General features: G+C 32.3%; 4 protein-coding genes and 1 pseudogene across 5 annotated transcripts; 4 read left to right on the top strand and 1 right to left on the bottom strand.

Moving 5' to 3' along the window:
• Window positions 1–11707: 11707 nt before the first annotated feature.
• On the top strand, window positions 11708–14342 carry LOC145958550 (uncharacterized; annotated as a pseudogene).
• A 363-nt stretch (window positions 14343–14705) lies between these two features.
• On the top strand, window positions 14706–18247 carry LOC109814528 (HVA22-like protein a). Of its 2 annotated transcripts, XM_020378981.3 has the most exons (5): window positions 14706–14866; window positions 15225–15251; window positions 16104–16226; window positions 17672–17915; window positions 18003–18247. In XM_020378981.3, the coding sequence occupies exons 1-5, from the start codon at window positions 14811–14813 to the stop codon at window positions 18048–18050; spliced, it is 498 nt and encodes a 165-aa protein (XP_020234570.1). In that variant the 5' UTR covers window positions 14706–14810; the 3' UTR covers window positions 18051–18247. The 2 variants fall into 2 exon arrangements, with proteins under 2 accessions (XP_020234570.1, XP_029130430.1); XM_029274597.2 differs by lacking the exon at window positions 15225–15251.
• Window positions 18248–19497: 1250 nt separating this feature from the next.
• LOC109814540 (microtubule-associated protein RP/EB family member 1B) lies at window positions 19498–30048 on the bottom strand. The gene is made up of 8 exons (XM_020378994.3): window positions 29629–30048; window positions 28522–28590; window positions 28343–28429; window positions 27418–27524; window positions 26256–26377; window positions 26034–26104; window positions 25564–25677; window positions 19498–19920 (listed from the first exon to the last, which is right to left on the bottom strand). Exons 1-8 carry the CDS (start codon window positions 29734–29736, stop codon window positions 19777–19779), a joined length of 822 nt encoding a protein of 273 aa, XP_020234583.1. The 5' UTR covers window positions 29737–30048; the 3' UTR covers window positions 19498–19776.
• Window positions 30049–42856: 12808 nt separating this feature from the next.
• Window positions 42857–44540, top strand: LOC109814544 (small ribosomal subunit protein uS4y). Its single transcript, XM_020378999.3, has 3 exons — window positions 42857–43016; window positions 43107–43488; window positions 44169–44540. The coding sequence occupies exons 1-3, from the start codon at window positions 42989–42991 to the stop codon at window positions 44350–44352; spliced, it is 594 nt and encodes a 197-aa protein (XP_020234588.2). The 5' UTR covers window positions 42857–42988; the 3' UTR covers window positions 44353–44540.
• A 2836-nt stretch (window positions 44541–47376) lies between these two features.
• On the top strand, window positions 47377–48278 carry LOC109814536 (Plant invertase/pectin methylesterase inhibitor superfamily protein). The gene has a single exon (XM_083076716.1). The coding sequence runs from the start codon at window positions 47486–47488 to the stop codon at window positions 48170–48172; it is 687 nt and encodes a 228-aa protein (XP_082932842.1). The 5' UTR covers window positions 47377–47485; the 3' UTR covers window positions 48173–48278.
• The last annotated feature ends 23811 nt before the right edge of the window (window positions 48279–72089 follow it).

The raw sequence follows: 72089 nt of genomic DNA, 5'->3' as shown, positions 1-72089 counted from the left end.
CTCAATAAATTTTTATTTATTTATAGAGACAAAAAAAAATGTTTAACCCAGATATATATAAATACATATCCTTCCTCATATACGTGGCGGTGGTGGTGGAGGAAGTGGTGGTGATATGGCGACGATGCGGTGGAGATGAAGGGGATAATGGTTTAAATAATGGTGATAACAAATGATAGTGATAAAAGTAACAACGATAGTGGTGGTACATGATAACTTTATTTATAATCTTTTTATCTAAATCGTCTAATTTAATCTAAAGATTGTTATTAGTTATTTTCATGTTCTCATATTAACAAGTATTCTCCTTGAGTCTCTCTCATATAAGATGGTGGTGGCGCCAGCGATGGTGGCGCCAGTGGTGGTGACAATGACAATTGCAATAACAATGATGGTGATAACAATAATAGATGGACCTATAATAGCAGTGGTACATGCTAACCAACCCGACCTTAAGTTTTTTGATGTCATGAACAAACAAACAAAAATTATGCCCTCATGTATTTATACATTGTTATTGTATTACAAATCATTCAATTCAACTCAACTTTAATTAATATTGTAACATATGTTTTTATTGTCCTTTTTAAGAAACATTTTATCATCTCACTAAAACAATAATGTATACCATATAATGTTAATGATAAGATAAATATAAACAACTATAATTCAATTCACAAGTGGCATACAATATGAGCATTATTAGTATAATGTATATATATACACATCACACCACATTGTTAACAAGAACTTCTCCATACCACCCATCCTTTCAACATGGCCAATGAATATTTTGGGTAATAAACATTTAGTCAACAGATTTGCTATTATTAATTTTGTGCCAATATTCTCAATAGATACTTTATGTTTTTTCACTTATTCTTTAACTGAAAAAAAAAAAAAAAAACTTTAAATCTATACATTTTGCTTTTTTAGAGTATTTTTCATTCCTAGAGAAAAAGACAGTTACAAAGTTATCACAATAAATCCTTAGTGGTTTAGATATACCATTAATAATACTAAATCCAGAAGTAAAGTTCTACAACCATAATGTTTGAATTGTGGCTTCAAAGCATGTCATTAACTCAACCTCTATGGTAGAAGTGGAAATAACATATTATTTTGCACTTTTCCATGATACCGCTGTCCTCTGGCCAAAAAAAGGATGTACCCAAATGTAGACTTCCTTAAGTTCATGCATCCAACAAAGTTTGAATCCAAATAGCTAACCACTTCAAGATGATCCGACTTCTTATATGTGAGCATGTAATCCTTTTTGTCTTGTAAAAACCTAAGAACTTTCTTTGCAACTTTCCAATGATTTATTCTAGGATTGCTTTGATATTGGTCCAACATTCCTACAACAAGGTTAATAATCATCTAAGAACATGTATGGCAATACATCAAGCTCCCAATAACTGATGCATAAGGGATAGACTCCATTTCCTTTCGTTTCAAGTCATTTCTAGAACATTGCTTTTGTGACACCATCTACTCTACATACTAACGTAGGCAAATAAATATTGTAAACGAGTAAAAAATAGATATTGTAAATGGATATTTGCAAGTAATGGATACGAATACTTTTTATACCCGCATGTTAATGGAGAGGGTGTGGGTATCATAGTATTTATACCAATGGATACTCGTACCTGCTAATATTCAATTTATTTGAATTTGTATGAATTTTATTTTATTTGAACTTGTATGAATTTGATTTTATTTAAACTTTTTTGGGACTTATAATAGTTAAGTATTGTACTTTATTATCTTGTATTTTGATTTATGTGTAATCAAAATATTTTATTTTAGAGATTATTATTTAAACTTTAAACTTATATGATAAAAGTTTAAAATTCAATTTTTAAATCTACTTATTGTGAAGAATATTTGAACTTTAATTTTATAATCTTCAAAAAAAATTATTCAAATTTTATTTAAATTTTAGTTATAATTTTTAAACTTTTTTATGCAAATTTTTTATCATTTTTAAAAGAAAAAAATTATTACAAATAACTAAAATGCATGGTTAATATTTTGTTGAATATTTTTAAAATATTTTTTTAGTAAATATCCATGGATACCCATGAATATCTATAGATATTGAAAAAAACATGTGGATACCCACTCAACGGATATCCGCATGGATATAGGGACGGATACAAAGTAAATATTTATTCAACAGAGAGGGTAGCAGGGAGATACTATCCATACCCACCCTACCCCATTGACATCCTAATAATGTATAACCAAACAGGAACTAAAGTAAATGTCTAATAAAAAAATTACACAAGGAACTAACATGTAATCCTAAAAATAAAAAAATTAACAAAATGAAAACCTAACTAAGTTTCGATATCACATCCTATTAGAGCACATCATTCATCAAAATGTTACAACACTCTACACTAGGTCCACACATAGCACATCATACATCGCTATAAATAACCACCAAAATGAACATAAGTTATGATCACCAATGTTATACACAATTCAATAATACATTAATGTACCATAATTAATTAATTAATTAGCATATATCATGCATACCACACATAACCAAGCACCACAATATATATATATATATATGAAAACCAGCAACTAAACATATAAAGGTAGCACCCGACATGGGGTACCCTACACCCAACATAATCCAAGCAAAAAACACACATTGCTCTATGGAAGAAACACACCAATGTGACTACACTCACACTTAACAAAAATGTACTATAGAGTCCATGGAGTTTTAACACTTAGCATGGACCATCTCATATGTGACGTAAGTGACAAAGCGACCTAGCTCTTTGCCACTCACAAGCCCAATGGCGCTCCACAATGCCCAACATCATATCAAAAATTCACCATTGTCGAAATGTAAGAAATTACATAATACATGTATAAAAATTAATTCACAAATTTCAATCGATCAACATGTTCTAAAATCATAGTCATTCATAAATAAATCAACAATTACATGTTTTCTCATATAAGACTAACTATTATTTATTCAATTTACTCTATCCTTAGGGTTCCCATAGGAACCCATAAACACCCAAAGGTTCATGATCTCATGTAATTGAACAAAATTACACACGATTACTTATCAATTACTTCAATTAGAGCATATAAAAATAGTATAGAACATAGAAACATAAGTTACAATCAAAATTTGGGATTTTTCCCTCATATAGCATATACCACAAAAATGAGATTAGGGACCAATCTCACTAACCTATAGATATCCTACACCCCAAAGCAAGATTATTCACTCTCTCTTACCTTGATAAGCAATTACAAACAAATGCACCCTTCTAAGATATTCACTTTTCGAATTTTTCAATAACTCCTCAAATTCTTCAGAGAATAGAGGACGGAGCTAAAGTGTAAAAATAAAAAATGTAACACTAATATGCTCACAACACTAATTTATAAAATTGCTCCAACCCTTATCTTCTTTTAAGATAAAAAATAAAATATTTTCAAATAACCTACAAACTAAATCATGTTTTTCCCAATACACTTAATTAGATAATTATTTAAAATACATATATAATTGAATAAATTAACTACATTATTCCTTAGAAAACTTCCTTAATTAATTAAAATCTTTTATTAACTTATTTAGAAAAACATGGGACGTTACGACATTTGACTAAACTTGTCTCCTTTTTGAATTGAAATAATCTCTACATGGCACTTTTCCACTTTTAAATCTCTCTAACACTTTATTGATAAATCATTTTTGAGATGTGAGCTTTGAGCACAATTGAGACAGAATATATAGTTGCAAGAAGTTGTTGTGCTCAACTTCTATGGATGAAACAACTAATGGATTTTGGTGTGTAACTAAATCATATTCCAATAAGATGTGATAATACAAGCGCTATCAATCTAACAAAGAATCCAATCTTGCATTCTAGAACAAAATATATAAAGATAAAACATCACTTTCTTTGAGACCATGTTCAATAGGGTGATTGCATAGTGAAATTCATAGATACAAATAGACAACTAATTGATATATTCACTAAGTCTTTACTTAGAGAGATTTAACCTTCTTAAAAATGAATCAAGAATCTTAAATGAATCTTGCATAAATTATCTCATGAAAGTTTGTATCTATTGATTATGTTGGTTGTATATTGTAATGGAAATTGCTAAATAGAATGAATATAAGTGTTGTTTATGATTGATATAAGTGTAGTTGAATGTAAAGACTTGTTATGGAGTTACATTTCGTGATTGATTATTCCTTACTAGAATAATTGATTAATTAGTGTTTTAATTGATTATTTTCTAAAAGAGTAAGCACAAATGACTAAAATAATCAATTATTTTACTAAATAATTGATTATCCAAGTTTTTGAAAAATTGAATATTTTTGGAATAATCGATTATTTTAGGGAATAATCGATTTTCACTTAAATTTCAAATTTGCTTTCTAGAATAATTAATTATTTCAAGAAATAGTTGATTATTTAGTACAAATCAAGGTTCTTAGGATTCTTTTATTGATACAAATAATTGATTTTTTGTACATATAATCGATTATTTCATGTTTATTGGTATTCGTTAAATGTGTCAAACTCCTAACCACTCTATCCCTTCATGAAAATCAATATCTTTTCACTACCTAATCACATCCTTTTACTCATAAATTTGCATTCCTTCATTATAAATACAGCATTTTAAACATTATTCTCTTCAACATTCTCATAAATTCAAATCCTACTATTAAGTCAAAAGACGATCCCCCTAATATTGAAGTTTTAATGCTAACAAACAAAACATTTTTATATAGAAGAAATGTCTATAAAAACGTCTTTGAAATTTATATTAAAAGGTTTATCAGATGAAGTGTAAGAAAAAGAGCATTTGTAAGACAATTGTTGATTAGACAAAGCATACATTCTGTCTCATATACATTAAATATTTTATCATTTATTGGGACTAATGACAAAGTTCATTTTAAATGTTTTATTTTTTAATAGATCAAATCAAAAGACCGTCTTAGAACTCACAAATTTGTTAAATAGAAGAACCATGATATGACTACATTTTTTTATTGTCAAAGGAACCCCGCAATTGCAAATTATAGTAAGTTTTTGGTTGGAGGTATGAAGAAAAATGATTGTTTAATTTCTTTCATTATTGCTTGGATGTTGAAGCCTAAGTTGCACAATCATGCTCAAATGTATAGAGATGATCTGCTTCTTATGTATGTTATTAAGAATAGTTTGTAGATTGATTAGGTATCTGTATGCTTTCAATAATTTTTTTTATAGAATGTAAATTCAACTAATCCAACTATTGTACATGATGATATTAATAATTAGATTAAGTGTACAAAATTACGTACAATTATTATTTTAATTATTTAAATTATATTCAAAATACATATAAATATCTATTATTAGATAATATATCCAAAAGAGTCCAAAGCATTTAAACTTTGACATGTATAAATATGATCATGTATTTAATATCATAAAAAATAATGATTAAATTGATTAAATTTACATTTTTAAAAATATAATTGAACGTGTTATTTTACTAATTTGATATCATGATTTCAAGAAATTTTGAATATGAGGAGGGTTATAATAATACCGGTGTAACTTTTGATAAGTATTACACCACTCAATAACTCTATATTAAATGTGAATTTTGTAAATCCAACCGTTAGATTGAAAATTCTTTACTCTTAGATCATATATACAAAATTTATATTAATCCAAGATGATTTGATACTTTATTCTTATAAAACAAAATTGGCGTAATATATTCATTTCAAAATATACTAAAATATGAACACTTTGATTATCTTCAAGTTATTGTTCAATTTTAACAAAATTTGATATACACATATAAAGTGATATGAACTTTCAATCCAATGGTTAAATTTACAAAATTCACATTTAATATAAAGTTATTAAATAGTGTAATAGTTGGTAAAAGTTACACTAGTTTAATTATAACCCGTCTTTGAATATATATATATATATATATATATATATATATATATATATATATATATATATATATATATATATATATATATATATATAAAAGAAAGGGAGAGAAAGAGAAAGAGCGAGTTATTTGTATAGTGTTATTTTACTAATCATTATTAAATTTACGAATTTTCATGGAAATCTGATCATTGAAAAGCAAAATGGTGGCCAACCATTCAAAAGAAAAGAAAAACAAGATCTCTCATTTGGATGGAAGGAGTTGATATTTCAACTCGTTTTGTCTTTTAACTTCAAGTACTGTTGGCTTCCTTTCGAAATTTTTACTTAAATAATATTTTTTTAAAAAAAAATTACAAAAGTATCAACTGTGCAAGTTTATTTACCAATATAGAACTGTTTACTGTTCATGCTCAGAATTCGGTTCCCCGGGAACCGAATTCTGAGTTATTTAAATTTTTTTTCTTCGTGTTTCTGGCCTATTTTGGGCAAATGTTGGAAGTGGAACGGCCCGTTCTGGAAGCAGAACGGGTCGTTCTTCTTAAAGATACAGAGTCCTTTTTTTTTAAATTAAAACGGGCCCTGAACAGCCCGTTCCAGAATAAAAAATTTTAACATTTTTTTGAATCTGAAACGGCCCTGGAACGGCCCGTTCTGGAAGATGTTTTCAGGAAGTAGAACCTGGTTTGGCACGGGTCGTTCTAGTTTTGGAACGGCCTGTTCTGGGCAAACAGTAAAAAAAATTAAATTTTTTATTTATTTTTTTAAAAAAAGAAGATAATAAAGTTAAAATAATGGGATATTAAGCAATAAATAGGGAATATATTCTCTCCGAAAATATAATTATCGGATAAAATTTTAACTATTCAATCAATTTTATTAAAATAATATATTTAGACAATCACTTAAGATAATATCTTGCGTTTAAAACGTACAATTATCCCTGAACTATAGGGAATATATTCTCTCCGACAATATAATTATCAGATAAAATTTTAACTATTCAATCAATTTTATTAAAATAATATATTTAGACAATCACTTAAGATAATATCTTGCGCTTAAAACGTACAATTATCCCTGAATTATAGGGAATATATTCTCTCCGACAATATAATTATCGGATAAAATTTTAACTATTCAATCAATTTTATTAAAATAATATATTTAGACAATCACTTAAGATAATATCCGATAATTACTCTTATTTCTTCCTTTTCAAATCTTTTAGTGTTTTAGTCTTTATTTTTTATTCCAAAGTAATTAATGTTTTATAAATTTCAAATCTCAATAATTTCAAGTCGCAATAATTATATTGTCGGAGAGAATATATTCCCTATAATTCAGGGATAATTGTACGTTTTAAACGCAAGATATTATCTTAAGTGATTGTCTAAATATATTATTTTAATAAAATAAATTGAATAGTTAAAATTTTATCCGATAATTATATTGTCGGGAGAGAATATATTCCCTATAGTTCAGGGATAATTGTACGTTTTAAACGCAAGATATTATCTTAAGTGATTGTCTAAATATATTATTTTAATAAAATTGATTGAATAGTTAAAATTTTATCCAATAATTATATTGTCGGAGAGAATATATTCCCTATAGTTTAGGGATAATTGTACGTTTTAAACGCAAGATATTATCTTAAGTGATTGTCTAAATATATTATTTTAATAAAATTGATTGAATAGTTAAAATTTTATCCGATAATTATATTGTCGGAGAGAATATATTCCCTATAGTTCAGGGATAATTGTACGTTTTAAACGCAAGATATTATCTTAAGTGATTGTCTAAATATATTATTTTAATAAAATTGATTGAATAGTTAAAATTTTATCCGATAATTATATTTTCAGAGAGAATATATTCCCTATTTATTGCTTAATATCCCATTATTTTAACTTTATTATCTTCTTTTTTTAAATAAATAAAAATAACTCAGGAACGGGCCGTTTTCATTTAAAAAAAAGGACTCTGTATCTTTAAGCAGAACGGCTCGTTCTGATTCCGGAACGGGCCGTTCCACTTCCAACATTTGCCTAAAATGGACCGGAAACACGAAAAAAAAAATTTAAATAACTCAAAATTCGGTAATAAGATTTTGAAGCTCAGAATTCGGTTCCCCGGGAACCGAATTCTGAGCATGAACAGTAAACAGTTCTATGTTGGTAAATAAACCTGCACAGTTGATACTTTTGTAATTTTTAAAAAAAAAATATTATTTAAGTAAAAATTTCTCTCTTACACCATATATTGTTGAGTAATTGCATTATTGCATGAAATGTGTGGCCGTGTAATTTGCGTAAAATTTAAGACAGTAGTGAATTGTTGTCACTTGTCGCTTAGTAATTGTTATTCGAACCTTTATAGAGTAAATTATATCGAAGGAGAAATATTTATTTTATATGTATTTTTCAATTTTTATTGATAATAGTTAATATTTTTAATAATAAATTTTATATCAATATCATAATTATAAATAATAAATAATTGTTGACGGAGGAAAATCTCAATAATTTGTCGTGTGTTAATTATAATTAGGACTGTAGTGGTAATAAATTGTGAATTGAATAAGAGAATTAATGAACCGACAACTAACTAGAACTCGAGAATCCATATGGCCACATCAGCAAAAAAATACAAGTTATTTGGATTTGATTGTATTAAAAAAATTCGAAAACTCTAAATATTCTTTTAATTTTAAATACAAAATAACTAAATTAATATAAACAAAGTGAGTCTGATGAATGGTTGTGATAAAGGAAATGACCCCTTTATCTATATATATTGAATAAAATAGATTTAAGAAAAAATCTTAATGTACTATTTAATGTTTTTAATATTGTATTATATAAATAGAAAGATTGTTTGTATTATATTATCTGTTGTATTTATTAATTATAATATATATTTAATTTTAACAATACGAGTATACAATATAATATATTTATTAAGTTTAATGAGTTTAATATATTTTTATTCAAAATACTACTTTTATATCAATTTATATATATATATATATATATATATATATATATATCTTTAAAAAAAATATTATCACATAAATATAATTATTAAAAATTTCAATACATATATAAACATAAATGTGTGTGTTGTATACATATATACATTAAAAAACTTAGTTTTTTTTTTTATAAAATAGTTGATAAAACATTATATATGTGTGTATATATATATATATATAATAAAATGTAAATTAAATTCTTATTATTTTATAAACTAGTTTATAAAACTTACCCTTTTTTAAATATTATTAAACTTAATTAACAAAAAGAAATAAATAAATATTTTAATACACTCCTCGCATGGAGTTAACGAAAACGGATCTATCCGGAACTAAATTCATTAATAAAATTAAAATGCATATAAATAAAATAAAATAAAGTGTTATAAATTAATCTAATCATTATTTTATTCATTATATTTTTATTTTATATTTGAGTTACAGTAACTTTATTTTACTTATGACAAGTAACTAATTAAGTGAATAATTGGATTTAATTTATAAGATATTTTATATATAACTAATTAATGGTGAACCTAATAGTATAGTTATTATATATTAAGATAGAGGAGAGAAGAAAGGATCAAGATTCGTTCACATCTTTATTATAGTAAAAGAAAGAAAGTCTCTTACTCTCTTTTCTCGCTCAAAATAAGGGTACTTATGTAACTTTATTTTATCATAATTATTCTAAATTTTATTTTTTTAATTTAATAAATTATAAACCTTTAATACTTCTGAATAGAAGAAAAATCCTTCCTCTTCCTCTTTGTTTTATACGTTTCTCATCAAATTGCTTCCACTTTGTCTTTCACTCAAAGAAGTAATTATGGATATTTATTTCTTATGCATTGATTACAACTTTTCAATGTTAATTGATAATTCTTATTAACAAACAAATATTGCACGAGATCTGAACCCAATCATATAATATCATAAACCCTTCCTCTTCCTCTCTGCTTCATACGTTTCCCATCAAATTGTCTGCACTTTGTCTTCTACTCAGAGAAGCAATTATGGATGTCTATTTCTTATGTATTGGTTGTAGTTTTTCAATGCCAATTGATTTCAACTATCTTCTAATTTTTAAGACATTTTTCTTTTCAAAACTTCATTCTGATTGTCCTATTCCATCATACTCTCTATTTCTAAAAATACTCTCTCCATATATACATTGTCCACTTTTTGATTTGGGTACTTTTGTACTTCTAATATGAGGATTCACACTTTCTCTATCAATCATAGGAAAACCATTTTTAGGTAAGCCTGTATGAAGTTTTAATTTTAAAGGTTGGTTGTTTCAATGTTGATGTATAGTGAACATATTATTAAAAGTTTTTTCCTTTTTACTTTTATCTTCTTTTTAGAGGATATGGCTCAGAGATTTACATTACTAAAGGACATTGCAGCAGAGAGAATTGATTGGAAGATAAGAGTTTGTATAATAAGATTGTAGAGGCTGCCAGAGTTTAAGAATCCATTGCAAACAAATTCCTTGGAGATGATTTTGGTGGATGAAGAGTTTTTTTTCTCATAAATTATAACAATTATAAATTTCAGTGTTGGATAATATAGTTTTTTTGTTTTTGCTTCTGTTTAAAATTTTCATCTTCACCAAAAAATTATGATTAGTAAGGATATTATTTTCAGAATCAATTACAATGATCCAATGATCTTAGTAAAGACATTGATAAATTTTTTGGCACATATGTTGTGTTTTAGAAGCTAATGTATTTTTTTACCTCTACTCTTTTAATTCTTTTTACCTATTATAATTCAAATAATAACTTTATTTTAAAACAAATGAAATTAGTCTGATCCAAATCTTTCAATTTTTTCTTTTTAACCAAATCCTACAACTCAATATCTTTTTAAAAAAAGACTTACCGTCACTTTTGTATGTACAAATCATTTTGTTTAAGGCTAATTACTACAATAGTCATGTTGTATTCTTGCATTTTTAATTAATGAATTTCTATGTAGTATTGTCAGATATTTCCAATTTGACCTTTCTATTTTGCTGCCAACTCATTACATGTCCTTCACTGCAATTTTTTCTTTTGATAATATTGTTTTAACATGAATGAAAAGTATTTATACATAACTCCCAGCACTTTTTAACATGATTGATATTACCTTTTAAGTTGTTGCAGAATTTTAGATGATTGATATTACTTTTATTAAAGGTATTTATTCTATATAATATTTTTGTTTCAGCTCCGTTTTTGCTATAAAAGAGAATAAATATTAGCCTTTTTAAGTATATTTCTTTAGTTCTTGATTTTTTATTCATATTAATATATCATCCTTTACTTAATAGTCTTTCCTTAATAGTTATTAATTCTGGATTATATTCAAAATTTGTTTGCCATATAAGAAAATAGATATTAGTTTATTTCTTTAGTTTGTTAATTTGCTTATTCGATTCAATTAAGATATATGAAATAATGTTTTTAATCAATTTGTTCCTGTTGTGTTGTGTTGTTGAATTTCTACCTATTTTACATTTAAGATAATAGTTGTATTGATTTATACATTTCCTTTAGAATAAATGAGAATATAGGTGATATTTCACGAGTTATTATGTTGTATTGATTTAGGAAGTAGTTTTCTTTTTTTATTGTGTTATTATTAAATGTTACATTTATTTAAAATTTTTATTTTATGTTTTCAGTTTCATTTTGAAGGCTAAATAATCTCTGTTATTTGGTTTTCAATAGCTTTAAGATGTGTGGGAGAAATTGTTTTGACAGTTGCATCAAGTGGAATAGCAGCTTTGCTAATTTCCAGTGGCAAGATAGCACATTCTAGATTTGCTATTCCAATTAATGTGGATGAGGACTCTACTTGCAATATTAAACAGGGAAGCCATTTAGCTCAATTGATAATTAAAGCTAAATTGATAATATGGGATGAAGCTCCCATGACTCATAAATATTGTTTTGAAGCAATTGATAGAATTTTTAGAGATATTATGCGATTTACTAATATTGATAGTTTCAATCTCCCATTTGGAGGAAAGGTGGTAATTTTAGACAGATTTTACCTATAATTCCTAAAGGGACAAGACAAGATATTGTCAATGCCAGCATTAGTGCTTCTTATCTTTGGAAATTTTGCGAGGTTCTCACTTTGACAAAAAAAACATGAGACTTCAGACTACCTATTCAATTTCTAATGCAGTAGAGATTAAAAAAATTTCAGATTGGGTGTTGAGCATCGGTGATGGAACTGTTGTTCAAGGAGATGATAAAGAAATGAACACTGAATTTCTTGAAGATTTACTTATAAAGAATACATTGACAAAAAACATGAGACTTTAGACTACCAATTTAATTTCTAATGCTGTAGAGATTAAAAAATTTCAAATTGGGTGTTAAGCATCGGTGATGGAACTATAGGTCAAGGAGATGATGAAGAAATAAACATTAAATTTCCTGAAGATTTGCTTATAAAGAATACAGGTGACCCTCTTTCATTAATTGTTGATAGCACTTATCCATCATTGTTGGGAAACATGACTGACCACACGTTTTTCCAACATAGAGCCATATTAGCACCAACAAATGAAATTGTTAACCAATTAAATGATTACATACTAACATTGATTCCTGGAGAATTAAAGTCATATTTGAGTTCAGATAGTACATGTTCTATTGAAGGGCATTTAGGTACACCTGATGATGTTCATACCCTTGGATTCCTTAATATTATCACTACTTCTAGACTTCTAAATAATGAGGTGAAATTGAAAGTTGGTGTTCCGATAATGTTGTTGAGAAATATAGATCAATCTTCTAGGTTGTGTAATGAAACTAGACTTATCATAACTCAATTGGGTAAATATGTTTTGGAGGCAAAAGTGATATCAGGTAGTAATATTGGACAAAAGGTTTTTATTCCTCGATTGTCCTTAATTCCATCAAATAAGAGAATTCCTTTTAAATTTCAACGTAGACAATTTTCAATAAATGTTTCCTTTGCCATGACAATAAATAAAAGTCAAGGACAATCATTGAAGCATGTTGACATCTATCTTTCACAACCTATTTTCGCAATATCTCGAGTCACATCTCGTAGTGGTCTGAAAATTCTTATTTGTGATGATGAGATAAATGGTTCAACATCTACCACTAATGTAGTTTATAAAGAAATCTTCCAGACTCTGACATAGGTAACTTGCATTTTTTTATAATAACATTATAAAAGGAAAATATGTCTACTTTAGTTCTAATTTTACCAATTTTTCAGGCATTTCGCCAAGTTTATTTTTCATGATAGATGTGTTCACGAGTCATTACAGAATTACTTTATAAGGTAAAAAGTTAATTTTGTTTCCTTCCTATTTGAATTACTACATCTTTATAGCATTTTAATATTATACCTCTTTTAAGTTAATTATAAGGTTTTTTTTCTTCAAGTTAATGCATTAGCTCATATTGTAGATGTTAATGATTTTGAAGCTAAGATACAATGCAATTTAATTTTCTTGATACTTGATATTATCATGTTTTTAATCATTTATCATTATCATTTTATTCATATATTCATATATTTTTCTTCATTGAGTTTAATTAATTTTCACAATTATATATATTAATTATTAAAATAAAATTTATTTACTATAATAATTTATTTTCCGTGGCAAAAGTCAAGTTATAATATAAAATTAGCAAAAATGAATATTTTTAATAAATTTTTATATAATTCAAATTTAATCGATATAACTATTATATTTAATAATATTATAATCATACTTATCAAATCTTAAATTATTTGAATTCTTTTAAAATATGTTATCTATCGACAAATATTTATATGTATTAATACTATTTTATATTTTATAATAAAATAATACATAAACTATCAAATAATTGTATATAATTTTATTTACTTGATCTAATTATTAATATTATTAAATATAATGATTAGATCAATTTAATTTATATTTAATAAAAAATTAAAATTATTATTTAATTATTAGGCACATAATATCAAGGATCTGATCCATAAATAAATAATTAACCATATATATATATATATATATATATATATATATATATTAAGTCTTCTTATTTAATATACATGAATAAATTAAAAATAGTAATTTACAATTGTTATATTGTTGAAAAATATAATAAATATAAAAATTAATGTTTTTCATGTTGAAATTTTAAATTATTAAAATAATTGGGAAAATCAAATCAGTAATTTTTTAAAAAAAAATTAAATGAAATAATAATTATTTAATTTTTAAAAATTAAAAAAAATTAAAAAAAGAATAAAAGATGCAGAGAAGTTGAGTGACTCAAACCTGTAGTGGGTGGTGGTATTTGGAAAAATAATGTAAATGAGTTAAAATGTTAAAATAAAATAAAAATCTGTAGTAGTTATTATGTTTATGTTTTGTATAATACTTTTTGCAACCGCCCAGTAGGTGCCAAGCCCCCAAGATTCAGGGCATGACGACAATGGTGCATCTAACTACGGCACTTTCATAAATAAAGGAAAATATTCAATCTTTCTAAAATATTTTTTTATTAATTTTCTTATTAGTTATATAAAGTATTTTTAATCTTTTGGTATATTAAATATATTTGCTTTATATTATACTTTTCCTAAAATATAATTAAAAAAAAAGTCATAAGAAAATATAACATTAAATAAAATGAAAATCCATCGTGACGAATCTGTGAGATTATTACCGGAAACACATAATATTCTCTCTCACAGACAAATTGTGGCAAATTCTAAGTACACTCTCCAAACAAACAACTTTTAAGAGAGAAAGATCAAAGATGGGAGCTGGAAGTTTCCTCAAAGTGGTTCTGAAAAATTTTGATGTTCTTGCTGGGTATGTTCTACTTTTCTATCAAAACACTTTCCTTTTCTTTTTCTTACCTACCCACTCTTAAGCAACACTACAATCTGAATTTTTCTTATGTTCTTGCTGGGCAAGTTTTAATTTTTCCTACTTTTCTAACAAAGCAAATTCATTTTGTTGCTCTTATCTATTCACTGTATAACACGCCACTCTCTGTCTCGGAAATTATTTCTAAAACGAATTTTGATTATGTTTCCACAGGGCTTCACAAATCACAATCTTACAACAATGGATAAAATAACCAAAAAAATAAAATAAAATATTTCAGTGTGCTTTTTCTTTGTCTGTTAACTGATGATCCTTTTTGGCTATTGGGTTTCTTCTGCAGGCCTGTGCTTAGTCTTGCGTATCCTCTGTAAGTGCACACAGGACAACGTGTTAATGTGTTACTTTTTGTTTTTCAAGGATTAACGGTGTTTTTATTTCCTGAAAAAAGAAAAGTCAAATTTTGGTTTTAGTCTCTGAATTTTAAGACCAATAGTTTTTGCCCATGTATTCTGGGAAAAATCCAAAATACTAGTCCCTAAAACTAACATTTTTCTCCCGTGCAAAGATTAAAGTTTGGGTATTTCAAAAAGTATATGGGGACTAATTAATGGTTTAAAAGACGGGGACAAGATAATGGATGTGGCTCAGTTGGCAACATACATGCTGAGCTTGTAGGAAAACCTGGTTTTGATTTTGCAGAACATATCATTTTTAAGGGAATGTTTGAATACTTTTCTTAAAGCCTTTCTAGAAGTAAAAGAAAGGGAAAAATAAATAAATATTTTTTTCTATAAACTAAAATTAATTGGTACGGCATTTAAGCTAATATAAGACTATAGGAGTGCTTGTATAAATTAGTTAATTTTTGGAAAATTTTATTTTATTTATTCTTTAATTTTTTTTTCTCTTAAAAGTGTTTATTTATCCAAATAGATTCTATGTTCTAAGTGTGTTGAAATCCTGGACCGAGTATAGTCTTATAGTCAGCTCAAAGGATCGAACGTTGTAGAAATATATTGGAGTCCTACAAAAGAGCAAAAGTTCCTAATTACAGTGGTTGTAAAAAAGTGTGGAACAAAACTAAAAATACCACTAGCCCTTTTATAATGTTCTGATTCTTTTTTATTATTATTTATTTTGCTGGCTCTTATAACGTGTTAAGCAATAGTTTGAGATTAGATTAATTCATGCTTTGTGATTTCTTTGAATAATGCCTCAGATATGCATCAGTTAGGGCAATTGAGAGCAAGTCTCCGATTGATGACCAGCAATGGCTCACCTATTGGGTTCTCTATTCCTTGATCACCCTCTTTGAACTTACTTTTGCCAAAGTCCTTGAATGGTAATTTTGCCTTAACCTCTGAAACCTTTTTTTCTGGTTTTTCTTGTTGCTTACCTGATCTGGGTGCCCAATAAATTTGATGAAAAACATGAGATTTTGATGCGGAGTGGTTATTGTTACAAGGGTTGTAGCTTCTTTTGGATGTTGTTGATTTGGAGCTATAGGTTATGGCTAGAGCAATTTAAGAAAGAAATGTGTTTGTTTATTAGTGAAGTCTCATGGTAGCTAAGTTTACCAATATAATTCATACTAGATTGAACACTGTTTTGTAATGTTAGTAAAAGTGTTAGAAAACCTATATCTAAAGATCTACAGTTTCTGTTCTGTTTTACATGGAGTACGGAATCAGGACACAAATGAAATTGAATGTTGAGTTTGGTTTTGCTTTGAGTACTCTGTTTATTTGAGCTACAAAAGCCATATCTAACCTTGTCCATTGTATTAGTGTTCGAAGATGGACATCAAGACACAAATGAAATTGAATGTTGAGTTTTCCTTTGCTTTGAGTATTCTGTTTATTTGAGCTGCAAAATCTATATATTATCTTGTTCAATTTATTAGTGTTAGAAAATGCAGTCATAAATGTATAGTAGTAAAAGTTTAAAGTAAAGGGATTACTGTTGCATTGATAGACCATATAAGAACAATGCAAGTGTGCTTATAAAATAAATGTGAACTGTGATGCATTATCTGTGTGAGAAATGTTAGAAACATGCTCTCTAACACACTCCTTTGAACTTACACTTTCTTATAGATTGAAATTTATTAAAATTACAAAATTGTGTACGTCCTACATCTTATTTAATGAACTTCTCTTATGATTTTTGTAGTTCTCGATTAATTTTGACAAACAGTAGAGTAAGAAAGAAAGTGTATTGCAAAAACTCCTCTTATTTGTATTATATAAATCTTTGTATTGCAAAGAAGTGAAGAACACATTTTCTAACACATTTTTTCAACACGTTCTCTCCAATGAATTGAAATTCAAGTAAGTCCCATTAGTTTGGAAATGAAACCCACATATTCAATGATATACGACATGTTTGAAAATCCGTTTTTTCAATGAAAACATAAAATCACTCTTTCCAAAGCATCAAAATACAAAATAAGTTTTTCTCTCTTTTCCGTTCAACGTAAGTTTACAAATTTTTAACGACAAAACAAACACACATAGTCATGAATTTCATCAAAAAGTGTTAAAAGAGTTTGATAGCATCAAATGGGAAATGAGACCCACATATTTGATGAGATCAGCATTGCTATTGTATTTATATTGTCCTGAATATATGTAGAGATAATTAGGCCGGGGCAAATACTAGACTGCTTGTGGTTAAACTCTCAAGCTATTATCAAGCGAGTTTAGTTCAGTTGGTTGAACAATGTGCATGAGTGGTTGTAAGTTCTCGGTATTGTGTTCAATTCCTACTTATCTCAATCTATTACAGGCTTCCAATCTGGCCATATGCAAAGCTGATCCTTACTTGCTGGTTGGTCATTCCTTACTTCAGCGGCGCAGCCTATGTTTATGAGCACTATGTTAGACCTTTCTTTGTCAACCCTCAGAACGTTAACATCTGGTATGTCCCTAGCAAAAAGGACTCCTTAGGTAAGCCAGAGGACATTCTCACAGCCGCGGAGAAGTACATTGAGGAGCATGGAACTGAAGCATTTGAGAATATGATTAACAAGGTATTTTCATGTGTAAAATTTGGTTATCACATAATTATGCTATCTTTTGTATCTGACCTTTTGTGCTAATGGTGCCAATCACCGCAGGCTGGTAAATCTAGGAAAAGTAGAGGGCATGCAAATGGAAGCTATTGAATGAAATCCGTTGCTATTAGCTTGTATCTATGTTTTGTGTCGTGGCTATACAACTATGGTATATAGAATTATAGAATATGGACAACAGATGTACTATACAAATTAGTTTGTTGACTCTTTTTTTTGTTGTCACCTACTCCCTACCGAGTTTGGATTGTATCGATGGATTGGTTATGAATTTTTAAACTCATCGGAAACCGATCCTTCCAAAGTTAACACTAAAAAAATTGTAATACCTGTAATTCAAGAATCGGACTACTACAATTAAAATTTAAGATGATCCAAATTAATGAATCGTGATTCATTTTAAAATTGAGCTAAAATAGAAAACAATTGTTAAAAGACTGATGAGTCCAAATATGGTATTTGTTTGTTATTACATTAAAATATGTAAATAATATAATTTGTTGACGGAGCCTTTTAGCTATTAAGTTTGAAATTTAAAATACTGTGTTGCAGCAGAGGTCCATTTTTGCCCATTGAACTTGAAAATCAACAAGGAAATTTAAAGAAAAAATGGTTAAATTCCACTGTGGCAAAAAAATGACTGAAATAACCCATCCATCCCAAATCGCAATGAAATGGGTAGAAGTGGGATTGATATTTTAGAGTTTGATTTTAAAATTGTCTAATTTTGTAATTAAATGGAAATATCATAATTCTTTATATTATCAATGCATATACTCATTTTTTGTCTTGAAAATTGGATCAAATTGATCAATCGGACCAAAAGCTCAGTTAAGTGGTCACTTAACCGGTTCAAATAAACCACATAACGCTTCCAGGGAATTTGTCAAAGAATTCAAAAATTGGTATAAAAAATTGACAGCAGATCAATGAAAGTTTATAATACATCACTTTGGTTTTTTTCCTCAAAAAATAAAATCGAACTAAAATATCATTTTTCTTTATTCCAAATGTAAACTTATTATCATTAATAAATATTGGTGTGAATTGTTGAATCTTAACTATTATGATAAAATTGTATTTTGATTTCAATTTTTAGAGAGCATCCTCAATCCTGCCAACTTTTTCATAAAAATCAATCACGTTGACCGTCTCAAGTGGCACAAATGCAATTTCAAGCATTTGCCATTCCTTTTAAAGGCAAAGTGAATCCATTTCATTCATAATTATAGAAATATAGTAAAATACATCATAACAGATAGGATAAGTTATTTGTGCCTTTGTTGGCATTAATGGCTGTTAAATGTTCTGTAGCATATTTGATTAGTTAAATTTGAAAAAGAAAAAAAAAAATCGTCTTTCACATTAATTGAATAATATGCATCATCACATGCATACAAAAACTGAATCAGAAATTGGACAAACCAAAGCAATAGAGTCATTTTGAATCAGAAATATTTTAGGCACTATCCTGAAGCCATGGCAGATAACTTCATACAGAAGAGAGGTTCCAACAAATATCAAGGGTTCAACACATCCATTTCAAAACAAATATCATTAGAAAAGTTCCTTCCTTTTGAATAGATGATCTTTATTTATTGGAATCATTAACCAGAGTAACTGATTATCCATCCAGGCTTACAAGAATAAAACAAAAGGACCATTCAACTAAAACTATGTCATTATGGCAATTCATGGCCATGGCATGGGGAAGGATTACCAGTCTTAGTCATCACAGATGGCACTATGCTTGTTTAACAAGGACCAGGCAAATATCTTGATCTTATGCATACCAGCCAGGATCTATTTGTAAGAGTAATCAAGCTTCAGTTTCTGCTTCTGCATCTGCTTCTTCTTCAGGTTCAACATTATTAATGACTTCATTAAGGTATTCCTGAGCTTCATCTAACGCTGATCCTTTTGCATCAGCAGCATACAAAATCTTCTTAATAGCTAAAGACATCTGCATTAAATAATAATAATGATAATTATTATTATTATTATTCATTTGATTTTTATTTACTTTTTAAAAATTCCTGATATTCAAAATTTCTACGATCAACCACAATCTTGAGCTATTTTGGATTACTAACTCGGGTTTAGGAATAGATTGCTTGCAAATATAAAAAACTGAAAATGGTTTCCAATATCAATACATAAGACCATCCAGCTGTATCATACCAAAGCAAACAAACATATACAGCTTAGGGAAAGTAGAGAAGAGACGGATTACAATGCATGTCAAGTTTAAAGAGGTAAAAAACACCAATTGGCAAAGATAGAGGTAAAAAGCAAAAAATATTAAATTTTCAAGTATCGTCTTCAATGTGTGAAATTGGAGTAATCATTTTTTACTGAAGTCAGCACAGACACTGGCTTCTTGAATCACCAACACTGTTGCTATTTATTTAAAGTCATTATCGTTCACCCATTGTTCAGTTTTGTCAGTAGCTACGAGTGCCATACCATTATTTAATGAGATGATTTGGGATTCAAATCTTAAACTTTCTCATAACCACTTTGGAATTTGCTAGTGCTGAGTGGGGATTTCTATTTTGATATCACATGCTTTCCAAAATTGCATTCATAGGAATTTTATTTAGAAGCATTATTTGACTAAACAAATATAGAAATTTGCAGCCCAAAGGAGACCAAACCTTATCCCATCCACCTAACCAAACTTTTGAATGAAATAAAGACATCAAGACAACTGGTTCAAAAAGATTTGGGTTTATTTAAGAAAAGAATTTTATTTAGAATAGCACTACAATGTAGCACAATTCTCCATATTCCAGAACAGTTCGAGAGGTTATGCTCCTTCCCAACAATCCAGACTAACTCCACACCAAAAACCTTATTCACTACCAGCTAGGTCTGATATAATATAGCCCACAACTCTTTTCTAACAATCTATAACAAATTTCTAAGTTTACTAATGAACACAATTCTGTTTATTTGGCCTCATCGTTAGCTGGCATGTACCCACTTCTCTTGTCATAAATACTTTTAAATAGGGTCTGCTATCAATACTCCCAAGTTGAAAATTGGGAAAACTCTACTGTATAGAACTGAGTTGCTAGCATGAATTTTCACAACCTGGCAAGCCATGCCACTTTGATCACCCTTCACTATCTTACCTTGGATCCAGTACCTCTTGTGGTTGAGTTCGTTACTCCCAAAATATTTGGTCAAGTCTGCTGACAGTGGTTAGAGTCATGTTGAGCCACAAATGATTTTTTTCAAGAGGGACACATGGAACACAGGATGGACTCTGCTAGGGAGATGGTAGATGCAAAAGATTTTGTAGTCTATTTCCAATTTCTTTTTCTATCTTACCTATAAGCCAAAACTTCAAATACACCACCCGATCGCCTTGAAATTCCACATCTCTACTCTTAACAGCTTGTGATTTCACATGCTGCTGGGCTCCTAGTTCAGCTTAAACTGCTGAAGTTTATCATCTCAGTCCTTTGTTAACACCCTTTTCAACAAAGATATATTACCTTAAAAGAAGAGGAGGACCACGACCATACAAGGCCTAAAAGAGTGTCATCTTTGCTGAATTATTGTAATTGGTATTAAACCAAAACTCTGCCCACCCAAACCAAAAGGGTTACTACTTGGGATTGGAACCTAAAAAAACATAAGTTTCCAAACATCTGTTAATGACCTTAGTTTGATACCCATCCATTTACGGATGGTATGTGCCCATGTGGTACTTTATTTCAGCCTTGAGACAGCTTGTTTGAACAATTTGATAGGTAACACGTTGTTGGGGATACTGGGCCACAGTTAGGAGCAAGCAAATAAAGAGAAGTGGTAAGGGTAGGATGGGCATAACAGAGGACAACAGGCAATTGATGAGTGAAGAGACAGAAACAATTCTATATAGAAGGAGGTGGGATATTGGAAGGTATGGGAGCATTTGCAAAGATCATTGAGGAATAGTTGAGAGTAGTAATCAGTCCTTTCTCAGTGCAAGGGTTCTTTCTCTACTTATTTCTACCATTTTTTGTTGAAAGGAGCATGGTTCCCACTCAAGATTTTGGTCTTCATATAGTTTGTGTTTTCAATACAGCAACAGAAGATCAATCCTCTGGACTTGGTAACAGTGACTACTTCCCTATAAATAATAGGCTCAGTTCTTATTTTTCAATTTGGTTACTATCACAATTCATCCTAAAATTGGCCAACAAACAATTGATCTCGGTCCATGATGATAAAGGAGGGAAAACCCTGAACTATAAATTTCAATATGAAAATAGCGCCACATCCTTGGCTGCAAAAGGATGACTTAGAAGAATAAAATGAGTATTTAGTGAGACAATCTACACCAACCAAAATGTTGTCCTTAAAATGAGTCTATTTAGTGAGATTAGCAAAATTTTATCCTTCCCTTTCCCTTATGCTTTTGTTAATATCACTCTAAACTTGTTACATTGGGCAACATCACAGTTCTCAATAAAGGATTTAATATCCTTCTTCATACCCTCCCAATTCCCAAAAACTAAGGCAGCTATCCTCTTGTTGGTCCAAATCTGTAAGAAACCAAGAATTAGGAAAGAGAAAGAAAAGAAAGATTTTATTGAGTATGTTGAAAAGAAAACAAAATAGGAGAGAAATATCCAAGAGCTTCCCCTTCACAAATGATTTCTCCTTTCGCAAAGAGCCAATGCTCAATTTACAAATGTGAACAAATCTGAATCTCCCCACCACCAAGTAACCTCCTATTTATAGATGTGATGGGCCTAGCCCATGATATCTTTCTAACTAATAACTATTCTAATTACCTTTATTATATATCCCTACAAAATCTATCCAGAATGCACCCCCACCCATCACAGAATTCTGAAACTGCTAAAAAACAAGAGGATTCAGGAAGAACATGTGGGTAAATACTAATTAATTCTCATAGAGAAGTATCTTTTCAACAGCTCGGAATCAGAACTTGAAACAATTTCCACAGCTTGCAAATCCCCCTGTATCTCTGCTTCAAAACCTTCCCATTCATCACATAGAACAGTATAGATGGCTGCATAAAATGGCTTGACAATGCATTGGCTACCTTGTAATTCCCGGGTTTATATTGAATTTGAATATCAAATCCCAGTAGCTTTGGTGGCCACTTGAATTGATCCTCACTCACCACCCTCTGTTCTGTTAATAATTTTCAAGCTTCTTAGGTCTATAAGTATGATGAAGAACATAACCATGACATAGTGTCTTCATTTTTGGACCACTATAATGGCAATCAACTCCCTTCCATATACTGACTTTATTAAGCTTATTATGATAGCAGATATGTGATGATCTCCCATCCTGTTAACAAACAGCACCTAAGCCTTTGTTAGAGGCATCAGTCTCCACCATGAATGTCTTAGAAAAATCTGGGGCAGCCAGTGCTAGTAGAGCTTCCATCGCTTTTATCAAGGTTTCAAAAGCTTGTTGGGATACCATGGAGTAATGGAACTTATCCTCCTTCAATAATTCAGTCAGAGGTATTTTTCCATAGTCTTTGACAAAATCACATACAGTAGCCTATGAGGCCTAGAAATCTATGAAAAACCTTGGCATCTTTAGGTACTGGCCACTGCTGCACTGCCTCTATTTTCATAGGGTCAACCACCACTGCATTAGATGAAACACCATGGCCCCAAGTACAATTGTTATTATCCACCAAATCATGTCTTCATGGCAGCTGATCAAAATGGCTCCAAAGATGCTGTATAAGGCTTCTTTCATATGGGCTATAATATAAATCAAAACATCATCAAAAACACCAAAACAAACATCTTAAAAACAGTTTTAGTATTTCATTCACAGGTGACTGAAAAGCGGAACTGTGGAAGGTGCATTAGTGAGTCTAAAGAACATAACTAGGAACTTATAATGGCCATCATGGGTATGAAAAGCTGTTTTTTGATTCATTCTAATTTTTTGATGATACATTAACTTCTCATTTCAGTTTTCTGATGAGGGTACCAGTAAGGGCAAAAATTAGGAATCGATGTTCCCTCCTTCAAGGTAATAGCATGACAATAGTCTCCTAGTACATGGTAGACCTTGTGACTCTTGAAATAACTCATCAAATTCGTGTAATACCAATTGGAGACTTGGAGCTGCTCTGACAAGTGTGGGAAGTGATATTGCTACGTTACAAAGAGATGGATCCCCTTTAATGATGTATTTCTTCCAACTACTCCAACCCCAAAACTATATTAACACCATCCAAAGCAAAAAGGTAGCAGAATTTTCAGCCCTGCAACTGTATTTTCAGCCCCCAACACATCCCTTTAATTTTCATGGTATACCCATCTCCAACCTTCACCCAATATGGAGGGTTCCCTTGATTTGTAGCTCAAGTTCTGCCACCAATTGTTGAGGGGAGAAATTGTGTGTCCTCCACAATCTACCAAGGCTGGCACTTCCTTATTGCCAATCATACCACATAGTTTAAGAATTTATTAGGATGTGAGCCCAACCATAATCTTTTAAGATCCAGCTGCACTGTTTTTTCTTCTCATTGCAAAATATCATCTACATAGTTTTTGGCCCCCATGTTTGCCAGTTCATACGTCATCATTACCCCCAAGATGCTTATCCTCGCAAACATGCTCAGAAACAAACTTGTCACAAGTAAAGCAAAACCCTTTCTCCTCTCCATGTACTCCGCATTAAGCAATTGCCTGAATTTTCTCCCTTTATTATTAACGCTCTTTATTCTTTCTGCAGCCTTATCATTAGGTTTGACCAACCGAACCCCATGCTAAATTCCTCGTTTACTATCACTCTTGGAATAGGTTGTAATTCCCCTTCTATTACTACCTGGATTCTCCCCAAATCACATTGATCTCCTACTTCCTGAGTGATTGAATTCCTCTGTACTGCACGCTGCCCAGCTAATTACAACAAGATCTCCTCCTCTTGCAGCTTAAGCAGTTTCCAGGGATTCTTTTACCATCTAGGGTCTGTGTAAACCTCACAGATTCCTCCAAAAAACTTTGGAGTCTCCAGCCTCTTTGTCACCATCTTTGCTACATAATTGAGGTCTCAGCATGTCCATGGCTCCAAGATCATAGCTTTAATACCAGTTGATACAACTGGTTCAAAAAGAATTGGGTTAATTGAAGAAATAATTTTCTTCGGAACAGAACAATTTGAGGGGTTCTGGTCCCTCCAAACAATTCAGACTAACTCCACACCAAAAAAAAAATAATTCTCTACCAGCTAGGTCTAATACAGCCTATAACTATAACAACCCTCTAACTGTACTAACCAACACTTCTGTTCCCCCTTCTCCTAACATAACCCTTTTACTTAGGGTTCTGCTATCACAAACAAATACTTGTCATTTGCCAAAACCAGACTATATTAACTAGCCACTTCTGCATCGCTTATTTCCCCCAATTCCAGTCAACAAAGTTATTAGGAAATTTAGATAGAAGAAAATCATTGAATGGATCATGAGAATAGAACTTGATATTATATACTGAAGCAAAATATAGTTAGAGATGACCACAAGCACACTGAAAAGTAATAGATGTCTTAAATCCATTGTGAATAAAAATAACTAAACTGCAATGCAAGCCTTCTTTAGAATTCTTACAGGATCGTTCTCCAGTTCTGTAGCCTGACAAAGAATTTCTATATCCCTTAGTTTAGCAAAGTAAAAGTCTCTTTCTTTTTCCAAGTGATCCACTGAGAGTTTGAGATCAGAAACCTGAGAAATAGAAAACAGAAAAATTAACAATGAAAAAACTATAAAGATAATTTTTTTACTAAATTATTACAAGACAAGCTTCCAACATCAATACCAATATAAGAACTAAGATTGTAATGGCTGTATTATATGCCATCAGGAGTAAGAATCGGTAAAATCAACAGTGTCTACATACTAAGTGCATGTAGCAATTTCCTTCTTACAGAATTTTACAACAAGATAAAGACTTTCCTTGGCAACTTAATATGTATCAAGATATGCCTCACTGCTTAGAGGTTTATCTTGTAAGACATGTCTATAACCATCGCAGATCACAGGCAGAGCAAACACTGCGAACCAAATCTTCTTACTCATACCTGCTTGGACAAAGCCTGAATCTCTGCTGAAGCCCCATCAGCTCCTCCACTTGACCTTGATTGCTTGGACCCTTCACTCAAAAATTCATAAACCCAAAACCGGAAACAGAAAAGGATTAGGGAGAAAAGAAGAGTAACATGGAAAAATCATCATGAAAAAAATGCAAAACCATTTACGATCAAAGACACCACCAATAAGAAAACCAAAGGCTCGGTTCATACTGAATGAGTCGCCTGAACTGGGATGATTCATAGTATTTGTTTGAAGGGATTTTGCACTCTTTAGAGTCTTAACATTTCTGTCCTTTGCACCCTTACCCCTACGCTCCACAGGATTGTAGTTCCTAAAACAAAAGTGGAAAGGATGTGACAAAATATACTGAAAAGAACATATATGCATAACCAGCATGACTTAATATTGAATATCCAAATATCAGTAAAAATATGCACAAGTTTAAATAAAATTGAATGTTGACTATGCTAGAATAGACCAACAGTGAATGACAAAAACCCACATCATTATTAAAATAAATAATATAAGAACTAAACAATAAACATACTAATTTGAAAAGAAGAAAAAAATGTAAAATCATAACAAAATTTCAAACCTTTTTCAGTTTTTCTCTCCCTAAAACTTTTGATTTTGAAATGTGTGATAAGTCAGTTCTATGATATAGATCAAAATGAAATTCTCCTTTGAATCTGGAATTTAAGAACACCCACTACCATGGCTATCCTTATAAATAAAAGAGGTATATGGTCAAGTGACCCCAAAACTTTCAACTTCTTTTTAACACTAAAAGCTGAACATCTCATTATATTGGGAACATTGTGGCTATGCTGTAGACCAGAGTTCATATGTAGTAAAATGAGCTCTGGTTTCCCACTATCATCTTAAGGCACAGATGAGCCAAAGTCTTCCAAAGAGCACGGAAATGGCTTAACCTACCAATAACATCTACAATGCAACAATACTCACACAAATATATATATATATATATATATATATATATATATATAACACAAATGCAAACTCATTTCACGTGTTCTGGGAATCAGTTTCTCATGTTCCTAAATATCTTTCTTCTATTTTGATTAAAGAAATCAACTCAGTGAGTGTATAACTATAAGCCTTCAGGAATAGCCACTGTGCATAGCAACTGAAACAGCCTTCTTTTCAGAAACTCAAAAGACATTAGTTTTAATTTTTTATTATTTAATATTTTTTTAAAATTATTGTACATGGCCCTTTTTTATATCGCAGAATAGATCAACACTATTGTATTTAAACTCCATATGTATTGAACATTTACCATAAGAAATGATAAAATTTTGTGTTTTTACAAGTAATATATTGGAAAGAACTCAAAAAGGCAAAGCATACTCATTCATAATGCCTCCATTTATAGAATCACAGTAACGTTTCAGCCATTGTAGGAACTCCAAGTTGTCCAAAGGTCTGCCTTTAACAAGCCTGCCAACTTCAATATGCTGCTACATGGTAATCAAGTTAGCCCAATAAATGCAAACATCAACTATTGATTGTGCCAGAGTATATATGAATTTTCAATCTCAAGCTATAATCTGAAATATTTTCACTGTTAAATCAAGAGGAACATTCACACCTGGGCATAAAATTTATGCAACAAATATAACAGGGATTGCATAGCCCAAGAAAGTAAGGAAGCTGGGATTGAGCAATAAATTAAAAATGTAAACCAAGCCGGAAAGATAACACCACAAAAATTGCAGTCCAGCAGCAATGCAGAGGCATAAGGATGCAAATTGGGGCAGAGAAAGGGGAGAGGGGAACAAAAAAATCAATCTCACTAATGTTGAATTTAAACAGAATCAAACCATTAAATTTATCCCTCCATTAGAACTTCTGTCTCTTGATAAATTAAAATCATAAAGAAGATAGTTCGAATTTCCTAGGGTGGAAGTCCAAGTGACACTTAGAGCCCTTTAGACCACTTCCACAAGCTTCCAAGTTACTAGACCGATTAGTTTGAGTGTAAAAGGCTAACCATGGTTCTCCTTGAACCATAGTTAGCCAAGCTTGCACCACAAGCCACCTCCTCACTATATAAGTCTTTTTCTTCTACACACTTAGAATCAAACCATTAAATTTACCGCTCCATTAGAACTTCTGTGTCTTGATAAATTAAAATCATAAAGAAGATAGGTTGATTTGAAACTACAACAAAGATTTTTATAAGTCATCCCACTGTTATTTCTTGCTTTCATATTCACTAAAGCAAAACTCTCGCAAGTGCCCTGCATAACAACGTGATGAGAAGAACATGTACCTTTTCAATTTTGAGCTTGTTGAACACATCCTGTAGAACTTTGTAATTCTGGATCATATCATACTCTGTCTTTGCATCAAAATTCACCTAGAACAAACTCCAAGTTTAAAATATTACTATTCATAGAAATAAAATATCAGAAGAGCATAAAAGAAGTTAAAGCAAAGTCATGTTGCCACCTTGTGCATTGGAACAACCCCTGGATATGTCATGTCCATCATCTGGCACTGCACAGCACCAGATGCAGCCTGGCCAAGACCATAAGGAATAAGCAAGAATTAACCAAAAAAATAGATTTTCATCATTAATCAATAGGCTCAATTTACTACAGCATTAACTAATCATCTTTTCTGTCATTATAATGTCCTTTGTCAAGTAATGAAATAGAATTTGTACCCCAAAATTGTTCTTTAGAAGAAAAAGTGGGACGAAAGAAAATGAAAAGTAAAATAAATTAGACAACTTCATGCAAAAACAATGGCAGTCCCATGGGATGTTCACATTTTAACACACCATTAGAACTAGCAGTCGACAAATGTTACTCAGCATCCTTAATTGTCCAAAAAATCTATTGAAATTCATGCAAAGTGTATATATTGCATAGCCTTTGAACAATTTGTAGAAACTTTAGGGGAAAAAAGGATTAAATTTAAAATTTAAAAAAAAAAAAAAAAAAAAAAAAAACAGCATACCGAACAAATAATCGTCTAAATTACAGAAACACTGAACCAGTATCCTTGAATTGAATATTTTCTTTCAAAATCCACAATGCAAACACGAAAAATCCAACAAACAGATCAAACAATTGTCATTGGTACACAAATCAACTGATTCACATTCAATTAATATCCCAGATTCCAGCATAATCCTTTAAAGTTTTATTTAATTTCGCAACAGCCCGCAAAAACTTCTAAGGAGCCTCCACTCTAACAAGTAACTCAAAATAAAATTCAGTGCAAAATCATATTCTAATTCTTTGAAGAACTCTATTTTTCAAATAAAAAATAAAAAGCAGAGATAACAATCTTCCTAATAAGAGAGAAATCGGAAATGCCATTATGTTTGAAGGAAAAAAAAATCACATGCATGTATTACAATTAGAAGTATAAACAACCAGATAAAAAAAATGGCATGGCATTCAGATAATGACATCAAAAACACACCCATCAAGAGGGGGAGAAAGGAATAAAGAAACCCCACTTCTCTAGCAAAAATAATAAAAGAATAGTTTTCTTGTTTTTATCTTTCATTGAACGTTGACAAGAACCAAAAAGAAAAGGGGTCACCTCCTCAATGCGAGTGAGATTAAGTTGAAGGCGATTGTTGATCCAATTCAGAATCTCATTTCTGCCGACAAAGTACGCACTATCCATTATGCCTATACTCGACGCCATTTTCCCCAAACAATGAACAACAACGACAACAACCCCAATGAGAAAAAAACCAACAAGGCCGTTTCTGGATAAAGGGATCAAGATTCTGGGGGCGAAATCTCAGGGTGGGGTTACACGTTTAAAGCAAAGTTTTGATTTTTTTTTTTGGGAAAAAAATAGAAAAACCGAAGAAAGTGAATTGAATGAAATATACGGACGGTGAAGAATTGATTTGATTCTTCTCTGAAAGGAAACAGAAACCGAAACAGGACAATGGGCACAACCACACCGTATCAAAAGAGAGAGAAAAAAAAAAAAAGAGCCTCTTTCTCTTTTTTCACACTCTCTTCGGACACATATAACGTTTAATATGCTCTGGCCACTGGGAGTGGGAAAACCCGTTTTTTAAATTAATAATTAATTTAATTACCGAATGAATTGTTTTAATTAACTAATTAATTAATTATTCGTTTTGTTATTTTATAACGCCGTTTCAGAATTTAGTGACAAATGGAAAGATAACGTTATATGATTACTTTTATATTTATAATAATGATATTTGTATTGATATATTTATTTTATTGATGATTAGTATGTATCAAAGAATCTGATTAGTTATTTTTAAGGAGTGTTTAGTAGAAAATAAATTTTTCAATTACAAACTTCAAGAATAATCATTTTTTAGAATAGCATATGATTTTTTAAAAATATGAAAATTTGTTTAATTATTCATAAGAATTCATAAAAATATTAATATCGAATTTTTGAAAAATAAAAATTTTCATATTTAATTATTATAATATTATTTTATTGATTATATAAATATTTTTTATAAAAATGTTCTTTATAAAAAATTTAGTTTATTTTTCTTTACACGGTATTAACCTAACATATAAATTATATGTAAAATCACAATAGATCAAAGTATAAAATATAGTTTTCACAATTTATTATAATAATAATAATTAAATTAATATTTAAAATTAAAATATAAATAAATTAGAAAACAGTAAAAAAACATATATAATATTATTTTGCTTAAATAATTTATTAAATTTAGAAGTTAAAAATCATAACCAAAAATTAGTAATGCAATTTCATAATTTATAAATTTTAAATAACTATAAAAAACATATTTTATATAAAAAAAAATTATATAATTATCTAATTTTTATTATTAGATTAACAAGAAAAGTGATTAAAAATAAATAATAATTCTTACCTAATAACAATAAACTATTTTGTGATAAAAAATAATAATAATAATAATAAAATAATTTATTAAAAGTTTATACATAAACTTGAAATACAATATGATTAAAAGTGATACAAAAAATAACATACTTAATGAATTATTTAATTAATTTATAAAATGAATATCTTTTTATATTTATTTTTCAAGAGATAATGGATAAAAAAATATCAATTAATCATTTTACTAACATAAATTTTTTCCTCTAACTTGAAGTAGTTTAATTCTTACTCATGAGAATATTTTTTTAAAAAAATGGGATAAAAATAACTCCCAATAAACTATATTTTCTAAAAATATTTTATTTTTCAATAATTACTAAACAATCCTTTAATGAAATCTCTCTCACATCTATTTTGTTGATAACTAATTTATCTAATTTAATGCAATTTTTTAAATTTTGAATAACCATGTTATTGCATCAACTTCATTGAACATGACCTTACTTTAAAAAAAAAAAAAAAAATCCAATTCCGTACTACATACACCAACTACATGATGAATAATGATCAATGTTATTTGATTCTAATCATTTATTACTTTAATGATTATATATATGGAACTATTTTAGGAAAAGGAGTATAGGGTGTGGGTCCTTTGGATGTGTTGTCTTTATTCCGCATGGAGAAAATAAAGAAGTTAGGGGTCCTCACAAAGAAAGTCTTCAATTAGATAAATGTTTAACCCAAAGCACAAAGATAATTGCTAATTAGCAATTAATAGTTATTATAGGCTTTGTTTGTATCAAAATGCTATGCTATTCTTAGCACTCTTTCTGCGTATAACGGAAACGGACTTTTCTGAACGGTTGTAACCTACCACGGAAAGAAGCCCACAAAATCTTAAGTTTTCTATGAATATGAATTAATTAATGTGCTTTCCATGCTTCTACCTTTGTTGTTTAGCTAAAGTGAATAGTTCTACAATGATGGTTAAAAACAAAATTTGTTAATACATTTCTTTCTAATTGATGATTCAAAATCACCAACCTCCGAAAAACATTTCCTAAACTCGTTCCAATTTTTATGAGTAAAGAATTCAGGTTTGGTACAAAATTCATTCCGAAATTGCATGCTACTTGTTGAAATCTTAGAGCCGGAAATAATCAACTTGTATTTCATAAATTTTTACCAATTTAATAAAGTGTATTTAGTCGATACAATACTATCATAAATAGATATTTTGAATTTCATATTTAAATTTTAAATTATCAATTTAGGTCTACCTCATTCTAGGAGATAAGTATGTAATACTTGTATACTTTTTTTTCTTCTTCTATTATATTTTTAATTGAAATAAATTGTATGTATAATATGGCGGAACTTTTTCTTTTTTTAATTGATCTAAAATAGACTTCAATATTGTTTTAGAATATAAATTAAAGTTTAATTTAATTTTATAAAATTGATTTGTAAATGAAAATTATTTTTTATTTATATATTTTTATTTTGATCATATTTCAATGGGGTTTGGATTTTCTCTTTTTATTACGTCCAAGAAAGTAAAAAAAAATGCATTTGATTATCCCATAATATCATTAGAGGTGAAAAATAAATTCCAAATAAGATAATTTGTCCCTTGTGTTATTTGACTATAGTTACACCACGAATGGAACTCATGGAAGGCTTACCTTTCCAAAAATAAATTAATTTAGTTTTTCAATAAACGCCAATTCAAGTTAATAATTTAAAGAAAATCACAATGCGTGTAAATGATTATTACATATTTGTACTATTCTTTATAATAAAACAATAATAAAAGTTTATACAAGTGGCGAAGTAAAATGTCTGAAGTAAAATAGAAGATCTTTAGCCGTAAAGCTTTATTTATTCGTTTCTTATTTAATACGTATTTGTGGGTTGAAGAAAAGATAATCATGGATTACAAGGCACTTGTGAACATAGATTGAAGACACGAGATGTCCACTAATTATCTTGTATTGTATTTTTGTCGTGAAATTATATTTGTTGAGAAAAATAATTTCATTGTATGTGTCTGGTTCTCTTTCAATTCTTTTGTTCTTTTTTTTCTTTAATGTGTGTATTACAGGAAAGCTCTAGCGTAATCTAACAAAGATTTAGCGTGATATGTGATTTGAACCATAACTTTAGCATCTAGGGATGCAACTCCTGTGAAGTGACAATAAAAAGTTGGTGCTTGCTAGGGTGCCTTTATAAATTTGTTGGGTTTAGTCTTATCAGTTTTTATACATATTAGGGTCCCATTTTTTTTAATGGAACGGTTTGGTTCGAATTTAGAATAAAATAAAATTTGAATTGTTTAATTTTAATTGATTCAGTTTAAATTGGATTTTTAAAAAAAAACTATAATTCAAGCTAAATTGATCAATAAGTTGGTTCAGTTCAGATTAATTGCTTTAAAAAAAAAGTTTGGTAGATTTCTATATTTTTAAAATTAAAAAAATGATTTCATCCCAAAATTTAGATATAAAATTATTATTAAGAGTGTACATAGTATTTGAGTGTAAATAAAAAAGTAATGTAGGAAAATATAAGGTTAAAGTAGCTTAACATAGTCAAATATTTGAAATTAAAGAAATCCAACATAATCAAATAATAAGTACTAGATGATATAATGTCGATGAGTGGGAGGAAGGGGTGTAGCGTCTGACGCTAGATATGGTAAATATATGACTAAATGAAAATACGCTAGATATGGTAAATATATGACCAAAAATTGTTTAACTTGAGCTTGAGCGATGGTAGGTGTGGAAGGTCGGTTTGTGGGTGATAGAGCATCGAGTGAGTTGTGTTAATATGTTTTACTTATTAATAAAAAAATATTTAAAAAAATAATTAGTTCTATTTTTTATTACTAAATTTGTAAAATGCAAATTCATGATACAAACCAATTAAGGTAAAATTTATTTGGTTTGGATTGAATTTGATCCTATTACAAAAAAATAAAAAAATAAAAAAAAAATAAAAACAAACCAATTAAGATCATCAATTTTATCACATTATCCAAATTAACAAACACCCTTCCAAGTTACACCTACTATTGTGGCTCAAAATATTGAGTTAGCAATCTTTTAATTTTTTTAACTAATTAAAAAACGAATAAAATATTGTGTTAAGTCAAAAAAATAATCTTAGATCCTTTAAGCTTTCAAGTTTTAATGATAACAACAAAACATTAGACAGATGATGTGTCATCAGATGAAACATACAGTTTTACTTCATAAAGTCTTATATGCATATCATGTATAATAAATAATGACTACTGGTTGCATAACTAATTGATTCCTTAATAGATCAAATTTATATAAAAAAAAAAAACTTGTTGGAACTCACAAATTTATTAAAGTTAATGGTTATGTTTTTCACAAGAAACAAGGACAACCCTGAAATCACAACAACAAAAAAAGTTAACAAAAGTCAATGTAGAACGTGCTCTTTGCTAACACATGTCACAGATAACCCATTTGATATCCTGAAGCTAATAAGTAACATCCTTAATCAGATAAGACATGACAATTTGGTGAAATGCAATTAATATAAACATTTAATGCACCAACGGACATGTCTTACCTCAAGTAACTTGTAATGAAGACAGACGAAACAAGCTTGTAAAAAACCCTCAAGGTTTTGCAACGATCATCTTCATCCAAACTATTATATAAGAAGCTTCAAGATCATAAAAAATAAGAACTTTTATACAAAATTATTATTCATTCCTTTTTTTGTAAAGAATTATGTTCTTAATTAGTTGTATCACGTCTTGTTTGTAAGATGAAACAATATCTGTAAAAACTTTACTCAAATATAACTATTGTTATAAGGTTGAACTTGAAAAAGCTTGTCTGTAAAGAATACTTGGTTAAGTTTAGAAAGGTTTGTCTGTAAAAGAATATTTGATCGAGCCTAAAGGAGCTTGACTATATAAAAAAAAATACTTGGTGTTAAAGCTTGGAGAAACTTTGTGCGAAAAGATTATTTAGGTAGATTGCTCGAAGAGATAATTCAAATAACACTTAGGTTTGAACCAAAAGTGGTTTGTTGAAAGAATACGTGTATCTTATTTAAGATAGTGAAACTTAATATAGTTGGATTGAGAACTGGACATAGTATTAGTGGTTGAGATGAACTAGTATAAAAATTATTGTATGTTTTGTCTGCCTCTTCTCCAACACTCTTCATTGTTAGCATTACTACTTCACTACTTGTAAAAATGTAACTTTTTGATTAACACTATTCAACCCACTTTTAGTGTCTGTCTTTTCTCCACACATTGGTTTTTTAACATTTTAAAATAAAAAATTGTTAGTAGTTATTTTCTCACTCTTCTTATCTCATTCGTCTTTTCATCTTTGTGACATCCTTCTCATCTTTTAAGCCTTCCTCATCTTCCACAACCTTTTATTTTACATCTTTATCTAATCTTCAATTGTTGTTATTGGTTCATTCTAAAGCTACACAACTATATTCCTCCCATTGTTGTTATTTGTTTCCTATGTCCTTCTAGTTTTTGCCTTTTGTTTTCACTTTTGTACCAAGAGAATTGTAACCTTTTTTTTTTGTTGTGGTTGTATTTTGATTCCTTTTGGTTTACATTATGCATGTTAGTTTTTTCTTCACTTTTGCTTTCATTGGTTGGTTAAGGATTGGGTTAAATGTAGAAGACTTTTTGTATTGTATATTGAAAAAGCTTTGAACATGATGTTGCATATGTTGGCACATGACGTTTCTATTTTGTTGTTAAATTTCTTAAGTTTCACAGTTTTAATGGAGCTTGACATATGTAGATGTTTGACGTCCTCAAAAAACTATTTTGATCATATTTTATTATTGATGCTTGTGATTGTTTGAAAATTCCTCCATAAGTTCACCTTTAGAGTTAGACTCATATACATAAATTTCAATTACTAATTTTCAAAGAGAAATTTAATTTGGATAGTCACATAAGACACATTTATTCGTGGAATATAGTCAACATACCTTGGGTTAACAAAGTCTCGTCTATTTCCTCCAACTTATTCCATCCAACATATGTTTATGCCTACATAGCCTTGCATGTGTACCCATTCAATAACATGAATAATAAACTTCAATTTTTTTATACCCACCTAGTGTGTGAGTGAAGCCCAACGTGTAGTAATTCCATTCATTTTTGCAATAAGAATGTACACTTAGATTAGGATTGATGTTATTAAATTGTTATCTTTAGATGGTATGGGATTCTAGTGGAACTTGAATATAAATATTAATGTTTTCTTAGTTTGTATAAAATGTGTAATGTGTATCAAACAATTTTGTTAAGTAAATTTTAGTGATCTTTTTTCATATAAATTTTAAACAAGGTAAAAAAATAAAGGTACATTTTATGCTTGTTCAATCCTTGTTAAGTAGTTACTATTGATGTTTATTTTGTTGTAAGTATAAGTCTGAGCCTAAGTAAATTAGTGTGATTATCATCTTTGCATGGTTAATTTATCATTATAATGGTGAAATGAGAATGAATGAATGAATGTCTAATTGAGTGTTTACCTATTAATGTTTGGATTTTATGTCTCGTTTTATCTTTTAGCATGATAGATATGAAATTAATAAAATTATCTAAATTTTACAGGATAAGCCCAAAAACATCTTAATTCAAGAAAAGGAGATTTGTTGTTGCAAGATCCTCCACCCACCTGAAAGGCTCAAATAAAAGGTTATGATTCACATACTTACCGAAGCAAAGACCATGAGTTGTATTATCATTAGCTAGAGGAAAAGCTATTAATGGAAAGGGAAATGAAGCTAAAGAGGGTGAATTTCTTCAGTTCCAAAATGAAATGAAAAAAAATTTGGAAGAAATTTATGGAATATGTTAGATTAGCAAACATATTAGTTATAAGGGGGTTTTATTGCAATGCTCAAGAGAATGGTCCTAAAATCCCTAAATACAATAACTATGTGAGGAGATTAAGCATCCCATGTGACCTAAATATTATAAATGATTTTCTTGGGACACATTGGCAAAAGGACTAAGGTTATGTAAGTATACAAAGTGGTTGAAAAGGGAGAAGAGTCATCACTTGGTAAAATGTAAAGTTTGCAAATTAGGGGGGAAATATGTATATACTTAAAAGGAAACATATCACACATAAAAAGACATTATCTTTATCACATTACTCAAGTATAGACTGACTTCAATAATTTTAACTTGTCATATGCAACGATAGGTTTGACATTCAAGACAAGTCTTTGCTCTTGTATGGTATTATGTAGAAGTTATCAGTGGATGTAGCGAAGTTGATTGCTAAAGAAATTAGGAAATGTGAAAATCATACTACAAGAGTTTTGGTCTTCCCTTCACTCATCACTCAATTGTGCAAGTGGAGCTAGAGGAATACAAACATATCATATAGTAGGATCCTACTAATCTAGAACTAATAATACTAAAGGACCTGCAATGACTGACATAAATAAAAACAAAACCTCATTGCAAAAGATATCTTCCTCGATAAGGGGGTTGCCATTAAGGGACGCTCCCAACGACTGAGCTATCATCAGCTAAAAAATAGTAATGTATGGGGGTGAATCTCTTGTCTTCTCTAAACCATAAATAATAGACTTTTGGATGACATGACAGCTTATTCACCATGAATGTGTGGTTCTTCTAATAGACTTCACTCTTAACCTTAGGCAGGTGATTATGCTAATATCACGACATAACATATTTGGGTCCACTAGCACTAAAATTCCAATTTTAGTGGTTTTACATTTCTTTTGATTTGGATGACAATTAGGAGTACAACCCTAGCCACGGTACAATGACAAGGCTCTCACCAAACATTAATATGCCTCGCATTTGTTAAGGTTGCCAAGTCAACATTGTGAAAACATAATGATAAACTCAGTGCTAGTACCCCACAAAACAACAAGTTAGTGAACATCCCTCAAGCATCACTCTATAATCTTCCACTTCCTCTAAAGATTGACTCCTCACACATGCTTCTCACTCTATAAGAAATAAGATAATTCCCAACGATATTTGTTGTTGGCAAATCTTAGATGTCATAGGGAAAACACCTTTTCAACAAGAAAATTGTTGTTATAAATCATTGTAAGCAATGTTGTTGGCGAAAAGTTTTGCAACGACATTTGATGTCATTGTCAATACTTATACTTTAGTAGTAATAATTGTCTCTTTTATTTTGATACACTTATTATTAGTGATTTGTGGTAACTATCAAAGTCGTTATCATATTTCATGTATCTTAATAACTGTTATCATTGTGAAAGACGATCTTTCTCATCAATTAAATTTATTGGTATAAGATGATTTTTCTTAATGATTTATACGTTGTTATAAGATATATTTTCCAACAACTAAAAGTGTTAAAATAAAGTATTTTTCTCTAACAATGTTGATCATTGTTGTATCTTATCTTTTTCTTTATATAAAAAGTCACAACCATAAATTATCATTTCTTAACTTACGCCATAATGAATTTGTATATGAATATTAAATTTTAATTTAATAGCAATTATATGCTTATTTTTTTAAAATATTAATAGAAATAATTCAATTATCATCATAACTATTTAAATTAAATCAAATCAAAACACACACACATGTATATATTGAAGGGAATAAACTTAGCCAATTTCATTTATGATAAAAAGGCTAAAAACCTATTTTAGTCCCTTATAATAATTGTTTGTTTCAATTTAGTCCCATTTTTATTTTTGGTCTCAATTTGGTCCCTAATAAATTAATTGGTTGCAATGTCGGACTTCTGTCCAAATTATTTAGACGGAGTTAACTGTTGGCTATGTGGATACTACGTGGATGCCACGTGAAAGCCACGTGGATGTCAAATTTTTGTCATGTATCTGGAGCCAGAACGGGTCGTTCTGAAATTGGAACGGCTCGTTCTGGTTTCACTCTTCGTGCGTTAATTTTGCATCCGAAACGACCCGTTCAGGATGCAGAATTAACGTAGGAAAAGTGAAACCAGAACGGGCCGTTCTAGTTTTAGAACGACCCGTTCTGGCTTCAGAATGTCCCCAGTTAATAATTATATCCATAAATTTTAGATCTTGATGACAATACTTATTCATATATTTGTAATATTAAAAATTTTATATATAATTTTGTTAAGTATAAATATATGTTATAGTTATTTTTTACAAGTTGTTATATCTACAATTATGATTAAGGATGAAAATAAACTAGGTCAGATTATGTTATATTATAATTTAACAGATTTAAACCTAATTTTTTGTTAAAAAATACATGTTATAAATATTATATATTTATCTGTCATAGACATTTTTTAAAATGTTTGGTTACATAACAATCTTAAAAACTTACTTAATAATAATTTGACACTAATAAAAACATATAAATAAATATATATGTTAAATCTTATAAAAATTAAGTTTAATTTATTTATCATATAAATATGTTTTTAATATGTGATATAAATTTTTACAAGACTTAAATATGTTTTTAGTCCCTCAAATTTAGGGTAAATCTATTTTTGATCCCTCAAATTTAAAATTATTGTTTTTAGTCTCTGTAATTTCAAAAAATCTTAATTTAGTCCTTATATTCAAATTTTGTTAAAAATTTATCAAACATTATTGCATAAAATCTACCTATTGGTGTTCCTGTTAGTGAAAATATCCCATTAAATCCGGTTGATATATTGTCTTAATTAGTCACTTTCAAATATGTTATTGGTGACCTAAGGGAATAAAACAAGATTTTTGAAAATTACAGGGACTAAAAACAACAGTTTTAAATTTGAGGGACAAAAAAAAATTTATCTTAAATTTGAGGGACTAAAAACATATTTAAGCCTTTTTACAATTTTAATTTTTTTTATCAACATAAACAATAAATAGAAAGTACAAAAGTTTGACAAATATCAGATAAATGAATAACTCCTCGAAATTTATATTTTATACATATGATAATTTAAATATATATATATATATATTAGAATATAATTTTTATTTTTTAAAATATATTATTTTTTAGATAAAAAAAATTGTGTATGTGTAAATGGTTTGTTTTTTATTTTTGAACTATATTGGTGCACTATGTTAGTTGGCATTCTGGAAGAGCCCGTTCTGAATCCAGAACGGTCCGTTCTGCTGCACGAGTTAGGGTTAAATAATGCATCTGGAACGTCCCGTTCCAGATGCAAAATTTATACACCATGAGTGCAACCGGAACGGGTCGTTTCGATTTCAGAACGGGCCGTTCCGGTTCCAGATGCATGACAAAATTTGACGTCCACGTGACATGTGCGTAGCTTCCACGTGGCATCTACGTAGCTTCCATGTGGCATCCACGTGGCCAATATTTAACTCCGTCTAAATAATTTGGACGGAAGTCTGACATTGCAACCAATTAATTTATTAGGGACCAAATTGAGACCAAAAATAAAAGCGGGACTAAATTAAAACAAACAAAAGGGACTAAAATACTATTTTAGCCTAATAAAAAAGACAATACATGTGAAAATAAAATAAAAAAACATAGGAGCTAGCATAAGATTGCAACATCCTTGTAAAGGAATGAGCCACTCGATTAGTTTAATTCCTAATGAACTTTACCACTAAATTCTAAGATGTGTTAAAAAACATTGGCATTTATTTATGAGAGAATCATATTCCATGAGAGATATTAAGGTTCCAGTAATGTCATCTACCACCTTCTTGCAGTCAATCTTGATAGTAACATTTTTAACATCAAGGTCCTTGAGCCATTTTACTATTTCTAGCAGAGCAAAAGCCTTCGCCTTTTGGGCTAGTGGTGAACCATGATATCAAAAGGTCTTGGCCTTCACAAGCATACCATGACTATCCCGAATGCATATTCTTAGTCCAAAGTAGTCATTTTTAGTAAAAATGGTTGCATTATAGTTGCATTTCAAGGTTCTTGCAGGTGACTTTCTCCATAAGTGTTGTTGAGAAATTGGTTATTGTTCCTTACGTAGAGTAGCTTGAAGTCATGGTTGTTACCATTCAAAGAGACTTTGTCCTTGCTAGGAAAAAGCATATGTTTGGGTGTAGAACAAATTCATTCCATATCTACTCATTTCATCTATGCCATAAAGGCATCATAATACAATCAGAAAGTCTTCAACTAATGGTTCAGGTAATCTACTAAAGAGCTTGAAGATTACAACAATTGTGTCTTTTGCTATGGGTAAGACACTCATTTCGTTGGTAGCCGTTGTTGGGTAGGAAGGAAACCATTCATCAATCTCCAGAGCATAAGTTTTAACTTACAAGGTATTTTCATGCGCCAAATCTTCATCCAATCCCTAAGGGCCTTCAAGTTGTTGTTGACAATGAGAGATTCCATTGTATAGTAGCATGTAGATTTGACAGTGTAGTTTCCATTTCTGCTTAAGTTACCATGAGAGATTCCATTGCATATATATATATAAGCATAATTGACAATATGTGAATGAAAATCAAATCAAATTGACATATATAAACATGAATAAATATCATACAATATTCTTTATATGATTAATGAGAAAAGTTTTGTTTCTCACAAAGAAAAAGCATACGATCAATAAATTACTAAAAATTACTACTACAACATTAATTCACTTTTTTCAATCTTGGTAAAGGATATGGTAAACCATCCTCATATATATATATATATATATATATATATATATATATATATATGCCTAATTTACATAATGTTATAGATAATCTATGTCTTACAACTCTTTTGATAAATATTTTTTAAGATATTTTTGAAAATATTTTTGAAGACATTTTCTTTTATAAAAATGTTTCGTTTGTTAACATTAAAACTTTAAAGTTTGAGAGATTCAAGATCGTCTTTTGACTTAAAAATAAATTTATAATACAAAAAAACAAATTATCAATATTTTTTACATTTTCACTACACTTAATTGTTTTACATTCTTTATTCTTATGAAATCAAGAAATCGAAAAAAAAACTCTAATAGCTATATTTTTACCTTTTTTTTTTTTTTTCATTTTCATGGTCGATTATTTAAAATACTTTAAATAAAATATATGAAATTTTTAGAAAGTTTTTTTATAAGATTTGTTTTTTCATTTTGGTTTGTGCGAATGTTATTATATATATATATATATATATATATATATATGATATTCATGAATTGTCCCTTAGTTAATTTTTTATTTTTTAAACTTTAACTTTTAATAATAATAGATTAAACTATTTTTCATGTAAATTAAAAAAGGACACATAATACAAATTAAAAGAAGACTTGTATGTGTATTAAAAAAATATAATTAGTGACTTATTTAAAATTAAATTTATTTACTTATTTAACATTTTTAATACAAAATAAATTTTTAAATAAACTAATTAGTTAGATCAAACATTTAAAAGGTCATGTCATACTTATAAATAATTTATAATAGATAATAAATTAGATCTATGCTTTAATTTTATACAATACTGTATATTGAAAGCTTGCTTTGAACTTTCCTATTCCCATTCCTAACTTATTAAGAATTAGTCCAAATTTTAAAACACTCATTCAAGGATTATTATTAAAAAATTGTTATCTAGAGACTCAATATGTATTTATATTAAATGTAGATAAACTTAATTTTAATATAATTATTTTTTACAGTAATATAATTAATTTTAAACTGTTGAAAGTGATAATTTTTTTGTCTTAATTAATTTTAATTACAATTTCTACATCAAAAATAAAAAAAATATGTATCACAGTAGGAAAAGAAAATAATTTTAGCAGTTTTACAAAGGTATTTATTTTACTTTCGCCGAAAAAAAACCCAGCAGGCCACGAGTCCATCTTATTGCCTGCAAAGCCCGTTTGTATACGTTACTCTGGGCCTTGGCCCGTTTGGTTATTTCCCTGAAGCTCTAATACAAGTGACAAAGAATTAGGGTTTTACACATTTAAAAAGGCGAAACAAAACGAAGCAGAAGATCCACTCAGAGGTAGGGCGCGAGAGCGGAGCGGAGGAGAAGGAGAAAGCGGCACCACCGCCGTAGAAGAAGACAAGAGCCATGGTCCACGTGTCCTTCTACAGAAACTGTGAGTGCACCGATCCACCCTCTCTAACGACGCCGTTTTCCAAACCCTAGCACCGCCGTTGATTTCTTACTTTATTTTTTTGTTTGACAGATGGGAAAACATTCAAGAAGCCTCGTCGTCCGTACGAGAAGGAGCGTCTTGACGCGGAGCTGAAGCTTGTCGGAGAGTACGGGCTCCGGTGCAAGCGGGAGCTGTGGAGGGTACAGTACGCCCTCAGCCGCATCCGCAACAACGCCAGGAACCTTCTGACACTCGACGAGAAGAACCCTCGCAGGATCTTCGAGGGCGAGGCTCTGCTTCGCAGGATGTTCCGCTACGGTCTCCTCGACGAGACCCAGAACAAGCTCGATTACGTTCTCGCTCTCACCGTCGAGAACTTCCTCGAGCGCCGCCTCCAAACCCTTGTTTTCAAGTCCGGCATGGCCAAGTCCATTCACCACGCTAGGGTTCTCATCAGGCAGAGGCATATCAGGTTCGTCCCTTTTCGCAATCTCATTGATGGTTGTATTAGTTTGCGAGTTAATTGTGTTTTGTTTTGGTGATTTTTTATTTTTATTTTTTGGGCGCTGTGTTTGTTAGTTTATAGTATTGTGGACTAATTGGATATGTTTAGGGAAATTTCATTTTTTGATTTGCCTTTTCACTTTTTTGGATTGCCTGCATTTTGTGATGAAGCTCCATTTGTGTGATTTTGTGTGTTGTTTGGGTAAACCACATAATTATGATTCTTGTGGTAAACCACATCAGGAGGAATAGGGTACAATTATTCTTAGGCAAGTTGTATGTTGTTTATATAAGCTGTTTGGGTAAGATAAAATAAGATCAAACAAATTAGCTGCAAATGAGATTGAGTATGATTGGATATAAGTTTAAAAGAGTTTATGTGCTGGAAAAGGCTTTTTATTTTCTGTAGGGGGAAGTACTCAAGTTTTTCTGAGCTTGTATCCATTTAGATTTTAGACTCATAATGTTTTTGCGTAATTTTGATTTTAACCATGTAGGGTTTATAAAAGGACTTTGTTTTGCATGAACTGAATGGGCGTTTATCATTCTTTTGATTTTCTGGTTTTATTCGCTTGAAGATGAAGCTGTCGATGTATGCTATCTATTGTTTTGGTGATGACAATTTTTTATTTGTTTTGGGATTGGCAGGGTTGGTAGGCAAGTGGTGAACATTCCATCTTTCATGGTGAGGGTTGACTCTCAGAAGCACATTGACTTCTCACTTACTAGTCCTCTTGGTGGTGGACGCCCCGGAAGAGTGAAGAGAAAGAACCAAAGGGCTGCTGCTAAGAAGGCTGCCGGTGGTGATGGGGATGAGGAAGATGAGGATTAGACTGTTAATTTTGTCTTTCTCTAGTGGTATTAGACCTTGTGCCACCTTTTACCTTGCTTCCCTAGTTTATGCTTATTGATTGTTATACTTTTTCCGTTCTTGGTTCCTTGTTTGAGAATATAATTTGCGTGATATATTATGTTTTTTGAACTTAGATATTTTAAAGTATCAAGATTTTCCCTTAATAACTTTGGTGGTGATTGATTGGTTTACTGGCATCTACTTATGAACTTGTAGTGTCCCCCGAGTATTTTCACCTGGTTTAAAACATCATAATTTCTTTGGTGATTGAATCAAACATGTCTGTGTTACTCTAGTTTTAAGTTTCTGAAAGATATACAGGGAAAAGCTTGAGTCTCATTCATAGTAATTAAATAACATTATTAGGTTATAGCATGGGCAATGTGAGTCGGATAACTTCTAAGCCACACTACCACACTGACATGTAAAAGCATGTTGGGGCTTAACTTAAACATTATTGTGAAACCCAAAGATAGCATATAGAAGTGGTTGGTTACTTATTCCATTAAATGCTTATTTTATTAATCGATTCCATCGTAGTGTAGAATCATTTTAAATTGGTTGAGTGAGTTATATATATATGGTTCTTTGTTTTCATTTTAGTGTTTGTAAAAAATAAAGCAGAACAATTTTTTGTGTTAACGTTAATTTGGGTTGGGTAAAATTTGCTTGCCTGTTAATATAGGTTGAAGCATGTTTTCATCTAACATGTAGCTCACTAGAGTTTGGTTTATGTTAGTCCATGGATTGTGGTTAGAATGAATATCACAAAACATTTAACTAAACAGCTCCTAGAACTGATATTATAGTCATACAACTTCATCCGGTAGCTGATCTAACATAACCTTGTCATTTCCATTACTTTCGCCGTTTCTAAGTTTTATAATCTAGGAGTACATTCCAAACTGAATGACGTGAAAACTATCGAGTAGGTTTTATATGGTCGTAGAATTTGCTTGACCCGATGGCAACCGAACATGCTGTTAGCCACCACTGCACCTGCCACATGGGCAATGAACTGCATTTGACCAACACCCTCAATCTCCCGAAACACGAGATGAATTTCATCCATGCCCCCACTGCATAGTCATCTTCCAAGAGCTGCTTCCACAAATATGGGCGCTACATTTACCTTGGTTAGGGGTGTGAACAAAATTCAAACTCACCCAATTTGGTCCATAATAAAATTCAATCTGTTTTGAAAAAAAAAATTGAATCGATCTATTTTTACGAAACGGATCGGATCGATTTGATTTGATTTGAAAAATGGGTAATTGTTATGGACCGAAGTGATTTAATTTAATAAAAATTGATTTATATTTAAAAAAAAATAATTTGAGTCACTTTATAGAATATGGATTGGTTAATTAATTTATTTTTATAAAATGGATGGTATTGGTTGGGTTTGGATTTTTGGATTTTTCAAAAGTCAGGAATTCATAAAATAAAATTGATAGGAGTTTAGCCGCAACTCAGTGATTTGTCTTAAGATGTCACTTTCATAATACTTGAACTTCTTTAATGGATTAGAAAAACTAAGCCTAATCCTTGACCCGGACACTTGTTTTTGAAATAAAAGCCACCGATTTTAAAAATTTATAAATAAATAATTTACCTCTCTTAATTTAATTTAACTTTTTATTTCTCATCTCTTCAAAGAGACAGACGGTCGGCAAATATAAAAAGAAAAACACAAGGGACAAATATAAAAAGATAAAAACAAGTGAGTTCATTTATGGGTGTATTTTTCCTCTTCTAAGCGTGTGTAAAAGTAGTTTAATTTTATATTATCAAAACATTCTAATTATTATTTTTAAACAATTATTATTGTCAATGTTTTTCATTTATATAATATTATATGATGGTATTTAAAACGATGAAGTCCTTAATTTTATCTCCATTCTCTCTTGATTTGTCCTTAAAATAAAAAATATAGTAATTTTTCAAGTATTAAGAATCATAATAAGTAATCATTTAAGTATTGAAAATTCATTAAAATGTTGGTGAAATACATCAACTCAAGAACTAAACCGATGAATATTCAATACTTGAGAAATTATTTTTATAAATTACTTATTTTAGAAAATAAATGAGAGAGAATGATGCTTAATAGAATAAATTGATTGGTTTATTTTAAGAAAAAATAGGTTATCCATTGATAGTGTAAGAGTTTTACACAAACTCCTAATCACAAATTATTGTGTATAAGTTTATTTATTTATTTAATTATTTTAATCAATAAGATGGTAATGATCACAATGAAGATCGATTTTAACTTTTAAGTTCTCATGTGCCTATTTTAACCTCTACTTAACTTGTTGATCAATAATGTAATATAAAAAGTTTGCTGATTATTATAAAAATTACCTTAAAAATGTCAATAATAAGTTCTTAAAAATATGCCAACAAGAAGTTCTTATTAGTTGATAATATAATTTTTTTATACAAAAAATGCACTACATTTAAACTGTTATTCTAATTAAAACCTGTGCGTAATATATTTAAACTAAATTCCTAACACTATTTTGTAACAAGAGGTGGCTAAGTGAGCTAGACTATCCTGTTTAGGCTCGTGACTCCACTACTCTAGCAAAGATGGGGTTGGGTAGGCTGGCCTGTTTGGTGATTCTAGTTGAAAATAAAATAAAAAAAGAAAAAAAATCATGAATTTTATTTTAGTATTAACTTAACAAATTTAGTTAAATGACTTAAAAATATATTAATAGTCTATTATGCTAAACTTAAAAGAAAATTATCTTACTTCATTATTTATAAAAAGTTACTAGAACATATGTTTGGGTATTTGTATTCTTTATGAGATTGATATTCCATCTCCGTTTTAAATATGAAGTTATAATTAAACTTAATACTTTACTCTTAATGGTAGGAAATAGTTATATTTCGTAATTGTATATAAAAAAAAATAAAAAAAAAAAAAGTGTTCCGCCTGGCTGCCGATTTGATGTAATATCCATGTTAATGTTAATTAATCAATATTAAGCATTAACACACCGTGTTGACTAAGTTAATTTAATTTTGTGAAATAAGGAAGAACAAGTCCCATTCTGAAACCCTTCCAAGATCGAAAGATCGAAACCCAAACCACAAAGAAATGGATTCCGTTAAGATCTTCAAAGGCTACGACAAACTACAACACCATCCAAACCCAAAACCCAAACCCTTCACCGCCACACTTTCCATCCTCGCAATCCTCTTCCTCACCTTCACCTTCGCCTTCGCCCTCGCCTCCATCCTCCACCACCACCACCACCACCACCACCACCACCGCACCGCCACCGAGTCACCCCAACACCAACAACTTCTCAACTCGGCCGAGTCCATCCGAGTCGTCTGCAACGTCACGCGCTTCCCAGGCGCCTGCCTCGCCGCCATCCCGCCCTCCCCCAACGCCACAAGCCCCCAGTCCATCCTCGCCCTCTCGCTCCGCGCGTCCGTCCACGCGCTCCGCAGCGTCGCCTCCACGCTCGCCGCCGCCCAGGGACACGCGCTCGCCGACTGCAGGGACCAGCTCGACGACGCGCTGAGTCGACTCAACGACTCGCTCTCGGCGGCGGCGGCGCTCACCGACCCCGCCGTGGCCGACGTCCAGACGTGGGTGAGCGCGGCGGTGACCGACCAGCAGACGTGCCTCGACGGTCTGGAGGAGGTGGGTGACGTGGCGGCCGTTGCGGAGATGAAGAAATGGATGAAGACGGCAAGTGAGTACACTAGTAACAGTTTGGCTATTGTTGCTAATATTCGAAGCTTGTTAAGCAAGTTTCACATGACCCTGCATTGAAGGGTTTCTTCCATTTGTGTGATTAATTGTATATTACTCCTCCTATTTTTGTGGCTGTACCAAAAACTGTTGTATTATCCTGTTTTAGTTATTTTCATTCGATTTATTAGAATGTGTTGTGTTAGGTGGGGGAGGAGTTCGAGTACTTAGAAATATGAAGATTAGGTTCAATAATAAAAGGAAAAAATGTGTGTTGTGTAAATTTTGGTAAGTCCAAATTAAAAATCTCATGTTACTTGTTATGCAAGAAACTGTGTTCTTAATTCGAGTTATGAACCTTTCACGCCAACATGATCTCTTAGGTCCAGAGTAGGCTTAATAGTTACTCACAGCTAAAATAAGAGATGAGTAAAAAAGAGACAAGGGAGAAAATAACCACAGTAAAAATATTATTTACTGAAAGGGAGGAAATTACAACACTTCTCTCTCTATAACTTACTCCTTTGAATTAGGAGACTACTACTACCGAGAACAGATCTCAAGGTGTATAAGAGAGGAAGAGAGAAGAGAAGAAGATTTGGGATGAAAATTATGATTTTCAGCTTCCCTATTTATAGGAAAGTCCCAATGGCATTTTCGTAATTTCTCCTAAACTTTTAATATTATTTTATTATCATGTGGGACCCGCTTTTAATTTTAAATTAAAAGCCACCGAAAGTGGCTTGGCAGCTGTACCCAACATTTCTCCCACTTGAAGATTATGATTAAGTTAATCATATCTTCACACCACTGACACTTCTTTATTGATACTTCATGTTGCTTATGTTTTCAATAGGCCAAATAAGGATCGACACCATGTAAACTTGTCAGTGTTGACAGGCTTTGTCATTACGTCTGCTATGTTGTCTTTTGTATGGATCTTCTGCATATCCACTTTTCCTTCTTCTACTACTTCACGAACAAAGTGATATTGAATTCCTATGTGCTTTGTCCTGGAATGAAAGGCTGGATTCCTTGCAATGTGCAAGGCACTCTGACTGTCACAATACACAGTAATTTTCTCCTGCTTGTGCCCGAGTTCTTCCAATAACCTTTGAATCCAAATTGCTTCCTTGCATGCTTGCGTAGCTGCCATGTATTCAGCTTCTGTAGTAGATAGAGCTACAACAGTCTGTAACTTAGACAACCAGCTCACTGCTCCTCCAGCAAGTGTAAACACATAACCAGTAGTAGATTTTCGTTTATCCAGATCTCCTGCAAAATCTGAATCAACATAGCCTCTGACAACAAACTCCGATCCTTCAAAACATAATGCAACATCTGAGGTTCCTTTGATGTATCTAAGGATCCTCTTTACAATACTCCAGTGCTCTCTACCAGGATCTGCCATAAACCTACTGACCGCTCTCACTGCTTGTGCAATGTCTGGTCTCGTACAAATCATGGCATACATAAGGCTTCCCACCGCTGATGCATACGGCACTCGAGACATTTCCATCCTCTCTGCTTCGTTGCTAGGACTCATACTTGAGGATAATTTGTAATTGACAGGAAGTGGGGTCGAAATTGGCTTACAGTCTTGCATGTTGAAGCGCCGCAAGACTTTCAATAAATAATTCTTCTGAGAAAGCCAAATCCTCCTGTTTTTTCTGTCTCGGTGAATTTGCATCCCTAAAATCTTGTTTGCTGGTCCCAAGTCCTTCATATCAAACTCCCTAGCCAATTGTGCCTTTAATTCTTGGATCTGATCTTTGTTGGGGCCTACCACCAACATGTCATCCACATACAACAGCAAGATGATGAAATCATTGTCATCAAACCTATTGTAGTACGTACAATGGTCTGAACTCAGTCTGTTGTAACCAAGGCTAATAATGAAGGAATCAAATCTTTTATACCAACACCTTGGCGCCTGCTTTAAACCGTACAGAGATTTGGTCAACCTACAAACCAAGTTTTCTTTTCCTTGTTCTTTAAAGCCTTCTGGTTGGAGCATATATATTTCTTCTTGGAGTTCCCCATGAAGAAAAGCAGTCTTTACATCAAGTTGCTCAAGATGTAAATTAAATGCAGCACACATAGCCAGAACAACTCTGATTGTGGTTAATCGGACAACTGGCGAGAATATCTCGTTAAAATCAATGCCCGCTTTCTGAGCATATCCCTTAACCACCAATCTTGCACGATATCTCTCCACTTGATCATTGCCATCACGTTTGATCTTATAGATCCATTTGCAACCAATGGCTTTTCGATCTTTTGGAAGATCAACAAGTTCCCATGTTTTATTTCTATGTAAGGCCTCTATTTCTTCATGCATTGCTGCCATCCACTGAGAAACATCAGAACTCCTCAACGCCTCTTGAAAGGTTGATGGTTCTCCTTCTTCAGTTAAGAGACAGTACGCATCATGACTTGCCATAACATAGTCTGAATGCCAAGATGGTCTCCTTCTCTCACGTCTTATTTGTTGAACTTCTTCATCATTGGCTTCATCTGGTTCTTGTTCCTCATGCTCTTGTTCTGCTTCAGAGGTGTCATCCTTTTTAGACTTTCCTCCTATCTCCACTATACTAGTGTCTTTGATAGTGCTGTCATTCTCCTGCTCCTTTTGCAGTTCAGTTTCTGCAAAGACTACATCCCTGCTGACAACAACCTTGCGGGCAGTGGGATCCCACAAGCGATACCCCTTAACATTGTCAGCATAACCCAAGAATATACATTTCCTGGATTTTGGGTCCAGCTTTGTTCTTTCTTGGGAGTTGTACATCACGTACACAGGACATCCAAACACATGTAATGAAGAATAATTTGATGGTTTTCCACTCCACATCTCCATTGGTGTCTTTAAACCAATTGCTGTTGATGGTGAGCGATTGATCAAATAACAAGCAGTTCTTACTGCTTCTGCCCAGAAAGACTTGGCTAATCCTGCAGTTCTCAACATAGCTCTTGTCCTTTCTAGGAGAGTTCGATTCATCCGCTCTGCTACCCCATTCTGCTGAGGTGTATGAGCAACTGTAAATTGCCTCTTGATACCCTCTTGCTTGCAGAATGCCAGAAAATCACCATCTATATATTCTCCTCCATTATCTGTCCTCAAGCACTTAATCCTTTTTCCAGTATCAAGTTCCACCTGTGCTTTAAATTCCTTGAATACTGGGAACACATCTGACTTCTTCTTGATTGGGTACACCCACAATCTCCGGGAATAATCATCAATAAATGATACAAAATATTTTGCTCCTCCCATGGAAATTTCTGGTGATTCCCAAACATCAGAATGGATCAAGTCAAGTATGTGTTTGCTCCTTGTAGTTACTTTGGCAAATTGTAATCTATGTTGCTTGCTTGTCACACAGTGCTCACAAAATGGTAAGGTTACCATTTTAAGCCCTGACAAGAGATTACGTTCCGCAAGAATTTTCAGGCCTCGCTCTGACATATGTCCTAGTCTACGATGCCACATCATCGTTGCCTCTTCTTGACTTATTGCTGCAACTGATGCATCTGCTTCTTGCAACGTTTCTCCCAAAAGCAAGTATAGATTTGATGTGATCTTCTCAGCTTTCATCACCACCAAATTGCCTTTAACTACCTTCAAGATTCCACCTTCAACGTGGATCTTGCACTTGAGATCATCTAGTTGCCCAATGGACAATAGATTCTTTTTCAAGCCCTTCACATGTCGTACCCCTTGAATTGTACGAACAGTACCATCATACATTTTTAATTTGATAGTACCAACTCCAGCAATTTCCAAAGCATGATCATTTCCCATAAATACGGATCCTCCTGAGATTGATTCATAAGTGCAAAACCAATCTCTATTTGGAGTCATGTGCCAGGTTGCACCTGAATCCAATATCCAACATTCATGGAGTTGTTTTTCGCCTCTGGAACTTATTGCTTCACTGTACAAGATTTCTCCATCTTCTTGGGTACTAGCAACACAACCCTGAGAGGTTGACGCTTCAGAATTCTTCCCTCCTCCACTCTTCTTGTGCCAACAATCTTTCTTCATGTGCCCTCTCATGCCACAATTATAGCATTTGAGGTTCTTCCTTCCTCGAGATTTTGATCTACCATGATTTTGACTCCCACTGGAGCCACGTTCCATTGATCTTCCTCTCATCATCGTCAAAGCTTCTGCTTGCTTTGAACTTTCCAGTCTGTCTTCCTTATTCTTTCGCCTGGACTCTTCTTCAAGAATAGCTCCGGCAACATCCTCAAAGGATAGACGACCAACAACATTATTGTTTGTTATGTTGATGATGAGTTGATCATATGAATCTGGTAAACTCTGAAGTAGAAGCTCCGCACGTTCATTTTCCACTATGTTGAAATCAGCTGTTGAAAGCTGAGCAAATAGCGTATTCAGATTGTTGATGTGGTCCGTCACTGCTGTGGACTCACTCATTCGAAGAGTGTAGAGTTTCCTCTTTAAGAATATTCTGGTGTGAAGTGACTTGACCTCGTATAATTTTACGAGCGTGTCCCAAATCTCCTTTGCAGTTGTCTTCTCTGCTATGCTCGACAAAACTGAATCAGCCATTGCTAAGTGCAAATTGGCAACAGCATTGTCATCCATTTCTCTCCACTTTTCATCAGTAATATCTGATGGCCTGCCTTCAATTGCTTTAAGACAGTTGTCTTTTCTCAAAATTGCTCTTATCTTCAATTTCCACAGGGAAAAATTGTTCCCGTTGAACTTCTCTATCTCAAACTTTGCTGCCATAATTTCTTCTATTAAACCGACTTAAGTAACTTCCACTAGAATAGTACCGCCTACTGGAACAATGATAAAATCCAGTAACAAGAATAATTCTTTTCTGATGTGACTGATCAGACAATACTGCAGCCACAGAGCATATTAAGAATTTTCTCCGATACTATACCAATGTACACCACAGCGGAATAATAAACAACCTAGTGGCTCTGATACCACTGTTAGGTCCAGAGTAGGCTTAATAGTTACTCACAGCTAAAATAAGAGATGAGTAAAAAAGAGACAAGGGAGAAAATAACCACAGTAAAAATATTATTTACTGAAAGGGAGGAAATTACAACACTTCTCTCTCTATAACTTACTCCTTTGAATTAGGAGACTACTACTACCGAGAACAGATCTCAAGGTGTATAAGAGAGGAAGAGAGAAGAGAAGAAGATTTGGGATGAAAATTATGATTTTCAGCTTCCCTATTTATAGGAAAGTCCCAATGGCATTTTCGTAATTTCTCCTAAACTTTTAATATTATTTTATTATCATGTGAGACCCGCTTTTAATTTTAAATTAAAAGCCACCGAAAGTGGCTTGGCAGCTGTACCCAACATGATCTAGGCAATCATTGGATGAAACACACTAAGATATCATATTCATCCCCAACCTACAAATGCAACCCTTCTTAACTTGATATTTATGTTGTTGACAAACTGCACCACCAATGTCTCATTTCACTTTTCTAAGGCAGGGATTTAACTCTTTTTCAAAGTGTTCTCTGTTTCACTCACAATCACCAATTCACTTTTATAATTGGTTTTTTTCATAACACTTGGAATGGACAAATTACGATCACAAGCATTTTTGCAGATTTGAGGTAATATGTGTATGTTCCTGTGGGGCTTTTTGACCCTAATACATAAATGAGGTTGGCTTTAAACATATTATAAACGTAGGGTAATCAATAAGAGTGTTGTTGGTTAATGTAGCGACACCTATGTCCTGTAATTTTGCTTTTTTTAAAAATAGTTCAGAAGAAGTGGAGTTAGAGCTGAATGGGTCATGTAGGATTGAATTGTATTAGTGTCATTATATTCGATGAGAGATGAATTTTTTTTTTTAAATAATAGTGTTGCTACCTTCAATGAGAGACTAGCACAATGTTGATACAAGTGTTATTACATCTATTGGGAGATTAATACAATGTTTGAATTATGAAACTTAACGACAAGATAATTGATAAAATATTAAATCAAAACTAATAAAAAAATTATATATACTAATATATCCAACAACGATATTAAAAATAAAATTTAAAAATGTTTACTTTTTCAAATAGCTGTGAAAATAGGACTCTTAAAATAAATACAAAATATTATATTTAAATATATTGGTATTTATGCACAAATAAACAACACATTCTGCATTAAATTAAAAAAAAATGTCCAAAGTTGAATAGCGGAACTTCATCTTTTAAAAAAATAATAAAACAGAATGTCCAAAATATGGGTAAGCGACACATGAAAGACAATAAAAAAAATGATGCCCAACTTTAAATAAGGATATTTCAAGTTTAAAAAATAAAAAATAAAAATGGTGTTCAAATGTGGATAACGACACTTATATATATATATATATATATATATATATATATATATATATATATATATATATATATATATATATATATATATCCTCCAAGGTGAATACTGGGACTTGAATTAAAAAAGAAATTAAAATAATTTTTTTTATTAGAGGTAGCGACACTACTATAATCAAATATTATACTAGTCTTTCATTAGAAATAACAACACTAATGCAATTCAACACTATATATATATCAATCTCTGTTGAAGGTAGCGACATTATTATTTTAAAAAATAAAATTCTCAATTGTGGGTTATATTGACTCATCTAACTTTGGCTCCAGTCCTACTTCCTCTAAGCTATTTTCAAAAAAATAAATAAATTATGTGGTAGGAGTGATGCTATGTTGACTAGCGACATGTCCATTGATTATCCTATACTAGTAATATGTTCAAAAATAACTCTACTTAGTATATGTTCAAAAATAACTCTACTTATGTAATAAGTTTTCATATAGATCCCCTTTAAGTCAAAAAAATCTTTCTATAGATATTTTATTATTTTGGAAACTATTTCAATGTTTTCTTGCTTCATATCTAAACACGAGGTCGCATTATTTACATGTTTTGTAATGTAATACTTTTTTTTTGGGGCGGTAGAATATTAAATCTCCTATGGTTTAAGGTTGCTAAATAACGTATATAATTTAATAGTTGATAATAATTATTGTGTTCTACAATAGAACATCATATCTCGAAGTTAGATTATTTTTTTTGACAAGCAAAAATGACATTGAATTAAAGCACAGGATGTGCCGAAAACCCAACCATACAAGGAGAAAGTTGTATATGAGTTGATAACCATAATTTAAAACAACAACTAATACAAAAAATCCACCCACATGAAAGCATACAACGTAATAATAACTCAAATCATTCTTGCTATTTGATTCTTGTAAGTGTTAATGTGAATATGTGATTTAAAACTTCGACAACTCTTATCCCTTCAAAAGAGCTTGACAAATAGATATATGATAGCATCTTATAATAATTCTGCAAGCGATTCCTTTCTCTAAATAGATAGCTGCTCCACCTATCTAAAAACAATTTTACAGTCTCTTCTGCACAACAACTGCTACTTATCAAGAAACAGTTCACAGGATGCCAAAACTTTCTTAAAACCAGAATCCATAGTAACAAGAAATTATTTTAGACCAGACAAACAAGTCAGGTACATAAATAAGATTGTGAATGCTAATTTTGTGAATCACAGATGACTTTTTTGTTGTCAATCAGAGAATTGATTACATTGTGGTTGATCTAAAATGTTTATTAACTAAATTTTGGGTGATCCATTTCTTATTTGCTAAAACAAAGACCTATAGCAATGTAACTTACATGGTCCACCTTCTGAGATGTTACTACGGACAATAATGCAGTTTGAACCCATCTTAAGTAATTTACTTTAACAGATAAAAAAATATTGGACCTTTTATAAATGTTGGTTTGAATTTATGAGGTCAAATTCTTATTAAAAGCAACTAAAATTGTAATTGTGAAAAGGAATCAACAACCGCAAAATTTGGTGAATACTTTGGCAGTAAAAAGAAGGAAGTTTGTACATGAATAGAACATGGACATCATGTATTCGGATTTAAACTTTTTAAAATCTTCATAAGTAGCAAAACAACAAGAGAAAAAAAGAATTCAGTCACATGATTCGTATCTCTTTAAATTCTCGTTAATGTACTATATTCCAATTTACTTTGTGTTTTTTATTTCATTTCAAAAAACTGTTTTTTAACATAATATATTTCGAATCAACTGTCGCTACTATTATTTGTTTCTCTATCTATAATACAATTTTTTGGTTATTATAATTCCATTTACCTTATCCTTGATAATAAATGCGGTTAATTACCGATAATAGTGATCTCAATATTTTTAGAGAGATGTTTCCTGCTTCTTTCATTCTATTTTATTTGGCGTTGTAATAAAAAAATTCATTATGTTACAATATCAATAAGATTTTAAATGTATTTTTTTCTATTATATTCTTTATTATTTATTGTCAAGTGAAAAAAATGTAAATAAAAAAAGTACGAAAATAAAAAATTTACAATCATTTTTAATAAAATTTAAAATAAAAATATGAAGGAGGAAGGAAGTATATATTGGAATGTTCAAATAGTCAGTTATACATGGCAATGATTAATTTGTTGTGCGAATTGGGTTAATGGGCTGGCCAAGTGGGCTATCAAGGTGCTGGATCAAGGTCCAGAACACTATGCGATGGTACAAAGTTATTTTTGCTTTTTGACTCACTCTGTCCTCAAGAGTTGCTCTTAGAAGAGTTTTATGAAAAAATAAAACTCAGTACTGTCTATTTTCATGTCATTTGTAATAGAAGTAGTGGTGTAGCTGGCTTGGAAGTTTTAGTCCCAAATATTTTCCATATAAATCAAAGAACAGAGATTCATTTCTTATATACATGCATGGAACCAGTCAAGACTCAAAAGCTATACAGTCAATTGATCACCCAAAGATAGCATCTTATTGCATGTCACACATGACGACATCAATTGAAGATATTTCAATCAAAATTAGAATTTTATCAAGATAACCTATGTAATAAAAGATGATATTAGTGATTAATACTATTTATCGAGATAAAACTTTAATTTGAACAAAATATAACTTTAACTCAGGATTGCACCTAAGTTTTGTTCTAAGCTAAAAGCAAGTGATGGAACGGTAGTAAAAGGAGACTTTTGTTAGGCTTGCAAAAGTCTTGTAAGATGCTCCTGGTCAATGTCATTGATGTCTACAGAATCCATCAGTTCTGCTAGCCTTTTACCAAGGTCTTCCACCTCTTTCTGTAGCCTATTGATGTGAGAGCAAGTTTCCTTGATGATCTTCATCAGGCTCATTGATGCCTGTAACAAAACACACACAAACTAAATTTGGATCACTATGAATGCAGTAGGACTATATTGACACAATGAAGTTGTTTTAATAGTAAAGCATTACAATTGCAAGTTGTCACCACTATCACCTTTGGTTTTCACTTGTCAGGTTACATTAAGGGCTTGGAATTGGATATGGACTATATTGTAAACAATGTTATAATGCTGAGAATAGGAAAAGGAATAAACCATCAATTTAGTACCACAATTATCACTCTCTTTCCTATTTACTTCGTAAAATAATAAAATTATATAAGGAATCTTTTCTTAATTGAATATTCATCGATTTAGTCCCTAAGTTGGTATATTTCACTAACATTCAGGGACCAATTTGATCATTGAAGGACTACTTATTATTATGATTTTTAATGCTTGACGAATTACTTCTATGATTTTCTTACTTTTAAGGACCATTTGGAGAGAGGATAATACTTTTGGGATGAAATAGAGGCTTTCTCATAGGGAAAGATAAAGTTCAAAACATGAAACATTTACAAGTTTGTCATACCCTTGAGTTGCTTGTTTGGTTTAGTTGCGGCAACAGTGCTTGTAGCCTCAACATCAGATCATTAATCTCACTCTCTGTGAACCTTAAAGTTCTGGAGCTTCTCTGTCTAGACATGCTGAAAGTTGTTTGCACTTGTGCAATTGTGCTCACTTTGGCCTTTGCTTCTAGTGTGATGTGAGAATTTGTATCAAGGAAACTGAAATATTAACTTATGCTTTAAATGTTGGATGAGGGAAGGGAAGAGACAGTTTTTATATTAACAATCTACCAAGTTTGTTGTTGGCACTGAATGAACAGTGAAAGTTAGACGACTACAGATAAAATCAATTAAATTGAGTTGTTTTGTGTTAGGGCCCATTCATCACACAATTAACATTACATGGCCCACGATTACAGTACTTTTCAGATCCATTGCCTAATATAATTCTTATAGTATAACACCATGATGACTCATGAGCTTAACTTATTTCTGAGATACATGTATCCTTAAGGACATCCTTAATATTTTTAGGACTGGATTCCACATCATATGACATCTTTTTGTTTGTTTTTGTGAGAAAATTAAGGTTGGCAAAACATTGCATTCACTGTGTCACTCATTGCTTGCGCAATATTCCTTTTGTTAAGTCCTCATGCTCGTTGGTTTCAATCCTGCCGTAACGTACAATGTTCTCTTGCCTATATATAGAGCATTTGTTAGTTAGGTCATCAAAATCTGACCCAATCTAAACTGTAAAAGCACAGTAGATTCATATTAAAGGACGATTGAACAACAATGGCCAAATTTTGTTGTGTTGGTTAATAATAATATTGCAACATTGCATAAATAACGGCCGCAATGAAAGTGAATCTCCCAATCAACACGTAATCTTCTATTTTATTTTATTTTACTATTTTTATAAAAAAGGTATAACTTTTTTTTATTAGATCCGTTCAATATAAATAAAGTAATACTTTCGATCATAATTTCATATTAAAAGTAAGAATTTAATTAAGGCCTTAATTAAGAAAGATAAGTATCGAAAGTAATCTTTCGATTTTAAGTTAGAGTTATATGTGTCTTAGATATAAAGTTATATACCACCTTATCATTATATAGTTGTTTACGATGGAATTTTTTTAGGGATTCTTTATATTCGAACTAGCACGAAATGGTTTCAATTTAGGTATTCTTACAATATTCATGTTATTAAGAATGGAAGTAGACGAGACGAATCAATTACAGAAGTTGGTTTCCAAATCTTCGTTAATTATAATTAAACAATAATTTGCATGCATGTAAATACTTAAGCGCACAGTGTAACTAAAACATACATTAGCAATACAAATCATCGTTCAATTTGCATAATGATCACGTTTATAATTAAAATGTTGAAGCATAGTAATCAAAGTACAATTACACAATTACACTACGTGATTAAGAAGAAAACTACACTAATCCTACTCCTAAAAGAAGCAAAGAAACGTGGCCAAGACATGGTCATACCCAGAAGCAGTTCCGTGCACGAAAGTCATATGCGCAGGCAGTGAGTGCTTGAGAGAGAGTTTCAAGTATGATTTTTCCGACCCCTGTGAAGGTGTATGCTTCTCATATTTATAGAGTTCGATGAAGAGTAGTTAATTTCGCGAGAATCCATCGTGGGTGTCTATAACCGTTGCCCACTACATTACTTACGTGGGTTTAAAATGTAACTTCCTTTAACCGTTCTCCCCACGTGTTTTATTTCCTCAATCCGCACTTTAATAACTACCTTGGTGCAACCATAAGAACCTCCGATAACTTCTCTATTTCTTCAAGCATATCATTGTTCTACTCGAAACAATTCCTTTTCGATCTCGAACATCTGTTACTGGTAGGTGTCTTGACTTTATATTGTTTTCGAGGAATCTCATGCAATATTTTGACTCATGTGATTTTCGAGTAGGCCTAACAAATGCCCCCTAGGAATTCAATCTTGGTGAGCATACTCATACTGCGATGAGAGAGATTTGAATTCCTATCGAGAATCATTTTTCGATTCCTCATCGAATTGCTTAAATAGTGAGCCTTTAAATTTCTTCGATGAAAACCTACTCTGATCCGTATTTAATGCAAATGACCGTTTGATGGGACATTGATTGTCTTGACGGCGCGTGCTCACACTACTCCATAAATTTGTCTTTGAGAAAAACGTTTTGGCGGCTGTTATGAATATTCAAATTAAAATTTGAATTAATTTGGTAAGCCCGTTTCACCTCAGGCCCATCAATGCGTTAAAACTCTCTTTTTACCCTAAAGTAAAACCACTTTCACCATTTTGTTCCTTTCTTCCTTCACGCCCAAGCTTTCCTGTTCTTGCGCCCAAACTTTCTTGCTCAGTGCTTCCTTGTTTACTCGTTGCTCTCCTTGCTTTGGTTCTTGATCTTCTCTTCCAACCATTTTTTCTCTCTTTACCTTTGCTTGACATGGCTTCTTCTGCTGCATCAACCTCTGCTGCCGTAGCATCAGCAGTTTCTCCCGTCACGGCCTCTGCATCATCTCCTACCATGACCTCTGCATTGTCTCCTATAATGGCCACTTCCACCTCTACTCAGACTGCTCCTTTATTGATGGCCAATGCCCAAGTCTGCACTGTCAAAGACGGAGATGATACCTTCGTCCCCATTTCGGGCATGGAAGAGGCAAGCCTCAAAATTTTTCAATCCCAGGTACTTCTTCCCTTCTCTCTTGAGAATGGTAGCATCCATGCTTTCTTAGGGCCGTTTGCTGGTCAAAACAAGAAAAAGTTTGGTAATACTTTACTGCCTGAGGACTCTTCTACCTTCCCTTTCATTCATTCTGCTGAGATTGATTTGTCGTTATTTGGAGATACTACCAAGATCTTTAGGGCTTTTCCTCCTACCAAGGATAGGCACTTAGCATGGTTAACTCGTGTAGAAAATTCGATGCACTCTAAGTGGGTAGAAACTGGTATTTCTGAATTTATTCAATTGGCTAAGTTTGATTTACATTTCTTCGACCCCCAAATGCTTTTGTCTGCTATATTCTTTTGGAATAGAGAAACTCGAGCCTTTGAATTTCCTTGTGGTTTCGTATGTCCTACCTTGCTCGATATTGCTGCTATTACGGGCTTAGCGCCTATTGGAGATAGGTTTTATCCCGATCTTTTCGAGGAAGAAATTTCAATTAAGGAAACCTCGATATCTTGGGATAAGAAAACCTACTTGGCCTTTATCACTGCTCACATGGGACAAATGAATACTCCTGTCTCGACTTCAGAACACATTGCTTTCTTGATGTATTGGCTTTCTGCTCTCTCTAGGTTCCTAAATATTACTACACTTTGGCTCAGGCTTTACATTTGGGAAAGAAAATCTGTTTAAGTAAACTTCTGTTAGCCTCCCTCTATACCTGTCTCGATGAAGCATCGAAAAGTCTTTTTCGTGAATCAGGCCCTCGTAATCTCTCCGGACCTTTATGGTTACTTCAATTATGTCTCAATGCAATTTTCGAGAAGAAACTTTCTTTGACCTCCTCTTTTACTCCAATCCGTGAACTCGAGGGAGCCCGTTTGACTACACTAACCCCTCGGAAGCGTTCGGTCAACAATTTTGTGAAATATATTGACGCTATTCTTAGTTTTATTGAATTCAGTGAAGATTTAGCCCCTTTCATTCGTACTACCTTGACGGGCCTGCCTTGGCTTCGACAAAACAACCAAGTTGGAAGTATATCTCCTGATTTAACTAAGATGTGGTTTGGGTTCCTATCTTGGGATGTCATTATTTCAAGAATGAGGCAAAAAGATGTTAGGATTTATCCTTATCAACCTCAGCTTTTTGCTAGACAATTTGGTTTCTGCCAGATGAAACCTCTTCCCCTTCGACGTGAGGAGAGTATTGATGCTGATATCTGTGTCGAAAAGGGGGACTATAAGGAAGTTTTGGATTTCATTTTACGTCCCGACAAAGAACTTAAACTCACCCCATGCAATTTCTCTCCCTCTTTCTTAGTTTCAAAGTGCTATCTTCGATGGTGGTGTCAATATTATGTAGATAAAATTGTCGACTTTGATAATTTTTTGAAGAAGCTAATCAATTCTCCTCTTTCTTCGCAGGGCCCGAAACAATCAGGCACTTTCAAGAACCAAACTATTATTTATCAATTCGAGCAATTTTTTAAGGTTTGTTATCGACCTGACAACATTGGTCGAACCATCTTTGACGCGTCTGTCTCTTTATCGAAAATGGTACAAAGGAACATCCGCTCGAAAAAGGTAATTAATCCTCGAGGCAAAACTGATTTCGAAAATTTTTGTCCAAAACATATATCTCCTCTTCCAAATGCTCTTTTTGGTTTAGTCAAACATTTATCTCGCCCTTCTTGGGTAAAGACACTCGACCCACTTTACCTTGAGCATAAAGAGATTCCTGTAAAGAATCGAGTTACTTATGCGAGATGTTCCGTGTACGATTTTCCTCGAAGAAGATGGTGGCCATTGTGTTGGGTCGATAATACCAATCCTCCTCCTGGTAAATGACTATAACTAAGAAAATTTCTCGAATTTCCTTTCGTACTTATCTCATCCTTTGTTTATGCTATATATATTATACAGCTGCTATCCCTCAACGTGTTCCTCAACATATTGAGAAGACTCCCAATTGGGAAAGTGACGATGAAGATGACCAAGGATCTTCACTGAAGGGTCGAAAAAAAAAGACTGCTTCTGACAAGGTCTCACTCCGCTCCAAGGTACAATTCTTTTCGATCTAACCTTCCAGTTGCATTTCTGGATTTACACCACGCCTCTGATTCCTTCTATTTTCAGAGTCTTGAGACCTCGAAAAAACAGAAAATGGACTCGAGCAACACCAAGACAGTGAGTAAACCGTACTTGCCTTATATTCTCTTACTCCTTATTTCGAGTCTCGACCATAAGGATTGTTCTTCTATTTACAGGTTTTGACCATGAAAAAGCAGGATAAAGGGAAGGGGAAGTTAATGATTCCTCTTTCTAAGAAAACTCAAAAGCCTCCTGCCGAGAAACTGCTCAAGGATGCAATGAAATCAATCCCCAAGGTATTTTCGTTTTTGATTTCGATCGAGTTTTCATGTTTCTTCGACTTTTCTAAGATCCTTACTTATCATAGGATGTCGAGATCATCCAGATTGACTCCTCTCACGAAATGTCCAAAGATATTCCTCCTACCGGGGAATCTCAACAGGTTCATATTTACTCTGCCTTTATTTTTCTATATCTTTCCTTAGTCTTTTTCTTCTAATCTTATCACTTGTTTGCAGTTGGCAACTCCTCAACTCAATGTTGCTGAGATGGCCTCGATAATGGCCTCGATAAAGATTCCCCCTCAAGTTGATGAGGATAAGATTCCCTCCTCAGAGCCTGTGGTGAATATGGAAACTTCACACCAATCCTCTCACGATGAAACGCCTTCCTTCGAGCTTAAGCCTCCTTTCAGTCCAAATAAAGGTATATTCTTATCGTCATTCATAAAGGACTATGTTTCCTATATTATTTCTTATATTTTTCTTTTTTCTATGCAGACTCAATTGAGTCTCTAAAGCCTTTTACTCCGTCTCCTTTGACCCAAGGTGGTGTCAAATCTGCCCAAGGAGGTGTCGAGTCTTCAATGCCACTGTTGTCTTCGATCCCGCCTACAGATCTGGATTTAATAAGTTTCTTCAATGAAGATGATGACGACGAGGTCAACAATATTTTCGATGTTCTCGAAAATTGGACCAGTGGCACCTCCATTTCAGAGAAGGTTCTTGAACTAGTTTCTCAACCACCTCTCACTTTTCAACCTCTGCTAGAATCCTTCCGGTCGAAGGCATATGTAGAAGATCTCGACCAAGCCTTCCTTCTCCTAGATTTCAAAATTGAGGTTCAACAGATGATTGATGACTTGCTATCCTACCCGAACCTTCCTCCTGAGATTCACGTCGAACTTCAAGAGTTTATCAAGCCGTTCACCCTTGCTTGGGATCTTCGGTCGAAATGGTCCACCTCATTCCAAGAGGTAGCTCAAATCGAAGTCGAGAGTGAGGGAGATCGTACCAAGCTTGAGAGTCTTCTACAGGAACTAATTTCTATTAGAAGATCTACCGAAGAGATGATTCATGCTCTGAAGAAATTATAACAAGAGGAGGTAGACTGCACAACATCAATCGAGGCCCTGCAACACGAGCTGAATAACCTCCGCTCGAAACAAGCTACTCTGAAGGCGCAAAGCCAAGAGGTTATTCAGCGTCAGAAAAACCTCAAAGAAGAAGGCAAGGTGATTTCTTCCAGACTTGCAAAGACCCTTGAGCAAAAGAAACACCTGGAGGTCCAATGTGATTCTCACAAACAGAGCTTGGATGAGGCTTATCAAGCTTATAGAGATTTTAAGTCTAAGTTTTGCAACAATTAAATTCTTGAACCCTGCTTTTAATTTCCTTATGTTTATGCTGGATATTTGACTTAATGATCTGACCTTTTATAAAAATATTTCAAGTATTTCCCATTAATCACTTTACTTGCTGCATTCGAATTTATTTCTTTAATCACGTATGCATTTTTCGAATATACTTGCTCGATTATAAAGGGTCCTTCCCAATTATACGACCACTTGCCTAAATGTCGAGATTTCTGATCCATGGGAAGAATCACTTTTAACACTAAGTCTCCAACTCGAAAACTCCGCGCTTTGACTTTCTTTATATGTTTTCTCGATTTTTTCCTTTTGTTGAACCATATTTTGTACTGCCAACAACCTCTCTTCCTCCAAAAATATTAACTCGTCATACATTAAATTCCAATAATCCTCTATAGGCAAATCATTCTATTTCTGTATGTGAATTGATTGCAAATTAATATCTATAGGAAGAATAGCCTCGTGCCCATACACCAGCTTATATGAAGTAGTTTTTGTAGCATCTCTTGGTGAATTCCTGTAAGCCCATAACACTTAAACAAGAGTTTCGTGCCAATTTCGAGGCTTGCTCGAGATATGCTTCTTAACTAAACTAATAATGAGTTTATTAGCAGCCTCTACTTGTCCATTTGCTTGTGCATAGTATGGTGTTGAAGTCACCAAATGATTCCTCTCGATTGAGCATATTGAGTGACTTTTCGACCCGTAAAAATTGTGCCTTGATCAGTAGTAATTGTTTGGGGAATTCTAAACCTTGTTATAATATGATCTTCGACAAAGTCAATTATGTCTTTTTGTTCAACCTCCTTCAAAGGAATTGCCTCAACCCATTTTGTGAAATAATCTATGGCAACTAATATATATTTATGATTTTTTGAAGAGGGTGGATGAATTTGCCCTATTATATCAATTGCCCAGCCTCGAAATGGCCAAGGTTTAATGTAACTCGCTTGCTGGTACCCTTTGTATTGGTCCATGCCTTTGACATTCCTCACAGCTTTTCGCGAATTCGATGCAATCTTTAATCATGGTTGGCCAATAGAAACCTTTTCTCGACAAGGTCCACCTCATCTTTTCACCCGCTTGATGTGCTCCACAGATACCCTCATGTACTTCTGCCATAGCTATATAACTTTCATGATTTTCGAGGCATTTGAACAAATATCCGTCGAAGCCTCTTTTGTATAATTCATTATTTAGCAAGACATAATTGAGTGCTTGGAGTTTAATTTTTCTTTCGACTTTCAAATTTGGATTTTGCAAGTATTCGACCAATTCTTTTCTCCAATCTTGCTGCTGACTTGACGAGCTGATATTTAAACTCTCTAGATGACATAATTCATTTTCTGTATGAATTAATAATTCGAGGCATCCCTTACTCACTTTGTAACCTGATGCTACCTGAGCCAACTCATTTGCAATTGTATTTGCGTACCGAGAAAAATGTTGTAATTCAACTTCATCAAATGTATTTAGTAACTGAACAGCTCGAGTTTTGAATCCAATTAATTTTTCATTCAAACATTTATATTCTTGAGTTAGCTGTTTAATGACGAGTTGTGAATCTCCTCGAATTACCACATTCTTAGCACCAAACTCTTTAAGAATCTCGAGTCCAGTTATGAGTGCCTGATACTCAGTTTCATTATTCGAGTATCCTTTGTTTGTTTTTAATGACAACTTAGTTGGAATTCCTTCAGGAGAAATGATTAACAAACCTACCCCGATGCCTAGCTCATGTTTCGAACCATCGAAAAATAATTCCCAAGGTTTGATGGTTAAATAAATGATCTCTTCAATTAGTTTCGAATGATTCACGAGAAAATCTGCAATTACTTGTCCCTTTGTGGCTTTTAAAGGCTCGAAAGTTAATGAATATTCAGTTAACGCAAGTTCCCATTTACCAACTCGAGAATGTAAGACAGGTTTACACAACATATACTTAATAACATTACTTCGACAAAATATTACAACATCACAGGGCCTAAGATAATACTTCAACTTTGTACAAGCAACATAAACACTTAAACATAATTTCTCTAAAGGAGTATATCTATTTTCAGCTCCTACTAACATTCGACTTAAATAATATATGACTCTTTCGATGCCATTATCATCATCTTGCGCCAGCATGCCCGCAATAGTCGAATCGCTAGCCGAAATGTACAACTTCAGTTGTTTTCCTTTAGAAGGTGATGCAAGCATTGGAGGATGAGTCAAATACACTTTGATTTCATCGAACGCTTTCTGGTGCTCTTTATCCCATCAAAATTCTTCCTCCTTTTTTAGATGTAATAGAGGAGAAAATACTTTAGTTTTACCAGATAAATTCGATATAAATCTTTTGAGAAAATTTACTTTACCTAGGAGAGATTGGAGTTCTTTCTTGTTCGATGGAGGTTTAGTTTCCATGATAGCTCTAGTCTTGTTTTTATCCACTTCGATCCCTTTCTGGTGTATGACAAATCCCAGAAACTCTCCTGCTGTGACACCAAAAGCACATTTAAGTGGATTCATTTTTAAACCATGTTTCCTCATTCTCTCGAAAGATAATTTTAAATGGCATAAGTGATCCTCTTTTCATTTCGATCCAACAATAATATCATCAATGTGTACTTGTACAAACTTACCAATTAAATCATGGAATATTAGATTCATTGCCCTCTGATAAGTAGCACCTGCGTTTTTCAGTCCAAATGGCATCATCACCCATTCGTACACGCCTAAAGCACCTGGACATCGAAAAGAAGTTTTCGATACGTCATTAGCTGCAATATAAATTTGGTTATATCCAGAGTAACCATCAAGTAAACTCATAATTTCATTACCTGCAGCAGCATCTATCATATTCTCAGCAATAGGCATAGGATACTCATCCTTAGGAGTTGCTGTGTTGAGATCTCGAAAATCAATGCACACCCTGAGTTTTCCATTCTTTTTCATAATAGGCACGATGTTCGATATCCATTCAGCATATCTTGAGGTTCTGATGAACTTTGCTTTCAATAACCTCTCGATTTCTTCTTTTATCTTTTCGATTACTTCAGGAGCGAACTTTCGAGGACTTTGTTTAACAGGTTTCTTTCCGGGAATTATAGGTAGTCTATGCTCTACCAATCCTCGATCCAATCCCGGCATTTCATCGTAATCCCATGCAAAGCAGTTATTATATTCATGCAATACTCGAATTAATTCCTCCTTCAGCTTTCCTTGCAAGAGTTTGCTAACATAAGTAACTTTCCTATTTTCGACAATTCCCAAATTAATTTCTTCGAGTGGGTCTTGAGATTCTAGCTTATGTTCTTCATTGGTTGCCCTTTCGAATCCCAATGGCGAATCATCGAAAATACAATCTAACTTGAGCTCTGACTCTTGCTCTTTATCTTCTTTTGAAGTCTCAACCTCTTGGTCCATTCTGTCTTTTTCTATTTTTTGATTTTCTTTTTTCTTTGTGACCTCTTGGTCCCTTCGATTTTTCTTTATTTTTTCTTTTCCTTCCTCAACTTCGCGGTCCATTTGATCTTTCTCTGTTTTTTGTTTTTCTTATTCTTCGGCCAAAAAGGCCATACTACTTTCATCATTAGGCTTGTTTGACACTACCTCATTGTCTCGACATCCCTCGGCCATGTTGGCCGTTCGATCGGCGACGTAGGCCGACATTCGAGCTAAAAAGCTCGAATAAGGATCTTGATCCTTCATTCCTCTAGTGGAGCCAAATCTTTCTCGGCTCGAATCACGAAACCTCTCTTCACATCCCAGCAAAATATTTTCTTAACACCTTCTTCTTCATCCATAACACCAGCATTGTGGCCATCGAAAGGCCTTGTTTTTGCAAATGCAGTTAATTGTTGATCTGCGAAGTACATGCCTACCTCATATTCTTTCTGATCTGCATTGAGCACTTCCAAACCTTCATCATCATTCCAAAAGAAAATCTTTTGGTGAACAGTTGAAGGGACAGCTCCTATCCCATGAATCCATTCACGTCCTAACAAGACATTAAAATTTTCCTTCGATGGGGTTACTATGAACATAGTAGTTCTTTTCACGCTTCCAATCTGAACATCGAGCAAAATCATGCCCTCAGGGTGTGATGACTTTCCTGCGTAATCTAAGATAAGTATGTTATGGGGCTTTAAATCAGTCGTGGACTTCCCAAACTTTTTCAGCATAGTCTTCGAAAGTATGTTCACAGCTGCACCTCCATCGACCAGAACCTTATTTACCTCATGCCCTTCGATCATCAAAGTTAGCAGCAAAGGCTTAAGGTGGCCTTTCATCTCTTCAGTGGGAGAATCAAACACAGCTGAGTTAAATTTGGGAATAACCCTCGAAATTTGATTGACCTAGACAATCTTAGACTCATAATTGGGATCATCGAAAAAATCTTCTCGATGGATATCCTCCTGCTCATTCACAGATTTCATAGCTCCAACATACTCAGAAGGCAGAATTGACACTATCCAACAAATATCCTCCAGAGAGTCATTGAAGCCACTCTCAAAACAGTCAGTTATCAGATCCTCATCATCCTCCATGAATTTATGAGACGACTCACCCTTTTGTGGTACTGGGATCGAAAAATGGGTCCCTCTGAAACCTTCAAAGGTAGCTTTCCTCATTCTTTGTTGCCTTCTCCACTGGGTTTTGGTCAAGTTATTGAAGGGCTGTCGAAAACCACGCCCATAACTTCCAGCCGAGAATTTGCCAGGTCCTGCAGATACATTCGAGAACTTTCCAGGAATTCCTTGGAATGTAGGCCCGGCATAATTCATCACTTGTTTTCCTCGACCCATTCCAATCATCTGTCTCGGTGGGGCATTCCATTTACCCACTGGGACATTGGCGCTCGGCACAAAAGTATTGCCAAACTTTGACGAGTTGTGCATTTCCATCTTACCCATAGGAGCATTATACTGAGGCATATGTACCTGCCTCATGGTTAACCCAACATTCGACCCAATGTTAGGCTTAGGCTTCTCTCGAAGTTTCTCAGCTTTGTAGCTCTTCATGATTTCTGACTCCTCGAAAGCCTTAGCAGCAGCTCTGTCGAATACAGCACTGCATCGAGGACACAACATAACCTCCCTATCAGCCTCCTTTTTCTTTGACAGAAACTCAACCAAATTATCTCCCTCTTTTGGATAGATAGGTTCTTCTTCCTTAGCAAAGTCATCCATCAACTCTTCGAGTTTTTCGTCAGAAATAGGCTCAATGTTTTCATCATCCTCAATATTAACTTCAACCATATTGATTCCTATCGAGACTGGTTCCACATATCCAGTGTGAGCGGCAAATGGATCAGTGTCCACTTTCATGTCCTTTTCCTCGAAAGCTAGGCGACCATCAATGATCGCTTTCTCGATCATATCCCTGAAACGCACACAGTTATTAGTCCAATGACCATACATGTTATGGTATTTACAAAATTTCTTCCCTTTTCTTTGCTCGAATGGCAAAATTTTATGATTTTCTAGGAGTGCAATTTGCTTATCTTTTAATAAAATATCGAATATCTTATCTGCCTTAGTCACGTCAAAACTATATCTCTTAGTCGAACTTCCTTCCATATTATCTCCTGGTTTTAACATTTGACATTGATAAGTAGGACCAGGACGTAACTCTGCTATGTTAACCTCAAAGTCCTCACTCGAGATCTCACAATTAGCATCCTCACCTATCTCTACGTTTTCTAAATAGGCTACCTTTTCTTTTCGAACAAACCTATCAAACTTTCTTAATCTTTCCTTTTCTAACTTAATCTGTTCGATCTTTCTTACCTTTTCTGCCAACTGAGCCATATCCCTTAACTATTCATTCACTAATTTCTTACGAATCGAGAAATCTAACCCTATTGCAGCAATTTTAACTAATTCATGTTCAGGTACATTAGTATAACATCGAGATTTTAGCTGTCTGAACCTATTCAAATAGTCGTCTAATGTTTCATGGCTTTGTCTTTTAACATTCATTAGATCAACTATACTAACTTTTGTTTCTCCTCGAAAAAAGTGTTCATGGAAATTACCTTCTAACTGAGCCCAAGTAGTTATCGAATTACGAGACAATGTCGTAAACCATGTAAAGGCATGTTTAGTTAACGAACTCGAAAAATATTTCATTTTTAAATATTCGTTGTTTGCTAAATCCCCACATTCGACCAGATATCTAGCTATATGTTCGACTGTAGACTCATTTAATTCTCCCGCAAATTTCAAAAATTTCGGGACTTTTGTCCCCCTAGGTAATTCTACCTGAGTGATATAATCCGGAAAAGCAGACATAAAATAAGGACGTTCATTTCGACCTACCTCGAAACCATGCCTGTTCAGTATCCTTTCTACCATTTGATCTAAATTATCATTGGGATTCCTATTAGGTTGACCTACGTTTTGAGGAAAAACTCCATTCCCACCTAGATTTTCCATCTCATTCAGATTCCCACTCATGGCTCTCGAAGGTGGACCATCACCCAATTTATCTCCTATTTTGTTTATTAATTCATACAAAGGAGTCATTATATTGTGCATTTGAGTTGACAACAGATTGACCATGTCATGATTACTATGGTCCATCTGTTGTCGAAGAGCCATCATAGCTTGATTGCTAATTCCCGTGGGGATATAATTACTCTGTCGAACTAGAGACCCTTCGTGACTAGTGCCTACGTGTTGGTACGAGTCTTTCGTGACGAAACCCAAACCATTTGGACCATGATTATAACCCTGTGGGGATACATGCATTTGTGAATTTGGTCTTAAATAGGGTATTGACATTTCGACGTGTACAGGCTGAGTATTTCGCCAATTCTGTGGCATACCCTAAGGATATTCTCTAGTGGCATTTACGAGTTCTTGAGATACATTGGTTTGCCTAGCCACATTTTCGAGTATTACAGGGGGTGATGTTGCCCCCCTTGTTACAGCAACTACATTATCTGAGTTAGGATTTTCGTGTTCTGCATCTACCTGATTATCATTATTCCTGTTATTAGAATTATTAGACGTAGACATGGTTCTTCCACTCCTAAGTCTCATGCAACATGCATACCTAAAACTAGTTCAACTATGTTTGTAATTAAACGGGTCCTACCGGGCGTGCCAATTTGTTTACGGTGGAATTCGTTTAGGGATTCTTTATATTCGAACTAGCACGAAATGGTTTCAATTTAGGTATTCTTACAGTATTCATGTTATTAAGAATGGAAGTAGACGAGACGAATCAACAGAAGTTGGTTTCCAAATCTTCGTTAATTATAATTAAACAATAATTTGCATGCATGTAAATACTTAAGCGCACAGTGTAACTAAAACATACATTGGCAATACACATCATCATTCAATTTGCATAATGATCACGTTTACAATTAAAATGTTGAAGCATAGTAATCAAAGTACAATTACACAATTACACTACGTGATTAAGAAGAAAACTACACTAATCCTACTCCTAAAAGAAGCAAAGAAACGTGGCCAAGAAATGGTCATACCCAGAAGTAGTTCCGTGCACGAAAGCCATATGCGCAGGCAGTGAGTGCTTGAGAGAGAGTTTCAAGTATGATATTTCCGACCCCTGTGAAGGTGTATGCTTCTCATATTTATAGAGTTCGATGAAGAGCAGTTAATTTCGCGAGAATCCATCGTGGGTGTCTATAATCGTTGCCCACTACATTACTTACGTGGGTTTAAAATGTAACTTCCTTTAACCGTTCTCCCCACGTGTTTTATTTCCTCGATCCGCACTTTAATAACTACCTTGGTGCAACCATAAGAACCTCCGATAA

Source organism: Cajanus cajan, chromosome 6, assembly GCF_000230855.2.
Source record: "Cajanus cajan strain Asha chromosome 6, NIPB_CcT2T_4, whole genome shotgun sequence".
Lineage (NCBI taxonomy): Eukaryota > Viridiplantae > Streptophyta > Magnoliopsida > Fabales > Fabaceae > Cajanus > Cajanus cajan.
This window is presented reverse-complemented; position numbering and strand designations above follow the sequence as displayed.

Excerpts from the sequence above, each read along its gene's own strand:
- LOC109814528 (XM_020378981.3), top strand. The coding sequence starts at position 14,811 with ATGGGAGCTGGAAGTTTCCTCAAAGTGGTTCTGAAAAATTTTGATGTT. Across the intron at positions 14,867-15,224 it reads AATTTTGATGTTCTTGCTGG|GCCTGTGCTTAGTCTTGCGT; the intron begins GTATGTTCTACT and ends TTTCTTCTGCAG. Across the intron at positions 17,916-18,002 it reads TTGAGAATATGATTAACAAG|GCTGGTAAATCTAGGAAAAG; the intron begins GTATTTTCATGT and ends CAATCACCGCAG.
- LOC109814540 (XM_020378994.3), bottom strand. The coding sequence starts at position 29,736 with ATGGCGTCGAGTATAGGCATAATGGATAGTGCGTACTTTGTCGGCAGA. Across the intron at positions 28,430-28,521 it reads GGGTTGTTCCAATGCACAAG|GTGAATTTTGATGCAAAGAC; the intron begins GTGGCAACATGA and ends AGTTTGTTCTAG. Across the intron at positions 25,678-26,033 it reads TTCAGGCTTTGTCCAAGCAG|GTTTCTGATCTCAAACTCTC; the intron begins GTATGAGTAAGA and ends TCTATTTCTCAG.
- LOC109814544 (XM_020378999.3), top strand. The coding sequence starts at position 42,989 with ATGGTCCACGTGTCCTTCTACAGAAACT. Across the intron at positions 43,017-43,106 it reads CGTGTCCTTCTACAGAAACT|ATGGGAAAACATTCAAGAAG; the intron begins GTGAGTGCACCG and ends TTTGTTTGACAG. Across the intron at positions 43,489-44,168 it reads ATCAGGCAGAGGCATATCAG|GGTTGGTAGGCAAGTGGTGA; the intron begins GTTCGTCCCTTT and ends TGGGATTGGCAG.
- LOC109814536 (XM_083076716.1), top strand. The coding sequence starts at position 47,486 with ATGGATTCCGTTAAGATCTTCAAAGGCTACGACAAACTACAACACCAT.